The sequence below is a fragment of the Tupaia chinensis genome, unplaced genomic scaffold (genome assembly GCF_000334495.1).
Source record: "Tupaia chinensis unplaced genomic scaffold, TupChi_1.0 Scaffold140874_1, whole genome shotgun sequence".
In the NCBI taxonomy this organism is placed as follows: Eukaryota; Metazoa; Chordata; class Mammalia; order Scandentia; family Tupaiidae; genus Tupaia; species Tupaia belangeri.
The window spans coordinates 2,091,329-2,148,791 of NW_006200742.1; the positions used below are offsets into that span (position 1 = coordinate 2,091,329).

General features: G+C 37.9%; 3 pseudogenes; 1 reads left to right on the forward strand and 2 right to left on the reverse strand.

The window, feature by feature from the left end:
• Nucleotides 1-22,976: 22,976 nt before the first annotated feature.
• LOC114004971 (uncharacterized) lies at nt 22,977-23,077 on the reverse strand (annotated as a pseudogene).
• Nucleotides 23,078-23,597: 520 nt separating this feature from the next.
• On the forward strand, nt 23,598-23,870 carry LOC102486275 (non-histone chromosomal protein HMG-17 pseudogene; annotated as a pseudogene).
• A 2,813-nt stretch (nt 23,871-26,683) lies between these two features.
• Nucleotides 26,684-27,018, reverse strand: LOC102486694 (protein FAM32A pseudogene; annotated as a pseudogene).
• Between the last annotated feature and the right edge of the window lie 30,445 nt (nt 27,019-57,463).

Sequence of the window (57,463 nt, forward strand, 5' to 3'; positions counted from 1 at the left end):
TGAACTGAAGACTGACCCAAGACTAAGTTTAGGGGAGTCTAATTTTCCTGGATTATGGCAATGATGGAGTTATTAAAAACCACGTAGTAGTAGAGCCTTGAGAATTGCAGCCAACATGTGAGGAGTAGTTGGAGAAAAGATCCAGTCCCCAGGAAGCAGAGCACAGGTTGCTAAAGATCTAGCCAATTGGACTAGGGTTCAAAATACAGCTTCAGTTCCAGACAGGAAACCTGAATGAAAACTAGTAAAGCAATGCAAAAGCCTTCACATTGGAGCTGCGTGAACATGGCAGGGGATTTATAAATGGCTGAAACTATTAACAGAATTTGTATTAATAATAATGATAACTTATACACATTAGCCATTTCTTCAAATTAGGTTATTTACTATCTTCAACAACTCTCTCAAACAAACACTTTTACTATTTTCATTTCATAACTGAGGAAATCAAGAATCAGGAAAGTTATATAATGTGTCCATGGTCACATAGGTAATTTACAGAAGGGGCTAGGACCTAACCCCAGAGGAGTCCATCTCCAGAGCATATACCATCCATTGCCTTTGAAAGTATTAAATGAAACAAGGTTTACAAAATTATTAGCTGAGTTCCCACTACATGGTAAGTATTCACTGCATTGTATCAATTATCATTGTAAGTAATAGCTGAATTGTTAAAAGAAGTGCTACTGACTGTAGCAGTCCTTAGTATAACAGAGTAATAGGTAAACGGATCTAGGGTTTGGCTAGAAAGGTTTCCTGACTGTCTTGGATAGTAGGAAAGGACTGATGAAATGGGAGTTGTTCCAGGGCATAGGAGCTGCAATTCAGGTGTGATGAGAGAACACCAGATACAAGACACAGAATGTAGAACCTGGCCCTTTGAACGAATGTAATTGAGAGGTAGCATAGAACGGGGGTTACAAACATGGACTTTAGAATGACAAAGGCCTATGTTCTGTTATTTATTAGCAGTGAGACCTTGAGGAAATTACTCAATAGAGGTGAGCTTTAAATCACAACTGTACTGAGCAGAGTGCCCTGCATACAGAAATCATTCAATAAATGCCAGTAGAATTGACTGGTTGCTTCATTTCCATACTCCTCCCCACCATCAATAAAATAATCCCCAGTACATAGCTGTGATGTTTACTGCTAAACACAAATTCATTCCCCCATTACTTTTTCACCTGTATCCACCTAACATTTCAGCAGCCTCCTGACCTGTGTTTAAAAACAACTAAAGAAAACTGTTTGATGTACTATTTTTAGCATCCTGATTCTGTTACTACAATGGGTATTTCTGTGGTATTCATTGATCTGCAGCTATTTTGATTTGACAAGGAAGAGGACAATTGGAAGGAAGTACTCACTTTCCCAAAAAAACAAGTCAATTTTAAAGGAAAAATCTCTCATTTTAACTATTGTGCAATTATGCACAAAAATAAATATATATTAAAAGGAATAGGTCATGTCCTTCATTGTAGATTTAAACTCTCTTTCCTGGGGCTCAAAGGAAATAATGCTTTGATTCACTATTGAAAGAGGGAGAGAGGGGAAAAGAACATTACCGCCACCTCTCGCTCACTTTTCTAGAACTGAGAAAATGTCAAGGAAAGTCAGCTCTCATTTGTTGAAGGTTCACAGAGACAGTCTGACTTTTGTTTTTACTTCTCTGACCTTTAATGGATCTCGGTGCTGTCAGACCAACTTTGCATACATATTGACACTATGGAAACCACACAGATAAGCAGTTTGGGGGTTGCATGTTGTATTTACTTTGGTATTTAACAGAGATACACACATTTCCCTGTTAGAATTCCTGAAGGCTTTGCTCTGATCTTGAGTTGTATTTTTTAGTCAGCACTTGGATTACTTTGTAATTACTCCACAAATGTGTGGATATTTTAAAACTTTTCTCTCTCTCTTTTCACTTCCTCCCATGCTTCTTTCTTGCCTAGGAATCATTCTATTTTGTTATTGGAAGCACTATAGTCATGTTTTCTTTATCAGAAATATGAAGGCACTGTTCAAGCTGGGAAATTCACATTCCATGGCAGCTGGGCATCTGCAGAGATGCAAATAGAGACTTAAGGAAGGGCAGATGCTGCAGCAGATCACCCTCACATCTACAGACTTTCTCCATTTCTTTTCATCCAGGGGTTACAAAGTGCCCACAATTCTGATTGCCTTTTAGAACTAGGCTATGGAACTCTCCTGGCAAAAGACCACTTGCTTTAGTCAGTTCACATGCCCTTGTATCACTTAGGGCAAAGAAAATTTTCCTGGAACTCAACAAATAAAAAATGTTGAAAATCTGGTAAATACATTTTAATGTTTTTTTTAATTTTGGTAAAATATATACAACATAAAATTATCACTTTAACTCATTTTGAAGTGTAAAATTGAGCAAGATTAGGTACATTCACATTGTGTGCAAATATCACCTATCCATCTCCAGAATTTTTCATCATTTTAAATTGGAATTCCATACCTACCAAACAATAAGCTTCTGCCAATCACCATTCTATTTCCAGTTTCTATGTCAGATAAATGGAATCATACAATATTTGCCCTTTTGTGTCTGACTGATTTCCCTTAGCGTAATGTCTTCAAGGTTCTTCTATGCTGTAGCAATATCAGAACTGCATTCCTTTGTAAAGCTGAATACTGTTGCATTTTCTGTATGTCTACACCATAGTTTGTTGATCTATTCATCTGCCATGAACATTTGGCTTGCCTCCACGTTTTGGCTACTGTGAATAATGCTGCTATAAATATTTGTGTGTAAATATGTAATCTTGTTCCTGCTTTCAGGTTTTTTTGGGGTATATCCTAAAAATGGAATCGCTGAACATGTGACAAGTCAGTTTACTTTTTTAAGGAATCGCCGTACTGCATTCTGGCACCATTTTACGTTTTCACTAGTAGTATACAAGGGTTCCAGTTTTGCCACATCTTTGCCATTTGACAGCTGTTACTCTCTGGGTTTTTTGTTGCCATCATTGTAGCTATCCTAATGCATGTGAAGTGGCATCTCATTTCTGTATTTTTTTGGTAATTAATTAATTAATTTTTTAAATATTTATTTATTTATTTAATTCCATTTGTTATTATTATTTTAAAATTTGATCTGAGAGAGACATAGAGAGAGAAAGAAAAAGTGAGAAAGCAAGCCGCCAGGACCAGGATTCAAACCATTGCTGGCCATCTGGGAATTCAGCACTTTTAACCATCATGCCACCTGCCAGTCTCATTTCTGTATTCTAATTCCTAATAAAATTAAATTTTTAATGGCTTCCATTTCCATATGTTCTACAAACTATTTGAAACTCACCATTAGTTCTTTTATAGTAAACAAAAAAAAATTTTTTAAGATTCTTAACATTGTCCAATTTAGTCAAGGGAGTGAAAAATTAAAGGACTATTAGCAAAAGAGAAAAATAAAGAAAAAGGCAGGATAGATGAATAAGGAAAGAACTATGTTAGTATAATGAACAGGGTTTCGTGCCTAATTAAATTTGGTACTTAAAAGAGAAAGACAATAGGATCTTTTCCATGTTTTGGCACATACAATTGATGGATGGAGGCATCATTTACTAAGACATAGAAGACAGGGCAGAAAAGGGCAACCCTGAGGAAAGGGAATTATAATAAATGATGCTGCATATCCAGGTGGAATTAGTCTGGAAAATAGGAGAAACAGACTGAGGGAGAGATTTTGGAGTTAGCATATAGTGATGCCTTTGGCTTAGAGTCCTCTCCTGTGGATAGAGCTGGGAAGAAACAGCAGAATGGATAAATGACAGCAGAAAGGATAAAGCCTCCTCCATGACTCCTGAAAACTAGTGATTTCAGGGAAAAAAGAGAAACAAAGCTTTTTCTATTGATAACTCAGCCTCCAGCCCCCAAACTCAAGTGGAGAGGCAAGGGGCAGGCCTTCAGAAGAAGACTCCTCCATGGCTCCTGAGAACTTGTGATTTCAGGGAAAAAAGAGAAACAAAGCTTTTTCTATTGATAACTCAGCCTCCAGCCCCCAAACTCAAGTGGTAGGGAACCCCTCTAGCCTTCTCTCTGTCTCTGTTTCTCTCTGCCTCTGTCACTGTCTTTTCACTTTTCGGTAATTTTTCATTTTAAAAAATTTTTAAGGTAAAGTATTCTCTTGACTTTCAGCCCTTCCTTCATCTTGCTAATAATCCCCTTTCCCCCATCCCTCCAGGAGAGAAAAGGGGCAGGCCTTCTGAAGAAGACTTTTCCATGGCTCCTGAGTACTAGTGATTTCGTGTAGTGTGCTTGTCCACCACACAGTTTTCCATTTTTTTTTTAAATAATAAGTTTTTTGGTTGTTTACTTTTTCCTTTTTTTCTCTGTTTGTTTGTTTCTCTCTTTCTGTTTCCTTTTCTTTTACCTCATCACTCTTCTCAATCTCTATTCACTGTGTTTCTAGACGGATCTAAGGGAACCATAGTCAACATCCAAATACTATTAGGGTTAACATATTCCTCAATACCCACTGAATCTGTTGCCCAAAGGGATAAAAATGGAATGGCAAAGAGATTCCAGGTCACCTCCTTCTGCACACTCCTGAACATACCAATTGAACTTCGAGAATTAGGAAGAAACACACCATCCATCAGATGACTAGAAATCACCACAGGGTCACAAGAAATATGGGAAAGCAAGAAAATACCTTTCTTCCAAGGAAAAAAAAATAACTCCTCTTAATCCACAGACAGGTCAATGGAAATCATGGAAATGTCTGATAAAGAATTTAGAATATTCATAGTGATGAAGCTAACAGAGATAGAAGAGAAGAGAGACAGTGAACTGCAAAAGAGGCAGGACAAAGGAGCTGACGAGTTTCAGGAGGTGAGGAAATTCATGCAAGATATAAAAGAGGAAATATACACTATAAAAAAGAATCAAATGGACCTGTTAGAAATGAAGTATTATTGACAGTATTAAAGCAGATTAGATCATATAGAAAATCGAATCTCAGATGTAGAAAATAGAATTATTGGGGACCAGCAGTTGGCGTAATGGCTATGTCGCTGGACTCCCATGTAGTCGATCATGGTTTGAGTCCTGGACCCAGTGGCTGAAACTCACACTGGGTGCATGTGTGTGCATGCCCAAGATTCGGAGAGGAAAACAGAGGAGAAGGAATTGTGGCATGGCCATTCCCCCTGGGGGGCTGATTTCTTGCTTTCTGTCTCTCTGTCTCTCTCTGTCTTTCTGGTGAGCACACGTGCCCAATAGCAAAAACTCCAATTAAAAAAAAAAAAAAGGAAAGGAAAAGAAAAAGAAAAGAATTGCTGGCCTAGAAAAATTCACCATGAAGACAGAAAATTGCCAAAAAAATTAGAATAATATACAAGAAATACTAGATATCATCAAACATCCAAACATCTGGATAATTGGCATTCCAGAAGGCAGAGACTCACATTGATAATCTATTCCATTAAATCCTGTAAGAAAACTTTTCAAACCTAGAGAGTCACTCAAAGATCCAGTCCCAAGAAATACAAAGGACCCCAAATAGAATCAACCCAAGAAGATCTTCTCCAAGTCACATTATAGCAAGACTGACCAAAACCACAAAGACAAGATTCTAAGATGGGCAAGAGGGACATGACAAGTTATCTACAAAGGATATCCCATCAGGCTAATAGCAGACCTCTCATCGGAAACAATACGAGCGAGGAAAAAATGGGAAAATATATTAAAAGTGCTAAGGGAAAAACAATTTCAACCAAGAATACTGTACCTCACAAGATTATCCTTAATATGGGAAGAAAATACAAGAACATTCTCAGATAAACAAAACCTGAAAAAATTTACCAACACCAGACCAGATCTCTAAGAAGTTCTCAAGGGAGTGCTATACCAGGAGAATTAAATACAGATGCACAGAAATAAGAGTTCAAAAACTAAGAAAATGGCCAACTTAATGGTAGGGACAAGTCTGGAGTTGAATATCATATCCCAGAATTTAATCAGGAAGATCGAACCACAACAGAAGATAGAGTAAGTTTACATGAGACTGAACTGGTGAAATAGCACTTTATGACTTTTGACTAAAATATTGCTGATTTTCTTCTACGCTTTGTTTTCCTATCTTGAACTGTCAATAGGCTCATGTACCTACTATTTGAAGAGCATCCTAACCTGTTTCCTGGCTTTAAGTTTTAAGCAAAGTTCCTTAGCATTTCTATGATTTATTAAAGTTAAAACTGCTTTTCTTGAAATTAAAAAATAATAAAATAATAATAATAATTAAAATTTAAAAAGGATAGGGCTTGGTAATAGAGGGAAGGAGGGAAGGGAGTGGGAAGAAAAAATAGTATGTTTAATTGAAAAAAAAAGAAAAGCTATTTGCTGATGATAATGTATATAGTAATGTCCTTGTCTTAACTGAAATGCATGGTATTCATGCTGTTAAAAGCAATGTTGTACACTGTGAAGATATATATGATAACATGTAAATTAAAGTTCAAAAAAATTAATAAAATAAAATAAACTTATAAATAATGAGATGCACCAGTAGCTTAAAGTGAACAGGGGAAAAGTGAGAAGGGATGGTGACGAAGTTGGAGAAATGTTCCACAGACGCCAAGAAAAGAAAGATATGAAAGGCCGGTGATGTCAGTACTGCAAACAGATCGAATAGATGAATAATGAAAACTGGCTCCTGGGTTTGGCACCTGAGCAGTCACAGATAATATTCATGAGCAGCAATTTAAGTGGGGTCAGAAGCCTGTACAGGTGGAGAGAAAAGGGAGAACGTGAGTAGATCAGAGTCTTTCAAGAAGCTTAGGAATGAGTAGAGGAGAAATTGAGGGTGGTAGCTTTAGAAATGTATTGTTTTTCAAAGACTAGAGCTTGTTTATAGACTACATAGAAGACCTAAAGGAGAGGAAGAGGCTGAAGACACAGGAAAGAAAAGAGACAGCTGATGGATCTAGGTCCTGGAGGAGGTGGGAGGAAATGAGGGTCAGAGCACAGGTGGCTGGATTAGCCTTGAAAAAGAAAAAGGAGTGTAAGCCCTCTCCCTCTGGACCAGGGGAAGGAGGCAAGGTTACAACATGGTTACAGATAGGTTTTGTAGAAGTAGGGGGAAGGGCAGGAAGTTAAAAGCATTCATGCTTGATTTAGCCTTTGTGAAATAGGAACTTAAGTCTCCTACTAAGAAAGGGCAATATTTTAGAAAATTAATATGCTAGAACAATGCAGTATGCATTGAAAAAGGTAATAATTAAAAGATGAAGGAAATAACATAATTGTCTTGGTGTGAGGTTATAGATAGGATTTAAGCAGAGAGTTAGCAATGGGGTTGGAAAAGGGAGATGAACATTATGTTTTTTTTTCTCATATTCTTCTGAAAGTTAAAAACATTACTTTGCTTCTGATTAACAAATCTCAATAGATAATATCTGTGCCACAGAAATTGCCACATGATGTCGATATTTTAAAATATCTAGAACTAAATGTGGAGAGAAAAGACCCCCTAAAGACAACTTATTAGATTGCAAAGAGATGAATATCAATTTAACTTGCCTCCTAGTTCAATCTTTGGATATACATAAACACTACAAACACATTATTGTTTGAGTAAAAATGCACAGAAAGTTGAAAAATTGATTCGGGTGGAAGTGGGGCAAAGGCACAAAGGAGCCTGATCGAAAACCCCATATTAAAAATGCATATCACAATTACTAATTCACTCATTTCACTGTGGTAAAATGTACATAACATAAAATTTATCATTTTAACTGTTTCAAATGTACAAGTCAGTCGTGCTAAGTATATTCACAATGGTGTGCAAACTTCACCATTATCATCATTAGAATCTTTTCGTCATCGCAAATTGAAATTCTGTGCCTGTTAAACAATAAGTCCCCATCCCCACACCCCAAATTCCTTGATTACCACCATTCTGTTTTCTGTTGCTATGAGTTTGACTATTCTAGGTACTTCCATATAAGTGGAATAACAATATTTATCGTTTTGTCTCTGGTTTATTTCACTTTGCATGCCTTTGTTATAGCTTGTAAGAAACCAGTTAGGGTCTGTTGATTAAAGAAAATTTGCATTGAAAAGACATCAAAATTTTTTCTTAAAATTTTCATAAATGCAGAACGATACATTTGTCCATCCATTCATTCGTGCATTCGGTAAATATTTATTGAGGTCAGATTGTGCCACCTTTTCCTTCTTATAAGCCATTAGTAGAAGAAAGTAGTCAACCTAATCTCCCAATGAGGCTATGGTTATTCTTCAATCAATAACAACCTAAATTCTGTATCTCAGACTGCTGAGGCCACCAGGCTCTGACTTCGTGGATGATCTTATTCTGACAACGGTGGATGGAGAGTGAAAGAACAGTGGCTATCAACAGAAGAACCTAACTGGTTTCTCTCCTGGTAACTCCTGTACATAGTACTTCTGCTGTTTTCCTTCTTTCCAGAAATACTGACATGCAGTGATCACTGACAGTCACACAGAGACAATTGGACTATATTTTTCACCCTTAACTGACTTAACTATGTGATAATGCATTTTATCTTACACAGGTACACTGAGCATGAATTATGCTTCTTCCTGACACAGTACCAATAATTCACACAAAAATCTATGTGTCTCTTGAAAAGGTCAAAGATCCAGTATCCCTGGGCTCATGTTCTCATGTGACAAGAAATGGCTGGAGTCAAGGACTAGTTGTTTCCCATAAAGAATATCTTCACCACAGTCCCCCAAGTACTTGCCCCAGTACTTCACATATAGATATAAATATTAATATAGAAATTCATATATGTATATATTTGTACCTATACACACAAATTGTCTTAAGCAGTAGGATTATTAAACACTGTCACTAGATAATTAGCTCCAGACTTGGCTTTTTGGGGAAGGGACCAAGCAGAAAACAGACCTAGTCAAGCAGGAAAACTAACTTGGCTGTAAGGTCATCTTTCCTTATGATAATGGAATTTATGCAGTAACTATATTAGTCTGTATTATTGCAAATATTGCAATCTGTTCAAACTGTGATATGAGGCTCTATTTGGTTGAGCACTGATCTCTAAGTTAGAAAAGGAATACCACGGCAAAAAGACAATGTTATAATTCTTATGAAATTCTCCCATTTGGAATTGACTTCCCAGATAAATGGATATAGAGATCCACTTCACAGAGAGAAGAGATTGGCAGGTGAAGATACTAATTAGCGCTCTCAACAAATAGGGGTGGTTTTTGCTATTGGGGGCAGGTAAGACACTCACTGGTAGTTAGAAACTACTGCTGCTGGAGCAAAGTGAGGGGTTAGTATAACTGAGAAAACAGACTATGTGCCACAGAGGAGAGAGTTCCCTTGACCTGAGGGAGTCAAGAGTTTTTGCAGAGGTGACATTTTAACCATGTCTTCAAAGAAAGAGCTCAAGTTTCACAAATGAAAGCAAGGCTAGAACAATAATCAAACAAACATACATTAAACACCAACTCACAGCATTGTGCTGGGTGTATAATGCACATACAATAAATCAGGAACCTTGCTTTTCACTAGCAATCAGTGTAGTGAAGAAGATATATTTCATTCATTGGAATAATTGAAATAAGTGGAATAATATAAGTTTTAATGGTAAGTAAGGTAGCAACATAAAAGCAAGAGCAATGAAGTCTTCTAGGAGTAAGAGGAGGTTCAAAGAGAAGTAGGATTTAAGTTGGGTACTGATGGATGTAAAGGAGTTCACCAGGCAGATTATAAGGGCATTGAATCTTGAAAATGCATGTTAGAGAGTTACAAACAATTTATCACTACTGAAATCTAAACTAAGAAATAGGAGGTGGTAGAGATAAAGTGGCAGAATGATAGGGCCTGAAGGACCTCTGCATGTTGAAAGAATGCCAAGTAGTCTGCTAGAATATAAAGTACCTAGGGACCAGCAGTTAGTGTAATGGCTATGTCGCTGGACTCCCATGTAGTCGACCGCAGTTCGCATCCTGGACCCAGTGGCTTAAAACACACCAGGCACGTGTGTGTGTGTGCCCAAGATCCCAAGAGGAGAATGGAGGAGAAGGGATTGCAGCATGACCATCCTCCCTGGGGGGTGATTTCTTGCTTTCTGTCTCTCTGTCTGGCGAGCGCACGCACCCTATAGCAAAAATAAATAAATAAATAAACTCTCCAAAAATAAATAGAATATAAGGTACCTAGAATATAAGGTACATGGGGAGAAAATGGTTGTTGCTGAGGTTGTAAAGACAGATAGAGGCCAATGTGTACTACAGACTTGTGGGTTTTAACTTTTCAACAGGTATACTTTTTTAAGAATAGCTTATTTCTGTGGACTGACTCCCCAGAAATTTATGGAGTATCTCAAATAATCTAAAGCCCACAGTGCTCTCTCAGAGTTTCTCAGACCTCAGTTAAGAACTCTTGCTTTACATCAGTGCCTTCAAAGCTTGTAAGTGGTGGCCTGCATTTTAAAAATGGTAATATTTGAATAGCATGCTGGGTTTACCAGAAAAAGCTGCTTGAGGTTAGAGGCAATGAGCTGGGGTTGTGGCTACTCCATCCCACTCATATGCCCCCAAGGCTGTAGGGAGTAAATATTTTGTCACACCTGTAAAACCCATTCTAACCATTGAAGGTCTCTAAACAGAAGATTGAAATGATCAGTGCTGCATTTAGAAGGATAATCTAGCAGCAATGTAGAGTGGACCAAAGGCAATCAGATCGCTTAGAAGCTTTCCTAGAAGAGTGTAATAAAGTGGCTATACAGGCTTGTCATAGGGCCTTGGTGGTGAGAATATAAAAAAGAGAATTCTAGAGACTGTTCATTACAGAATCGGAAGACCTGATATCAGTGATAACTTCAAACTTTCTTCACAGCAGAAACAAAGGTATCAATTGGGGTAGAAAAAGAGCCAGGGATCTGTGGGACTATCAGATACGTTCATGCGGATTGGTCACTGCAAGTGAAGTCCTACTGGTGTTTCCAAAGTAACTGACAAAATAATTTACCTGAAGTCCACGACGTTTTAAAAACTCAAATGTAAGCATCATAAAAATCAGTTAAGTCTTCTTTTAACTTAGATGACACAGAAGGTTTTAACCCAATGAAAGGTGACTTGATAAGCAATAGATTGGCTTAAAATGTTGTCAAAAGCCTAAGTCTAATAAACTGATTTTCATTTGACATATTTGATGTCTTGTATATTTTTATAGGCCTCGACTTATGAACTTAAAGACTTTTTTCTTCTTTCATCATCATATTTTAGTTTTATCTGATCAAAAGGGTGTGGTTCATGATCCACAGTAACCACTAACCTGCCTGAGAAGGAGCAGCTCATTGTGTGAAAGTCTTTTAAGTCTGCAGTAGTGAGAATAAATCGAGTAGATTATGTCTGCTGCTTGTGTACTTGATGCTGTGAACACTAATAATCTAATTAAAAACATGCCCATCGAGTTCTTCTCCTATATTAGTACTTTCATTTATCAACATGGAGGTGGCATAAGCACTTTAAAAAGTGTTGAGGGGATTCCTACGTCTGTCCTCCTTTATTCTCTAAAACAGAGTTTTAGAGATTGTTTCCTCATTAATGACTGCATAGGTACTTTGCATTTTAAACCTTTTTTCCCCCTCCCTCTACTGAACTCAAAACATGGTCAGTTGTCCTTGAACTCTGGCAGTTGAGAACTCAGGAGACCCTCCAAGGAGCAGACTGCAGTTTAGGAAGGAAAGGAAAGCTGACCGCATAGGTCTACGAGCTGGTGCTTTGTTGTTATCTGTGACGGGCAGCTGCTGTGTGTTTGGTGCACAATTCCTCTACGGAGTGCAGAAACACATTAAAGTTAGATGCATGGGAAGGCAAAACTGAATATGTCAGCGAAGAGAGTGAGTTTGATCTATTGCATACCTCACACCAATTGAAAAAAACAAGGCAGGCAAACAGAGTGGTTTCAAAGAGATTCCCACCCCACTTTACAGCAGGAAGGAAACCCAACCCTCAGAGACTCAGAGAGGAAAGCAGCACTGGATGGATTCTCCTGCACAAAGTACCCCATGCACAGGGAGAAGATAAATTTGCATAGATAGACAATGCATGCAGCACTTCTCTCTCTTAGAAAAGCTGTTGTGAAGATGTATTTCTGTGCCAGGCTAATTATGGCTGCTCTACATGTGATTCAAGAGCAAAGAGAGGGCTCCCCAAACCGAAGGCAGTGTGACATTGTGCTTCCCAGCCAAGGAAGATGAGCCGAACAGTTGTAATCATATTCTCCAGAAGCCTGCATCCTGTCAAAAAGAATTTCTGAAAAAAAACTAATATTGACCTAATTGTTACTGACTCCCCTCCCTCTTCTCCAGCTTTTGAAAATGTGTTAATATTATGCCATATCTCCAAGCTTTCAATAATTTCAACCAGGTCTCAGGATGGGATTAATTCCTACTGCAACCCATTAGTATTTGTGATACACATAAATTTTCCATGTAGATTCTATTTAGAAGCAATGGGATATTAGACCTACATTCATAAACAAACAATATATAACTAGGAATGGTACTAACAATTAATGTAGCATAAACAATTCATAATTTCATTGTATAGGATATCAAGTTAAGTTTTGCTATGTTCTTGTTAGAACAGCATGGCCTGAAACAGATCAGACATCATAACCAGTAATACAAATGTCTGATATTTTTTAAGCATATGATTAATTTTCTTCAGTAGTGCACCTTTAAATTCTTCACATTGGAGCTTTGTGTATTAAAATTTGAGATATTAGAATATTATGAATTTATTTCCATAATTGCTATTGTGGTATGTGCAATGTGAGTAGTCCCTTTTCCCTAACTAACTATGAACTGTCCATGCACATTTCACCAAGAAAAGTCAGGATATTCTACTTTATTTTTAATTTTTAAAATTTTGCTACAGGGCCGTGTGCACTCACCAGAGCAAGACAGAGAAAAAGAAAATGAGAGAATATCCCATTCCGAGGGGGATAGCCACACTGCAGTCCCTTCGCCTCTATTCTCTTCTTGGGATTTATGACATGCATGTACATAAGCCCAGGATGTTTTTCTTTTATCCTTTTTTAGTTTGTTTGTTTAGGTTTTAGCCATAGGGTGTGTGTGCTCAGTGGAGAAATAGAAAGAAGAAAAGTGAGAAATTACCTCCTGGGAGGGGATGGTCACACCATAATCTCTTATTCTCCATTCTTCTTTAGGGATTTTTTTGGGCACACACACACACACACACACACACATCACATAACGGGCATGATTTTCAAGCCAGTGTGTCTAAGATTTGAACCACTGTTGGCCATGTGGAAATCTAGCACCTTAACCACTACATCACCTTGCTGGCCCTGTCTGGTGTGTTTTTCAAGTCACCGGGTCTAGAACTTGACTGCATAGTTGGCTACATAGGATCTAGCCATCTCAACCACCACGCCACCAGGTGGCTCCCTACTTTATTTACTTATTTTTTTAATAATAGAGTGTGCTTGAGAGCAAAATGGAGAGAGAGAAAGAGAAAGAGAGAGAGACACCCTCTATAAAGTCTTGTCATGCTGCAACCCTCCCTTCCCATCCCTCCTGCTCCCCAGGATACTGGGTGCCCTGTGTACTTTCAGGCTCAAGGAGGGATCCAAACACATTATCTGTCACATGATCTCTAGCCCTGCAGGGCACAGGGGCCACTGCTGCACCACAGCAACTGTTTCCTGCTTTTGCTTTGATATGACAAATAGGTTAACCTTGAGTAAAATGAAATGTTAGGTACCTTTACAGTATATAACAGTGAAGGAGTAAGGAAAAGATGACCAACAGGAAATATCAACATAGACTAGGATACCTCCGGTATTAAAAAATCTATAAATAAACCCAAATTTGCATTTCAACTAACCATGTCACTCTTATTTCTCAATACGGTTAAATTTATAGTAAAAGTGGTGCTTTGGTAGCACTTTAAAAACTAAAATCATATGCATATTTTACCAGCATATTTGGGAAGTAAGTTGTTTTGATCAAATGAATTTTCCAATTTAACAAGGATAAGAAAATTATTTTTTTGTTTTGACTTTTGTAGTGAAAAACCTAGCTGAAATATATTAGTTTATTAGTATGAAGAATGTGACAACCATAAATAAATAATTATGAACCTTAGAGTGCTGAGGATTTTATTTTCCCATTCCTTTTTTTTTTTTTTGAAGAGACTTTTGCTATAGCGCATGTGCGCTTGCCAGAAAGAGAGAGAGATAGAAAACGAGAAATCACCCCCCAGGGGGGATGACCACGCCGCAATCCCTTCTCCTCCATTCTCCTCTCGGGATCCTGGGCACACACGCACACACGCCTGGCATGAGTTTAAGCTACCGGGTCTGGGACGCGAACCACGGTCGACTACATGGGAGTCCAGCGATATGGCCATTACGCTAACTGCTGGTCCCTATTTTCCCATTCCTTAACTCATTTATTTGATAAACATTTACTGAGCATTTACTATGTGCCAGGCACTGCTCTGTGCATAAGCTCTATTTGATGACATTATACATACCATAGAGGACAGTATAGCTCAATGTGTAGAGGCTCCAATTTATGCCTTGGAGACTTCTCTTAAAAATTCCTATCAGCTTCTTTTTAGTAATAGAGCTATTTTGTCTAAAACTGTACAATGTTTTCCTTCCAAATGCTCTTAAAACAAACGTTGCTTAATTGAAGATTCTGGTTAATCACAGTTTTACTGCAGTGAAAGATAATTCTGTAAAGCAATTACTACAACATTTATTGGAATCAGAGATTATATTTACTTGTGCATGACTTTCAGAAATCCACTATGTAAGTAGCAGTTTTTCTTTACTGTCTACATGAAAAGGCCATCATTTGATAGAAAAGGATAGCTAAGGTGACATAGAAATAGCATAGCCTTGGGAGAATGTCATGGTGGTTAAGGCACTGGACTCCCACGTAGTTGACTACAGTTCAAGTCCCAAACCCAGCATCCTAAAATTCACATCGGGTGCATGTGTGTGGATGTCCAGAATCCCAAGAGGAGAGTAGAGGAGAAGGGATTGTAGTGTGGCCCTCCTGCTGGGGGGTGGGGGTGGGGAGGCTGATATCTCACTTTCTGTCTCACTGTCCCTGTTTGTCTCTCTAGCAAGCACATATGCCCTATAGCAAATATCTCTCCCTCAAAAGAAAGAAAGAAACAAAGAAAGAAAGAAAGAAAAAAAGAAAGAAAGAAAGAAAGAAAGAAAGAAAGAAAGAAAGAAAGAAAGAAAGAAAGAAAGAAAGAAAGAAAGAAAGAAAGAAAGAAAGAAAGAAAGAAAGAAAGAAAGAAAGAAAGAAAGAAAGAAAGAAAGAAAGAAAGAAAGAAAGGAAGGAGAAAGGGCGGGAGGAAGGGAGGAAGGAAGGAAGGAAGGAAGGAAGGAAAGAGAGAAATGGCATAGCCTCAGGAGTCAGACGAACTTTGGGGTAAGTCCTTCAAACTCTTTTTAACCTTAATAGTCTTCCTTGAAAAATAGAATAATCTCCAGCTTAAAGTTATTCTAAAGACTTGGTAATATAAAGTCTGACAAAATAATTCATTCAAACAGTAGTCACCAAGTGCTTTATCCTGAAGGCAATGGCGAATCACTGTAGGTTTTAAACAGAAGAAACGTAACTAGATTTTAATTTGGGGAATATTACTAAGGCTGCCTTGTGGCAAATGAATGAGGCTTACATAAGATTGGAAGAAGGTAAATCCATTATTATGCATAGACAAGTATACCCTTCATGTAAGTAGAGTCAGTAAAGATGAAAAGAAATAAATGGATTTGAGCATCATTAAAATATTTGTAGGTCCAGACAGTAACACACCAGTAAAACAAGAAGTTATATGAAGCAATCCCACAGGAGAGGACTCTCGTGCAAGTCCAGAGACTTTCCTGAGTCTGTTAGGCATGCAGGTGCCCATGATCCCAGAACTGGCTGCAGACTGGGGATGGATCACAGTGTCAGGACCCTGCTGGGCATGCTGTCTCTCTCTCATACAGAAGAAATAAATAAACTTTTAAAAAGGCATTAAAAAGTATTATTGGGACCAGCAGGTGTTGTGTTGGGTAAGGTGCTGGATTCCCACAGGGCCAACTGCAGTTCATAGTCAGCTTAGGTCTGATGGCTTAAAAGCACACTGGGCACAAATGCATGCGTGCCCAAGATCCTGGGAAGAGAATGGAGAAGAAGGGATTGCAGTGTGACCATTCCCCCAGGAAAGTGATTTCTCACTTTCCCTTTCAGTGTCTCTCTGGTGAGTGCATGCACCCTATGGCAAAAAAACCTTAAAAAAAAGAAAAGTATTATCAACATGAGAGGATGACAGGCTAGGTATGGCTGGTAGAACAGCAAGGTATAAAAGAGAATATCTAGCTCTCTTGCTTGGTTATCTGAGTGGATGATGATGCCATTAGCTAGAAAAGGGAACACAGGAAAAGTAGTGGGTCTGGTGGGAATAACAAATTCTACTGTAGACAGGAGGTGTCCTTGGAACTTCCAAGTAATGTTATGTCACATGTGATTAGAAATACAGGTCTGGAGATAATGCAGTGAGATGTGACATAGAGTTGAAGCTAATTATCAGTGGCTATTATTATGTAGACCCTTAGTTAGTTGAGGATATCTCTGTTTCTCCTTGATGGTCTGCAAACATCCATAGCTCTGGGACTTTGAGCAATTCATTACATGGTAAGTAATTATAAGTATTTAACCATATGGAACTGCTTTGCAACTACTAACACTATCTGAAAGACCTATCTAGATTCTCTCTTAGCCTCTTAGTTTTCCCAATGCTACTCCAAAAATGTCTATTGTCACTTCTTGTAGTCTGTATACTAGTTTTCCAATTTGACTTCTTAGAAGTTCCAACTTTTGAATCTGTATTTTGAATATGCTTAATATTAGTATGTTTAATCCTTTCCCTTATTTCAGTTTTTTTGTTTTTTAATTTGCTAGAGGGAGGGTGTGTTCATCAGAGAGAGAAAGTGAGAATGCACCCGTGGGGGGGGGGGGGGGGCGATGCGGGGGGGGGGGGGTTGGCCACAGTGACATCCCTTCTCTTCCATTCTCTTTTAGGGATTTTGGGCATGCACATACACATGTCCAGCATGTTTTTTAAGCTGCTGGGTCTGGTACTTGAACTATGCAGTCAGCCATATAGGTTCCACAAACTACCACACCACTGGCTGGCCACCATCATTTCAGTTTTCCATACAGCTATAGAGTGTAACACATTGGAGTCACATAACTAACTTCATAGCTGGGAGAACAGTCAAGCCAGAGAATACAGAAGCAGCCCTGAGATAGAATGTGCTTGACACATTCAAGGCCAAAGTGGAAAGATGCTCCAGGGAGAGGGTAGAGGAATGCACTGATGGCTGGGAGGCCAGCAGGCGTCATCTGGGCAATGTGTGAGTATCAGGGACAAAAACTTCACTTAGCCAGGAAATAACAATTTCAGTAATTTAGAAAGTAAAGTATTTGTTGAGGGAAAAGGTTCAGATCAAGAAGGACCTTATAAGCCACATGAGAAAGTGTGGACTTCATCCTGACAACCACAGGAAGTAACGAAAGTTTTACATGAGGGACATTTGCAGTTTAGAAAGATCACCTCAGTCATCATGTGGAGAACGAACGGAGCAAGGCAAGGACAGTGGCAGCACAAGAGGCTGTTTCAAAGTTCCCGGTGATCTATACTGGTGGCCTAATCTATGCTTGAGAGGCAGGGAGAAAGAGTTAACAGAATACGAACAATTTGCAGGCTGCTAATATGTGGAAGTGACAAGTGAGGGAGAGAAGTAAAACATTACTGCCCCCTAACTTTTCTGTGTGAGCAACAGAAAGGAGCATCTTTCATTCTACTCTGTCTCTTCCTCAAAAATGATGGCCTGGGCCAGCAGGTGGCGTGGTGGTTAAGGGCACTGAACTCTCACATGGACAACCATGGTTCAAGTCCCGGACCTGGGGGCTTGCTCTCTCACTTTCTCTTTCTCTCTCTCTCCCTCTTTCTCTGTCTGTCTCTGGTCAAATTATAATTAATTAATTAATTAATTTAAAAATAATGATGGGGCCTGAGTTGTCTAGCTTTTAAAGAAATAGCACTAAGGGGAAACTTGTTCATTTTAAGTTCTTTACTCCTTCTAAAGTAATATATAGATTCAAAATTTCTATAAAGTTATTATAAAGTACATCTCATTTATCACACACTGTCAAATTCTACACATTGAGTTACCAGATAGAGAGAATAACTATACTCACTAATTCTGAGATTTGATTCATTGAAACTCTGAGCATTTCTAATTTCTCACATGCTGACCACTAGTATAAGCCGCAGCTTTCCTTTTAACAGGTATTTTAAAAACAACTATGGCTTACCACAATGCCTTGAGGGGTTTTTTTGTCTTGTTTTGTTTTTTTTTCCTCTTATTATATACCAAAAGCTGTCAACTGGTGTAGTCAGAGCTACTTTTATAAAAATTTATTTAATATAGTCTATTTTTTAATTCAGTTATCCTGAATATCTTGCTTTTAGTTTTTTAGTAATTCTGCTTCAAACAGAATGTACTTCATTTGAAAATAAAAGATAGGCCCTTCCAAAGTTTATTTCTCTGAAATCATTTTAATAAGCATGAAGATTGCCTACTTTTTTTGAGACCTCAGAATAATTTTTAGTAAAGTCCACAAAGAAAACATGCATAATTTTAAGAAAATACAGTATTTTAGGCTCTATTTGCTAAGTAACTGATTTTTTTTTTGAAAATTTTAGGTGAGGAAGAGAAATAACATAAGGAATTCTATTTGAGCCTTTTGTTTGCCTCTTTAGTTGTGGGAAAGACAAATTTTATTAATGAAAAAATTCATTTCCATTCAGCCCACTGTGCTATTTATTTATTTATTTATTTATTTATTTATTTAAGGACAGATAGCGTGAGTGGTGTTGAAACCAGAAAAAGGTTTTGTACAACTTTACTATGCATGAAATGCTTTCTAGTTTGGGGCTTTTAATTGCAGAGGTCAAATGTATTTGCCAGAGAAAGACAGAATGAAAGAGAGAGAGAGAGAAATCACTCCCCAGTGGGGTGTGGTCACACTGCAATCCCTTCTCCCTTTTATCATCCTGTTGGGATTTTAGGCACACATATACATGAATGTGGTGTGTTTTTCAAACTGCCAGGGCCAGTATTTGTTTTTTGTTTTTGTTTTTGTTTTTTTTGTTTGTTTGTTTGTTTGGGGTTTTTTTTGGAGAGGTTTTTCACTATAGGGCGCGTGTGCTCGCCAGACAGACAGAGAGAGACATAGAGACAGAAAGCGAGAAATCACCCCCCAGGGGGGATGGTTACACCACAATCCCTTCTCCTCCATTCTCCTCTCGGGATCTTGGGCATGCACGCACACGCGCCTGGTGTGAGTTTTTTAAGCCGCCGGATCCGGGATGCGAACCACAGTCAACTACGTGGGAGTCCAGCGACATAGCCATTACGCTAACTGCTGGTTCCCCAGGGCCAGTATTTGAACCACAGTTGGCCATGTGGGAACTGATTCCCTTAACCATAAGGCTGCAGGGCTATCCTGCACCTTCTTGTTTTAATTTAATAGTTTTTATAATGAAAATAGTATGTATTCTATGTTCTCATTTCACTGATAGAGGCAGTCAGTATCTAAACAGATGAGCTCGGCCATTAGTATAATTTTTGAGCCTTTAAACACTTTTCCTATGATAGTGTTTTGAATGTTGTTGTTTCATTTTCTTTTTTAAACAAAACAGAATTTTTTTATTTTTATTTTTATTTTTTTTGCTACTGTGCTTACCATAGGTAGACAAAGGGCAAAAGAGGAAAGTGAGAAATCACAACCTAAAGGGGGTAGCCAAATTGTAATCCCTTCTCTTCTCTTCTCCTCTTAGTATTTTGGGCATGTGCACACATGCACCTGGCATTATTTTCACGCTAAATGAACCAGATAGTCAGGTGGGATCTAGCACCTTAACCATTATACCATCTGCTGGCTCCAAAGCAAAAAATATTGACAGTTTACTTTCACTGATAGGAAATATCTCGCTTTCAGACTCTTACTACCTTTTTTTATCTGCTGAGTTACATCAAAATAGAAAATTTTACATTTGTTAAATATAACCTACAGTTATCCCAAATTTTAAGTATGAGAAGGGTGACCACATAGATCAGCAAGTAAGAAAGAAAACCAGATCCCACACAGCTGACCATGATTTGAGTCCTGGCGCTGGCAGCTTGAAAAACATACCAAGCACATGCATGTGTGTGCCCCAATTTCTAGTGGAGGTGGGAAAGGTAGAGGAGAAAGGGCAGCATGACCACACTCCACTGAGGAGTACTCTATTGCTCTCATGTGAGAACACATGTCCTCTTGCAAAATTACTAAAATATTCAGTAAATGTAAGAAAACTAAAGTTTTTTTTTTTCTTTTTGAAAAGAAACTCTTCTAACTGTGCAGTACCTAGGACTAGCTTTAAAAATGTTATTTATGTCTTCTATATCACTTGGCATTGTCTCCAGAAGATCTTACCTAAGAGAATTCTATGGGCCCTGAGGATATTTTTAATAAAAATACAAATGAAAACTAAAAAGAAAGAAACATTTAAGGATCACACAAATGGGAAATTATCTGTTGATGATAATGTGTATGATAATATCTTTAGTTGGACTAATATAGAGTGTCTTCATGCTGGAAAGATTCTTTTTGCATGCTGCAATGACAAACAGTGACTGAATATATAAAAAAAGAAATAAAAAAATTAACTCACAAAATTAAGTACAATTTAAGAAGAAAATTATATATTTTAATTTATAGAATTTTATACTAAGATTATAAGAAATGTAGTCAAAAATATATATACACTAATGTTTATCATAGTGTTACTCATATTGGCTGTTATCTTAACTATAATAAATAAATTGTGACACATTTACTAAAAAAAGATGATTTTTTTCTGTTTCAGTCCTTACCACTGGAGTATATATAAAAGTGACTTATATTAATACTTATCTTTTTTTAATAGAGCATATTCTTTATTATCTTTTATTTCTGTAAAGTATAAGTGGAGCGCAGATATTTACCTACCTCTTAGGAACACTATAATTGGATTTCTTCCATTGAAAAGGAGGTTTAGTTTTGTTTTTTTTTTTAAAGAGAGATGTTTGCTAAAGGGCACATTGTGCTTGCCAGAGAGACAAAAATCAAGAAATTACCCTGTGGGGCGATGTTCATGCCACAATCCCTTCTTTTCCATTCTCTTGGAATTTTGGGCACACATGCACACATGCCCAGTGTGAGTTTCAAGCCACTGGGTCTGGGACTTGAACCAGTGTGAGTTTCAAGCCACTGGGTCTGGGTCGACCATGAGAGAGTTCAGTGACATAATCATTATGCTATCTGCTGATCCCAAAAAAGGAAGTTTAACTGACATTTCCTAAGATTTGGCAATAATAATAATAAGGAGATTTTAAAATTTTGATATATTATGTTATGTATTCTTCTTACCTTACTTTGAAGAAGAGGAACAAGTACATTTAGTCTCACCTTATAGCTGAAGAAAAGAGCTGTAACTTCTAAATCATATAACTATTGTTTGTAGATCTGGAACCTAAATGTTGGTCTTCTGACTTTCTCTCCTTTCAGAATAGCCACAAGGCTTATACTCAATTTGTATTTACTGAACCTTCTCAAAAGATCTCTTCCTAAATATTTGTATTTTCCCCTAAGTAATGCTGTAAGTTCTAAAATATTCTTACAATAGTATGAGGCTAAGCTAATTATCTGACTTTAGAGAAATCATGAAAGCAAGCAGTAGAAAAATATAAAAAATAAATTTTAATCTTTAATTTAAAATCTTCATGGTTAACCATGCAAGTAAATGATTTACCACATTTATTTGGGGTCACTGGTTTAAATCTTCTTGACATGTATCCTCTGGATAAGAACATTACATTTTGGAATTTATTACTGCAAATTTGAAATTGAAACATGTAAAAGAGGTTTTTAGAATCAAAAGAGTGATAGGGTAATCAAAACACATCACAAGGTAATGGTTAGATGTAGTTTTGGCCTAAAATTGTAAACTATTTGAGAGACTATAAATGCTTTGTGATCTAATATATTATCTTTCAAATTTAAACTATACATTATAATAACAAGACATCATTGCTATTCTTTTGTAAGTAGAACTTTCTTTGTTAGGAATTAGTTATTTCCCCCCACACACACACACCCAGGAAATATAACGAGAACAGAGTCTAGTACACAGTAACAGTTCAAAAGTGTTTATTGAATGAATAAATGTTTAAGTCTCAAGTTCTGGAGAAAAGTCTGGAATGCAGAATAGACTTGAGATCAGACCTAAAGAGGAAGGAATGAATTCATGATGAATAAATGAAGAGTGTGTAGAGTGAGAAGTAAGAGCACACATAGACAAGATTTAGAAAGGAGGAAGTAAAATTATAATTACATTATATCATCTAAAATTCGAACTCCATGAGGTAATCAAGTAAAGGAAATAAATCAACAATAGACACAAAAGAATACTTAGAAAATGTAAAGGAAAATGGATCATCAATAATAGCATAAAAAACTATACTTCATAAAAATATTCAGAACTTATATGAAAAAAACTACAAATCTCCACTGAAAGACATGAAAGAAAACTTAAATAACGGAGAGATAACCCAAATTAGATGATAAACTTGGAAATCAAGGTTGTAACAACCTACTACATACCTACTAGAATGTCCAAATTCCAAAATACTGACACCGCCAAAGCCTGATGAGGATGTAGAGCAATAGGAACGCTCATTGTTGCTGGTAGGATGCAAATAGTACAGCCACTCGGAAGGCAGTTAGCCATATAAACCAGCTCCTTGATATTTACCCAAATGCTAAATGAGTGAATTGAAAACTTATATTCACAAAAATACTTGCACACAGGTGCTTTTACTCCTTGCGCAGGGGCCATGCTAATCTTCTCTGTATCGTTCCAATTTTAGTATATGTGCTGCCGAAGCGAGCACAATGCTTTTAAGAGCTTTATCCTTGCAAGCAACCGATATTTCCTTCAGTAAGTGAATGGATAAATGAGCTGTGGTACATCCAGACAATGGAATATTATTCATTACCCTAAATAAATGAGCTATCAAGTCATGAAAAGACACACAAGAAACGTAAAGCATATTACTGAGTAAAAGAAATCAATCTGAAAGACTATATACTATATGATTCTAACTATACAATATGCTGGAAAATGCAAGCTGTGGAGACAAGGAAAAGATCAGTAGTTCTCAGGGTTTAGAGGGCAGGAAAGGAAAAATAGGAAGAACATAAAGGATTTATTAGGACATATAAAACATTACAAATTGTAATATAATGGTGAATACATGTCGTTCTACATTTGTCAAAATTCACAGAATGTACAACACCAAGAGTGAATCCCAGAGCAGTGTGAAGAAGAGGCGACACTGACCCCCGAAGCGAACAAAGTCTGCACTCCGCTTCATCCTCACCCAGCACCTATGTCTTGCCATCGTTGCCGCCATGCCCAAGAGATAGGCTGAAGAGAATGCTAAAGGAGATAAAGCCAAGGTGAAGAACGAACCACAGAGAAGGTCTGCAAGGCTGTCTGCGAAACCTGCTCCTCCAAAGCCAGAGCTGAAGCCTAAAAAGGCCCCTGCAAAGAAGGGAGAGAAGGTGCCCAAAGGAAAAAAGGGAAAAGCTGATGCTGGCAAGGACGGGAATAACCCTGCAGAAAATGGAGATGCCAAAACAGACCAGGCACAGAAAGCTGAAGGTGCTGGAGATGCCAAGTGAAGTGTGTGCATTGTTGATAAGAGTGTACCTCTGATGACTGTACAGTTTGAAATACTATTTTTATCAAGTTTTATAAAATTGCAGAATTTTGTTTTACCTTTTTTTTTAAACTATGTTGTTAGCTCACACAACACTTCATTGTTTTTGGGGAAGGGGCATTTGTCACTAATAGAATGTCTCTGAAGCTGGGTTGATTTGGAAAGTATCTTTCCCATCTAGTTTTTTTTTTTTTTTTCTTAGAGTTTTTTCTATGGGGCGCGTGTGCTCGCCAGACAGACAGAGAGAGACAGAGAGATAGAAAGCGAGAAATCACTCCCCAGGGGGGATGGCCATGCCACAATTCCTTCTCCTCCATTCTCCTCTTAGGATCTTGGGCACACACGCACACGTACCCGGCATGAGTTTAAGCCACCGGGTCCAGGATTTGAACCACAGTTGACTACATGGGAGTTCAGCGACATAGCCCTTATGCTAACTGCTGGTCCCTCTCATCTAGTTTTGAGAAATTTCCTCTTGGCTCCCAAGAGGAGGGATTCCCTGATGTTGACACACAGCCACTTGGCACAGATGCCTTGTGGTGTGGAAAATTAAATTCACTTTTATGTCCTCTCTCCCTCTCCCTTCAGCATAGACTTAACTCCCTTAAACCAGAGATCTGTTGGGACCTGATCACAAAAAACTGGTTACTATTACATCAGGCAATCTGGACTTTCCAATGACATTAAGATGGTATCCTTCAAAAGAAGGTCGATAATTCTGCCATTTTTGTTTCCCAAAAGTCAGGGTCAGCTGGTGAAAGGTTGTTAAACAACATGTTAAATGTGAAATATCAACCCTCACTCTAAACTTGCTCTGTTCAGAGCATCAGATGAAGACCTCACTGGGTTTTATAGTGGCTTTCTGATATTGGTAGTCCATTAAAGAAGGGAGCTTGAACGTGGTTGTATACTGTTAACGATTGTCTGCCCATGTCCTACCTGAAATAGCACAATTGTTTATGAAAAATATCTTTAGAGAGTTTTTTTTTTTTTTTTTGGAGAGATTTTTGCTATAGGGTGCGTGCGCTCGCCAGACAGACAGAGACAGAGAGAGACAGAAAGTGAGAAATCCCTCCCCAGGGAGGATGGCCACACCGCAATCCCTTCTCCTCCATTCTCCTCTCGGGATCTTGGGCACGCACGCACACATGCCCAGCATGAGTTTTAAGCCACCGGGTCCAGGACGCGAACCGCAGTCGACTACATGGGAATCCAGCGACATAGCCATTACGCTAACTGCTGGTTCCTGAAAAATATCTTTAATAAAACTGAAAAACTGAATACAGATGGGCTTGGGGGGGAAAAAGTGAATCCAAATGTATTACTGTGGTGCAGAATGCTGACAGTGTGTGAGGAAAGGGCCCATATCAGAAGTCTCTGCACCTTGTGTTTATTTTTTTCTTGTGAACCCAAAAGTGCTGTTTTTAAAAGTATATTTTTTAAAAATCTAACAACTTTAATAAATAACTTGAATAAAATATTGTAACATTTATAATAAACATATAAGAATTTCTAGGAAAATTCTGAAATGGAAAAGTTGGGGGAGGGGGGAGTAAAGAATTGAGCAGCAGAACCAGTCCTACAAAATCACATAAAATAAAGCTCCAGTACATAAAACAGTATTGTGTTGAAATAGGGAGAGGCAGGTAGAACTCTAGACCAGAACAGAAATTACAGAGAATTTGATTATGAATTTGATTATGAGCCAGCCTGAGACATGGTAGTTAGGGCAACTAGATTCCACAGGGCTGACTTTGAGGTTTGAGTCCTGGACCTAGAGGCTTGAGAAACATGCTGGGTCTGTGTGAACATGATGGAGAAGGGATTGCAGCATGAGCATACCCCATGGCAGGTACTTTCTTACTCTCCCTCTTCCAAAAAAAATGTCCTCAGCTGGTGAGACAATGCCCTCACAAAAAAAAAAAAAAAAAAAAAAAGAAGAAGAAAGAAAGAAAGAAAACAAAAGAAAAAGAAAGGTTTTTGCCTTAGGGCACATGCACTTGCTAGAGCCAGAAAGAGACAGAGACAGTAAGAGGAAAAGCTAGAAATCACCCCCTGAGAGGGAATGGCCATGCCACACTACCTTCTCCTCCATCTTCTCTCGAGATTTTGGGCACGTATGCACACATGCCTGGCAGGATTTTTAAGCTGCCAGGTCCAGGACTCTAATCACGGTTGAATACGTGGGAGTCCAGCGACATAACCATTATGCACTCTGCTGGTCCTAATTTAGCATAACTGTTTTCCCCCAGTGCAAACTAAAAAGTCTTCTTTTGTTAGTTTGCCATAGGGTCCGTGCATTTGCCAGAGAGAAACATAGGAGGTGAGGAGTGGTGAGAAATCACACCCCGGGGGGGGGGGGGGAAAACCCCCCCCCGGGGGGGGGGGGGATGACTATGCCACAATCCCTTCTCTTCTCAGGATTTGGGCATGCACACACATGCACCTGAAGTGTTTTTCAAGCTGTCGGGTCTAGGACTCAAATCATGCAGTCATCCATGAGATCCAGCCACTTCAACCTCCATGCCACCTGCTAGCTTAAAATGACTTATCTTCTACGTGTTACCAAGAAACCAAAATTGAATAAAAAGGCCATCTTGCTTTTACTCAAGTTCCAGAATGAGGGTGCACAGCTTTAAAAAATACTGTCCCAGCAGAAGATGCAAGGGTCTGTATACAAAAACGTATTTCTAGAAAATAACAAACGGGCCAAACATTACCCTGGCATTTCCTTCTGCTTCCCATCGGTGCTGCTCCACACCCAGAGCCAGGAGGCTACCTCGTCTAGCTGACATTGAAAATGTTGAAATGCTCCCTCAGAGTGTCCAGGTGTCTGTTGAAGTCCTCTACTCTCTGTTTGTGGATCTTGGACACTTTCTTCAGGATCCTTTCCATCTGCTACTTCTCCTGCATCTTCTCGAAGGCTGCCTGGGCTGGGGCCTCTTGTCCAGGCCACGCTGCTTCTCTTCCTTGTTCTTTTTGCTCACCCCCATCATTTCCAGGAGCTTTGCCTTGTCTTTATCCTTTTTCTTCTTCCATTTGGTCATGCTGAAGTCTGTGGCACCTTTTAGATTCAGGGGCCCCTTTTGGACCTGCTCGTAGTCCACCATGACACCTATGCCTAGTTTCAACAAAGCATGCTTTAAGGTTCATCCATATTACAGCTTATATCCTACTTCATTCGTTTTTGTGACCAAATAATATTCTTTTGTAGGAATATATTATGTTTTGTTTATTGATTCATCAGGCAATGAATCAAAGATTTTAAAAAATGAACTCTTACAAGAACTAGAAGAAAACATATTTGAATATCTTTATAATATGGGATTAGGGAAGCCCTTTGAAGCAGAAAATATAAATCGATGAAGTAAGTTACGTAAGACCAGCTGTTGTGGTGCAGTAACATGTTATTCTGCCATACTGAGGCCACATGGGAAGGTCCTGGGGTTGGGTTCTGAGCTCTCCCCGTGCCTCTTCACGCGCTCGCATGTGATACTGCCTAGCTGAGGCTGAGGGTTGGATCATGGCATAAAGACTCTGTTGAGAGTGCCTCTGTGCGTGTGTATCACCCTGAGGGAAAAATAAATAAATAAACTTTAAGAAAAACAGCATGTAAACAGGAAGATTGTATGTCAATGGGAGAGGGAAGCTGTATTTTTTTAAAATGTCAGTATTGTAAAAGACAAAGAAAGGTTGTAGAAAGCTCCAGATTACATGAGGCTAGGAAACATGACAGTTTAATACCATTTCTGGCTTTAGACTAGATTCTGTACTGGAGAAGGAAAAATGCTATATGAGATGCAGTCTCAATGGCACAAGTGAGAGGGCATGGCTGCACAGTGACTGAGGCTGAGGCTGCATGGGCGGTCTGGGTTCAATTCCTGGTCCACCCTCAATAGGTTAGGTGTGGTGGCATGCACCCATAACTCTAGCTAACTGGGAAGCTGGGGCAGAAGGACCTCTTCTATGTATTCTCTATCAAGAATATCCCTATTCTGAAGAAAATATGCATTCTAGAACATAAGGGTAAAAGCCAAGAGCCAACTTAACCTCAAGTTAAATTTCTACATATATGAGAGAGAACAAGAGAGATAAAGCTAGTTGGGAAAAGTGTTAATAATAAAGTCTGGCTGAAGAGTATACAAGTGTCCTCTGTACTATTTTTAGTCTTGCTACTTCTCTGTAAACTTCAAATTATTTTCAAATAAAATATTTTTTTTTTAAAAAAAAAGAGAATTGGGTAGATATGTAAATAATGACAGGGTAAGATATCCAGAATATATTACTTGAGTGGGAAATAAAGCGTGTTTCAAAAATTTATATACAAATATAAATTATATATGTATAGGTATGGCTTAAAGATACATAAAAAGTGCTTTTCTATAGGAAATAAGACTACAGATAAGCAGGAAAGAGTACTTGCTGCTTTATGTAATTCTATCCTATACACTGCATATACTGTAACTGTAATTAAAAAGACAACTAAAATGACTGTAGGGATATTTTTATCTGAACAAGCATGATAATTTGATACGATACATGACACAGTATCAAAGAACAAAGCACTAAAAGGTTAACAACACAAGCAAAGCCAGATATAAAAATTTAGATTATAAACATAGGTTTCTTACATTCCCCAGTTCATAGTAACACAAAAGATGAAGTTTAAGGGGCAGTTTAACAATGACACTGAAATTGATGATACCAGTAATTGCTATGTAGTGATAGCCTATCATGTGCTAAGCATTCTGCTAAATGCTTTACATATGTTATCTCATTTAATCCTTTCACAATCCTTTAAAAATTTATAAATGAGGGGGACAGAGGTGGTACAGTAGTAAAACATGATACTTTAAGGCTGAAACACATAGGAAAGGTCTGGGTTCAGTCCAGGGACCTCCCTATGCATGCCAGGCACATGTGTGCACGTGACCCAGGGCTGACTAAAGATGGGGTGGATCATGTCATCAAGACCTTATTGAGGGTGCTCGCTCGCTCTCTCTCTCACACACACACTCATGAAAGAAATAAATTAATTTTTAAAACCATTTATAAATGAGGAGGCTGAAATTAAGAGAATATATGTACCTTACTCAAAGCCACAGTTCAGAATTATTTGGTTCTAAAGTCCACACTTCTTTTCCTACAATGGCCAAAGTGCCTCTCAGTGACATGTAGAAATAAAAGATTCTTCAATAAATTACATATATTGAAAAAAATTTTTATTCTAATAGTAGGAAATTAAATGTACCTAGATGAAAAATATTTAATTTTTGCTATGATAAATAGAAAATTAATATGTATTATACAGTTCTTCCAGGGCTGCTCATGTTTCTACTTGAATTTGACCCCAACTCCTTTCAGAAATCTGTCTTCCAGGCCAGTGTATCAAATAAAGATCTAAAAGCAACATAAAATCACTTTTGCATTGGCCAATAGCTCTCAACCAGGGAAAAGAAAAAAAAAAAAAAGAAAAAGAATTATCCTACCCTGTGTGCATGTGAGAAGATTACATATTTGCACTCCTCATTCCTCCATAAGAGCTAATCCAAATTTCATTACTGTCAAGCCTCTGAACATTTACATAAATGATAGGTTTGTTATCACTTATTACTGGATTCAGCAGATTACAAGCAAAATGTGCAAAGACATGATTAAAAAATCTTTGATCTTTTAATCAAGAGAGTAAGCAGTATTAATTCATTTGGCAAGTATAATGCATATACTTTATTGTAATACTACTTTGCATTTGAGATTACCACAGTACAATAATTACTCTTCATTAATGAAGGCTTGTTGCTATGTAATTTCACTGTAGCTAAAGGCAATAGAATCCTTTCTTAGAGAATTAGTTAAATTTTGTGTAAAGTTATTTTATAAAATAATTATAATTTTTATAAATAAAATAAATTTTACCACCATTGCATTCGATTCTGTAAAGCTTATAGACAGAAATATCACTGAGGATTATATAATGAGAGTGAAATAACCTCTAAATGGAATAAAAAATAAGCTTGACATTTAAAGCCCACTGCATTTCTGTTAGTACCCATTTGTGAAGCCAAAAAGGAAAAAAGCCTCCCAAATCTATTCTTGCCCCAATCTAATAACAGAGACAGATATGCACATAAATAATTATAACATAAAGCAGGATGTCCATGAATACTATAATAAAAGAAGTGACATGCTAATTATCCCTTGAAGGATCCTGGAATACTTCATAGAGAAGATACTATTTTAATTAAACTTTGATGAATGGACAAGAAATCAAGAAGCAGAGGAAGAAGGGAGAGGGTAGAATAGGATGTAAAACACACAGAGTCCTAACTACATGGTTTTGAACAAAAAGGGTCATATGATCACAACTATGATAATTGTTGAGGGTATTGTGAAGGGAACACAGAATTAGGAGAAAATTATGAGGTGAAAAACCAGGGGTTTATCTGTTTGTCGGTCCACCCCAGTAAGTTGTCAAGACTTCCTCTAGGCCAGACAATATGTTTTTCCACAACTTTGCATTCCTGAAACAACATATTTAACAAATGCCTCTAAATGCATAGACAAAAGGGAATGAGTTCTTGTATTATTCTAATGGTGGTGGGGAAGAAAACAAATAAGAGACACACAATAATTGAGGAGGTAGCATTATAAAGAGATAGTAGGTACTGAGAGAGAAAGGAATAGAGACATTATTCAGTTTATATTCATAAAAATTTACTGGGATCAGCAGTTGGTGTAATGGCTATGTCGCTGGACTCCCATGTAGTCGACCACGGTTTGCATCCTGGACCCAGTGGCTTAAACTCACACCGGGTGCGTGTGCATGAGTGCCCAAGATCCCGAGAGGAGAATGGTGGAGAAGGGACTGTGGCGTGGCCATCCCCCCTGGGGGGTGATTTCTTGCTTTCTATCTCTTTCTTTCTCTGTCTTTATGGTGAGCGCACGTGCCCTATAGCAAAATCCTCTATTAAAATAAAAACAAAGAAAGAAAGAAAAATAAATAAAATAATAAAATAATAAAATAAACTTACTGGGATCAGCAGTTGGCGTAATGGCTATGTTGCTGGACTCCCATGTAGTCGACCATGGTCCCAGTCCCGAGCACACGCGCCCTATAGCAAAAACCTCTCCCCCCCAAAAAAAATTTACTGAGCACTTACTAGTGCAAAAAGTGTAGTAGGTGATAAATGTACAAAGATGAATTAATACCTGGTCCTTACTGTCAAATAACTAAGAATAATGCTTCAGTAAAGTGATAAATAATGACATAGATAAATAAAATAATATGCAATAGTTTCACATATGCAAAAGTGGTGCACATAAAATTCACAACTTATAAATAAAAAGGTCATTTATTTTGTCTGAGAAGACTAAAGGAAGACTTCATTGAGGAAGTGATGGTTGCACAGGACTTTGAAAAACAAATACAAATTTTCTAGGTAAGAGGGCATAAGAAACCATCTCATACAGAGAAAATAACATTTAGAAGTATGTGAAAGACTCAGTTTTCTTGTGTGTGTGCATATGCAAGTGCGTGTGTGTCTATATACATTTTGATATTGCAAAAGTGTAAAATGCGCAATGGAACTGGGAACAATGGGAAATGAGATTGGAGAGCTAGGTAGGAGATTTAAAAAAAAAAATCCTTGTATTGCAAGCTAAGAAACATGAATTTTATTCAGTGGGTGAATGGGTGTCCTTGAATGTTTGTAAACTACATGGGAGCTAACAGATTGGCCCTTAAGAAAAGGGGAGATGAGTAGCACATCAAGGGAAGCATGGTGAATTGATGAAGGACAACAAGGAGAGAATGGTATACAGACTGTTGCAACAGGTCAGATGATGAATGATAATGAAATCCTAGCTTAAGACAATGATAATAGAGAAAAAGTAGAGTGAAATCAAGAGATATTTAGGTGGTAAAAGTAGATGAGCTTAGTGACATAGGATGTGAAAGAACTGCTCCCAGCTTTTTGTGGCTTGAATTGTAGTAGTAAGAACCCCTTTATCTGTGGTTTTTCTTTCTTTCTTTCCTTTTTTTTTTGTGTTTTTTTTTTTTTTTTTTTTTTTTTTTTTTTTTTTTTTGGAGAGGTTTCTTTGCTATAGGGCACGTGCGCTCGCCAGAAAGACAGAGAGAGACAGAGAGACAAAAAGCAAGAAATCACCCCCCAGGGGGATGGTCATGTCGCAATCCCTTCTCCTCCATTCTCCTCTCAGGATCTTGGGCACGCATGCACACGCACCCGGCGTGAGTTTAAGCCACTGGGTCCGGGTCTCAGACCACGGTCGACTACATGGGAGTTCAGTGACATAACCGTTATGCTAACTACTGGTCCCCCTGTGGTTTTTGCTTTTCATGATTGTAGCTACTTGTGGTACAGTACAAGATATTCAGAGAGAGAGAACAAAAGAGAAAGAGAGACCACATTCTTATAACTTTCATTATAGCATATTGTTATAATTACTCTATTTTATGATTATTGTTAATTTCTTATTATACTTTATTTATAAACTTTATTATAGGTATGTAAATATAGAGGAAAAACATAGTGCATATATGGTTCAGCATATCTGAGGTTTCAATGATCCCCTGGGGGTCTTGCAACATCTCCCCCATGGATAAGGGGAGACTACAGGAGTAGGTGAAGAGTGGTGTCTCCAAATGAAGATCCAGTGTGGAAGACAAGGAGCCTGAATGCATCATGGCACAAGGGAACATTTCTCAAAGGCCGCGAAATGTATGTCCTCAACACAGGGAAATGTAAGCACTAGTTCTCGAGTTATATATGTGAAAAGATGATGGTACTATTAACCAAGATGCATAATACAGATCAGATACATACAACAGTTTATAAAGAAAATGATAGTTTTTGGCTTTGCTTATTGAATTTGATTAGCTGATGAAATAAGCATGTAGAGATGTCCATTAAAGAATTTATTGTGGAAGTATTGCACTTCCATTTTGTGGAATAGGATGCAGACTCATAAGGGATTAGATGGCTCCATCTGCATTGCTTTGGAAAGAAGTCCATAACTTGATGTTAAAAAAAATACAAGTTGTAGGAAAATTTTTATTATAGTGTGATCCAACTCCTGTAAGAAAATACATATGTAAGTATACATATATGTGAATATATTATATATTTAAATGTAAATACAAACACATATAAATATATATATAAGGAATCTTCAAAAAGATAATGGAAAATGAATGTTATAAAAAACTATGTCTGGATTTCAAAAAATTGCACCAAAGTAAGCTCATCTAATTGGTTATAATATGTATGAACAGTTCTAGTTTGAAGCCCTAGGATAAGACATCAGCTTGGAAAGAGCCTCTATCAAGCAACACAACATCTGCTAAAATTGAAACGAACAAATATCAAATTTATGGTGAAGCATGGGTGAAAGAATAGTGAAATTACTAATTTTTTTAAGAGAGATTTTTGTCATAGGGCATGTGCACTTCCCAGAGAGAGACAGACAGAAAACGAGAAATAACCCCTCCTGGGAGATGACCACACTGCAATCTCTTCTCCTCCATTCATCTCTCAGATTTTGAGCACATACACACATGCGCCTGGTGTGAGTTTTAAGCCCCTGAGTCCAGGATTCGAATGGTAGTCGACTATGTGGGAGTCCAGTGATGTAACCATTATGCCATCTGCTGCTCCCAGACATCAATGATGTTTTACCAAAAGCTTATAAAGACATTGTCCTGAAGAAATCAGCAATTTATGAATGGATAACTCATTTTTGTAAGAGATAAGACAATGATGAAGATGATGCCTGCAGCAAGCAGACCATCCACATCAATTTGTGAGAAAAAAAAAATGAACCTGTCTGTGCTCTAATTGAAGAAGACTGACGATTAACAGCAGAAACAATATCCATACCATAGACATCTCAGTTGTTCCATTTACACAATTCTGACAGAAAATTTAGAATGGCACAACCTTTCTGATTGATATCGCCAAAATTGTTGTGCTAAGATCAGATGCAGACAAGAGCAGAGCTTTTAACAGAAATTTTGAATAATGGGGAATCAGGATCTTAAGGAAATTTTCTTCAAAAATGCAGGTGGGGCCAGCAGTTAGCGTAATGGGTATGTCACTGGACTCCCCTGTAGTTGACCACGGTTCGAGTCCCGGACCTGGTGGCTTAAAACTCACGCCGGGCACGTGTGCGTTCGTGCCCAAGATCCCAAGAGAAGAATGGAGGAGAAGAGATTGCCGTGTGACCATCCCCTCTGGGGGGTGATTTCTCACTTTCTGTCTCTCTGTCTCTCTCTGTCTGTCTGGCGAACGCACACACCCTATAGCAAAAACCTCTCCAAAAAAAAAAAAAATTGTGACAAGTGATGTGATATGTGGCTTTTACCAGTACAATCCTGAAAACATAGCACAATCAAAGCAATGGCTACCAAGAGGTAGAGGTGTTTCAGTCAAAGCAAAAGCAGTCTGGTCAAGAGCAAAGGTCATGGCAACATTTTAGGGGGATGCTCAAGACATTTTGCTTATTGACCTTTTGGAGAGTCAGAGTATGATAACATGTGCTTATTATGAGAGTTTTATGAGAAGGCTAGATGAAGGTTTAGCATAAAAATGCCTAAGAATCCTTCAACAGAGTCCTCCTCCACCATGACACTGCTCTTGCTCATTGACCTCAGTGAACACAGACAATTTTGCAAGTTTTGTTTGGAAATCTTTTTTTTTAATGATTTATTTTATTTTATTTATTATTATTATTATTATTATTTAATTTGCTGTAGGGCATGAGTGCTCACCAGAGAGAGACAAAGAGAGCAAAAAAATGAGAAAGCAAGCTGCCAATTCTGGGACTCGAACCATAGTCCACCGTGATAGTCCAGCACCTCAATCACTATGCCACTTGCTGGCTCCTGTTTGAAAAACCTTTAGGTATTCATTTTACAACACTGATTTGGCTCCTTCTGACTTCTTTTTGTTTCCTGATCTTAAATAATCTCTAAGCGGCACCAACTTGTCTTCAGTTAATAATGTTAAATAGACTACATTGGCATGGCTACATTCTCAGGACCCTCAGTTCTTTATTAATGGACTAAAGGGCTCATATCCTTACCCATGAAAGTGTTTTGACCTGGGTGAAGTTTATTTGAAAAATAAAGTTATATTTTTTTAAATTTTTGAAGAACCTTAATATAAAAGAGAGAGAGAGAGTGTGTATAAAGACAACTAATCTTTTACTGATTAGTACAGTGTATTCTTTTTTTTTTTTTTTTGGAGAGGTTTTTGCTATAGGGCGTGTGCGCTCACCAGATAGACAGAGAGAGACATAGAGACAGAAAGTGAGAAATCACCTCCCAGGGGGGATGGTCACGCCGCAATCCCTGCTCCTCCATTCTCCTCTCAGGATCTTGGGCACGCACGCACATGCGTCCGGCATGAGTTTTAAGCCACTGGGTCCAGGACGGGAACCGCAATCGACTACGTGGTAGTCCAGCGACATAGCCATTACGCTAACTTCTGGTTCCCGATTCTTTATATTGCTACAACGGACATTCATCTCTTTTGTATTTTTAAATTCTATTTAGGGTTAAACGTAAAAAAGTTGTGGTAGAAAATAATGGGGGCCGAGGGGATAGGATAAAGAAGGGGGTCAAAGATAGAAACCCAAAAAATGCTCTAAGTTCAGTTTAAGAGTCAGATGGAGGAAAAGGATCAAAAGCTATCTGAGAATTAACAATAGTCATGACAAGATAATTGGTGTTGAAAACTTCAAGAAAAGATGGATAGAATGATGACCTGAAAGTGTGTAATGGGGTTTGGGGATGGGCAAGCTTTGATTAAGTAGTTTTTTGAGAGCAGGGTCAGATGGCATTTGCTGAAGCATGAGATTAAAATGAGGACATAGAGGCAGCAGGGCAGTTAGTTACCACAGAAAGTGCTTCAGGGAAAGGGAAACTGGAACATGCTTGTAATCTAAGGCTAGAGAGCCGGTGCTCTAATAAAGCCTGAAAACACAGAAAGGGGAGGGTATAACTGTACTGTCTGTCAGATATTAATATATTTAAATGTCTTTTTTGAAAGAATGAATACTGTATGCACCTTTATGCCTGATTTCAAAACCAAGTATGCTTTGTTTGCACTTATACTTGATTACAGAGAATCACATTTGGGGGCATTTACAACTAATTTTTAATTTCCAGCTTTGCCATTTGTAAGACAATAACAGGAACCGGAAAGAAGTGGCTGGGCAAGGCTGTCTGTGGTGTGACGCACGCTGCTGGCCCGACAGCTGTAGTAGATGTTGTCTTGGTTCTCATGAACTGCAGTCTTCTAACTTTGGATCAAACAACCTTAATGGTTCAAAGTGACAGAAAGGGTTAGAATAAACCACAGCAACTACGTCTGCTGGCAGTAATATAACTCCACCCAAAGGTGGGTTCTGACATACTCCATGTGAACAGGGTGATTACATGTATTGTACACCTCCTGGGAATAGAAGTTAGACTATTTTTATATTAGTTATCTGCGCACACACACACACACACACACACATGGGAAAAGTGAAAAGCAGTCTTTTAAACATATTATTCATTGAAGGATTATGCAATACAAATTTTTAGTCCTTAGTTTCCATTCTCATCATTCATCAGAAATCTGTCAACATTGAAAATGTGTGTTGATTTACAATTTTAAATGTTGACATTATCCTATGAAAGTGGAAACTATAAGTGTATATCTCCTGAAGGAGATGGTGAAGCATGAACATAGAAAATGCATTTTTAAATCTACACATGATTTAGAAATTATCTGTGAAACCAAATTTAGATTATTTGTCATTTAGGATTATGCATAATACTATAAAAAGGGTGAGTATATTTAAGACAAAATTATTTTATCAAAGTTCTTCTCCAAAACAAATCAAATCTACTTCATAACCTTAAATTACAAAACTTTATAGGCAGTAAGCTGTTGCTATGGCTATGGTGTTCCGTGAACACCATAGAAGAAAAGGCCCTTCAGGGCCAGCAGGTGGCATGGTGGTTAAGGCACTGGATTCCCACAGGGCCGACTGTGATCGAGTCTCCGACCTGGCAGCTTAAAAATTACACTGGGTGTGTGTGCGTGCATACCCAAAATCCCAGGAAGAGAATGAAGGAGAAGGGATTGTGGTATGGCCATCCTCCATTGGGGGGGATGCTGTTTCGCACACACTGAACACTAAGCCAGAATTAAGCGTCAAGGAACCATATCACACCTGATTTTGTACACAGTAAAAAAAGGAAGAAAGATAGAAAATGTGCCCGTAAAATAAAGACTGTCCAAAAGATAGAAAATGTGCCCCTAAAATAAAGACTGTTCAGGAACCAGCAGTTAGCGTAATGGCTATGTCACTGGACTCCCACGTAGTCGACCGCGGTTCACGTCCCGGACCCGGTGGCTTAGAACTCACGCCGGGCGCGTGTGCGTGCATGCCCAAGATCCCGAGAGGAGAATGGAGGAGAAGAGATTGCGGCGTGACCATCCCCGCTGGGGGGTGATTTCTTGTTTTCTGTCTCTCTGTCTCTCTCTGTCTGTCTGGCGAGCACACGCACCCTACAGAGAAAACCTCTCCAAATAAATAAATAAATAAATAAAATAAAGACTGTCCAAATTTCTGGATGAGCATTTTCTGTAGTAGTCTCACAATTTGTAATGGTTATAGTTTAGGGTGCATACTGGTTTGAAGACATAAGATTAGAAAAGATAGGGTGGGGCATGCTATAGAGAGACTTGGATAACATATTTAATATTTTTGGTCTTTACCAGGTACTAGATGTCACCCTTAAGACTATGTATCCTCTCCTTTATTTTTGGACCTGTGCATATTTCCATTGACACATTTATTTTATTTTTTTATAATTATAAATCATGAAACTATCTCTCTTTCCCAGATTATAAGCAATCTGAAGAGTGAGTAAATCCTCTTGATTATAAAATCTTCTATTCCAGAACCTAGCATAGCATCAGTGAGAGCTCAATAAATGCCATAAGAAATAAATGGCTGACCCTGTCTATGTACATACACGTATAATACATGCATACTAGATTATGAAAAATGTCTTTAAAATAATGTTTTCAAAAGAATTGTCAGGTTTATACTCTGGATTCTTTCCCAAGAATCTACTTTCTTTTTCCTTGAAATTAGACTGATATTCATGTTGTTGACACAATGTAATGTATTCCTCCTTACCTTTAGCCCTGAACCCTAACCAGTATGAACCTTAAGTGCTAAAAGGCACATTTCAAGGATCAAAGACTGAGTCAGGGCATAATCACTTGCAATAGCCAAGAGAAAATAGAAAAAATTCTGTGTAAGGAAGATCACTGAGGCTCAGCACTCAATGGGTCAAGTCCATTCTGAGTTCTCTGAGGCAAGACCTGGTTAGAAATGGGAGCAGAGGGCAAAATTTTTCTAGGTAAATGCAATGACAAGAATTGGAGTGAGCAATAGAGAAGAGAGTGCAGAAATTAGGCTTTGATGAGGGCTGATTCCCTTAAGTTTGTTCTTTTTGGGTATAGCGAAGATAAAAGGCATGACAGGCTAAGGGGACATTCTTTCAGCTTAAGTTTCTGGGTTTTTCTAGTCTCATCTTCAACTATAAGCTCCACTCAAAGCTGCATGCCTCATTTATTGAACAAATATTTTTCCATTGCCTGTGGTGTACCAGGCACTAAATGACTATGGGAAGTGGAGAAAATACAACCAAGCCACAGTCCCAGCTCTCAAGGCATTGCTAGTCCACAAGGAAAAATATGAACCAATAATGAGTAGGTAAACAGTCTAGGAGAGTCTGTGTAAGTGCTATGGGAGCTTAGAGGAAAAGCTTGTGTTTACTTGGTTTGATAGTACTAGAGATGAAAAGATCTTCAGGAAAAACTTAGTTAAAACTGGAATGGAAAGATACAGTAGAAGTTTAGCAGGCCAACTGAATATGACAAGATTGATAGAACTGGGTAGAAAGACTAATTATAAATCATCATATTGATGAGCAAGGGCAACACATGGATAACACAATACTCTGTGATGCCAAAGCCACATGAGAAGGTCCCAGGTTTGTATCCCAATAGCTCCCTGTACATGCTGGGCATGTATGTGTGCCCATGATAAAGCTGGAAGAAGCTGGGCATAGATCACAGCATAAAGACCCCACTGGGGATGTCTCTCTCTGTCTCTGTCTGTCTCCCTCGTATAGAAGAAATAATTTTAAAAGAAAAGAACCCAACTCATTAAGAATATGAGCTACATTTAAAAGCAGAATATATTCTGAATTCAGGAAGGTTAGGTAAGATGGAAAAAAATGGTCGAGTGTATGGATGTAATTATATCCAATGATCTAAACTTGATAGCCTATGGGATCTACTAAAATTATTCAAGACTAGAAAATAAGTTTGGGACCAGCAGTTAGTGTAATGGCTATGTTGCTGGACTCCCATGTAGTCGACCGTGGTTCGAGTCCCGGACCCAGTGGCTTAAACTCACGTCGGGCGCATGTGCGTGCGTGCCCAAGACCCTGAGAGGAGAATGGAGGAGAAGGGATTGTGGCGTGGCCATCCCCCCTGGGGGTGATTTCCTGCTTTCTGTCTCTCTGTCTCTCTCTGTCTGTCTGGCGAGCGCATGCACCCTAAAGCAAAAACCTCTCAAAAAAATAAATAAATAAATAAATAAATAAATAAATAAATAAAAGAAGAAGATAAGGTAGACAGTGAAAAATATAGATGTTATGAATTTGAACTAAAACATTGGCGAAGAGGAATGGACGGAAACACACACATTTAAAAAGCAATTTGGAGAAAAAGTTTACAATGTCTGTCCTGGATTTCTGAATAGAGTGGCTAAATAGGATAGCAGTTCACTTATTAAGACTAGAAAAACGGAAGTAGCAGGTTTGGAAGAGATGAGTTCAGTTTTGGACATGTCGAACTTCACTGATACTTATATTCCCAAATTAAATGCATGGATAGGGAAAACTGAGAAGAATCCAGTCAGTAGTTAAAAATATGACTGAGTCACAATCCAAATGAAAAGCCCTTTTCTTCTAGGAAGTATGTGGGTTTACTTTCACCTTTTGGTTCTTATAAACCCATTTCAGATATGACTTGTTCACATGTTCATCACATATTTCACCCTTCAATGACAATACACATTTTTATTTCTTACTTAATGCCTAAGTCAAAATAAGAGTGTTTGGTTAGAGGTACAAGAAAGTCTCTTGTAATATTCTGATCTATGTGCTTGGATAAAATCTATGCCATTGGCAAAATTCAAAAGTAAGTAAAGATTGAAGCATGTTTCTATTTTACCCTGCATAAAAGGCATTCTTGATTTTTGTCTTCCTAACATTCATTTTGCATTTCCTTTTAGAGAATTAATTAATTGTGTGTAGAGTTTATGAGAGAATTAAGACTTGGGGACCCTAGCCCATCAGCTACATGAATCATATGCTTTCTCAGTGGGGATTTTGTATTTTATAAATGATGCACGGGGGTCAGTGCAGCAGAGATGATGCCCCCGTCAGGCCACAGGTGATGACGTATAACTATAGGACTGCTTCTTGCTTTTTGGTTCTGGGGACCATTTTTTTTTTTTTTTTGAGAGAGAGTTTTTTGCTATAGGGCGCACGCGCTCGCCAGACAGACAGAGAGAGACAGAGAGACAGAAAGTGAGAAATCACCCCCCCAGGGGGGATGGCCACACCACAATCCCTTCTCCATTCTCCTCTTGGGATCTTAGGCACGCACGCACACGTGCCCGGCGTGAGTTTAAGACACCGGGTCCGGGATTTGAACCGCGGTCGACTACGTGGGAGTCCAGCAACATAGCCATTATGCTAACTGCTGATTCCAGGTTCTGGGAACCTTTTGATTCCTGCCTAATTCCATCTCCCATGGCCAGTCCCTGTAGTCTCTATCAGCCTGATATTCTCTCAATAAATTCCCTTTAGTTTCTGCCACTTTTGATATAAAACCTGACTAAACATTAGTATAAATTAACTCACTCCATCAGTAAAAAACACTTTTTATTTATTTATTTGCCAACTAAATCTCTAACTGAAATAAAGATTACTATTAAAGCCACTGAAAGTAGCACATAATGAGAAAAGATCTCAATAGTGAGTTCTTTCAAATAGAGAATTTTATTAGCTTATCTTTAATTCACAGCTAGACACATTCCTCCTGTCTGGTTTACATTCTTTTTTTTTCTCTTTTTTTCTTTTTTTGGAGAAGTTTTTGCTATAGGATGCATGCACTCGCCATAAAGACAGAGAGAGACAGAGAGACAGAGAGCAAGAAATCACCTCCCCCAGGGGGATGGCCACGCTGCAATCCCTTCTCCTCCATTCTCCTGTCGGGATCTTGGGCACACCTACACACACGCTGGCGTGAGTTTAAGCTGTGGTCAACTACGTGGGAGTCCAGAGACATAGCCATTACGCTAACTGGTGGTCCCTGGTTTACATTCTTTACAGTAAGTCAAGCATAGGTAGGATGTTTCCGATAAAACCTGATCATTGATAAAAGAGTATTTTCAGCAAGTTTGGGTTTTTTTTCGCTTTGTTTTGAATTGCAAAAGATTTATTTCTCTGCAGGTGAATATCTTAATAGGAAAAGGATATTGTTTTTATAAATTCAGTAAACATGGATTGAATGGTTATTGTGTGCTAGATGCTGAAAAGTGTTCTCTTTCACCATGTTGTAGTTAAAGTACTTAGCATATTGATGCTTGTATGTTACGTTCCTGTCCTCATGGAGCTTACATTCCAGTGGGGGAAATGGGGGAGAAAAAAGATAAAAATAATACCAGTAAATTGTGCTATGTACTTGGAAGGATATAGTCAAATAACTGAGAGAGCAACTGACAATGGGACTTACCTTAGAGCTAGTGGTCAAAAAAAGCTCCAAAAACAGGCCCCATATGCTGAGACCAGGAGGGTAAGAAGAGCCTGCTATATACAGCGAATGTGGAGAAGCTCACCCTGGTTTCACCAATTATAAATTATGAGACTTTGGACCATTTAATTAATCTCTCTGTGCCCTTGTTCCTTCATCTATAAAATGGGGAAAGTGATATTACCTACTTCATATAACTGTTGTGAGGATTAAGTATGTTGATGTTTATGGGGTGCCTAGAACAGTACACAGCCCCTAGTATGAACAAAATAAATACTAGTTATTATTATAGCATTATTCTGATTATTTCAAGAAGAAGGAACAGCATGTGTAAACGTATGAGGCAGAAAATATCTTTGGCATACTAATTACTCTGAAATAAAATCAGTGTGACCAGAAAAGGGTGGGCGAAGGGTGGGACAAAAGAAAAGTCTGGACACATAGACAGGAGCAGGTCATACAAGGCCTTGTGGTTCATAGCAAAGGGTTTGGATTTTTTTTTTCCTAAGTGAAATAGAAAGCCATCCAATAATTTAGGCAGGAGATTTATATTATTGAATATGTGTGTGTGTGTGTGTGTGTGTGTGTGTGCGTCACTGATGTATGTATTCTTTTTCTGTTAGAGGGTCCACAATCTCTCCAGAGAAAGGCAGAGGGTACTGGAGTGGGAGAGGAGATGGACACCCCTACCCCCAGGAAATAATCGCACTTGAATTCCTTCCCTTCCTTCTCTTCCCCCTTTCAGGATTTTGTGCGTACACTCACACACACCATGTTTCTCAGGTCTCCATGTCTGGGTGGGACTTGAACTCCAAGGTTGGCAATGTGGAATTCAGATGCCTTAAATGCCATACCATAGAACTGGTCCAGATTTATGTTTTGAGATGAACTTTTCATTTACCATAGGGAAAATGGATTCGAGGGGACAGGAATGGAACTAGAGTAACTGGCAAGGAGGGTACTGTACAGTAAAGTAAGATATGGTGACTTGGAATGAGGTAGAAGGAGTGGGAGAGAAGAGAAGAGAAGAGAAGAGAAGAGGAGAGGAGAGGAGAGGAGAGGAGAGGAGAGGAGAGGAGAGGAGAGAAGAGAAGAGAAGAGAAGAGAAGAGAAGAGAAGAGAAGAGAAGAGAAGAGGAGAGGAGAGAAGAGGAGAGAAGAGAAGAGAAAAGAGTGGTTTCAAGATATATTTGGAGATAGTCTTAACAGTATTTGCTAATTAATTGAGTTTGGAGAAAAAGAAGGAAAAAGGGAACATCAAGTCAGTGCTGTTATATACAATTGTATAGAATATTCATTGCATAAGAGCACCCAGGGGATAAGGGCAAGTGGCAGCTAAAATCAGACTCACACTTGGCTCACCAAGTCATGTCACCATGTCATGAGGCTGCACTCAGTTACAAAAAAGAACTGCTTTCTATAATGCGTACAAAGGTTGTACGTGGGCTAGAAGCAGTCTCACTCCTTAGTTCTGGTTTGGGCAACTAGGTAAATGAAGTCACTGACAGAAATGGGGACACTATGGTGGCAAGATAGCTCTGTAAAGGGGGAAAAAACTATCAAGAGTTTAGGTCTGAGGACCAGCAGTTGGTCTAATGGCTATGTCACTGGATTCTCATGTAGTCGACCGTGGCTTAAATTCCTAGACCCAGTGGCTTAAATTCACGCTGGGCGTGTGTGCGTGCATGCCCAAGATCCTGAGAGGAGAATGGAAGAGAAGGGATTATGGTGTGGCCATCCCCCCGGGGGGGGATTTCTTGTTTTTGGTCTCTCTGTCTCTCTCTGTCTTTCTGGTGAGGGCACGTGCCCTATAGCAAAAACCTCTCAAAAAACAAAGAGAAAGTTTAGGCCCTTGTTAATTCTGAGATAACTCAGAGATACCTAAGTGGAAATTTCATATTAGTAGTTGGTTGCTTAATACTGATGTTATTTCTAATAATTTACCTGTAGATGCTTTTGAAATTGCACTCAGCAAATCATATCCACAAATAATGGCAATTTTATTGATTCTTTTTCAATCTGTACACTTTTTTATTTTCCTTATCACACTTACTCTGGCCTCCAGAACAAGGCTGAATATAGACAGTGGTAATGATCATCCTTGGTTTACACCCAATTTTAAAGATAAAATTGTAGCATATTTCCACTGAATATAACATTTGCTCATTGTATTTTTGTAGAGATCCTTATCACATTAATAAATCCTTTCTATTCCTAGTTAGCTAAGTTTTTTTTGTTTATCAAAAAAGGATATTACATTTTATCAAATGCTTTTTCTGTATCTGTTGAGATAATCATATGTGTTCTTTCATAATTTTCCTTTCTCATACTTTTCATTTCTAAAAATATCCTTAGATTTTGGTGACAAGGTTATGCTGGCCTCATGAAACAAGTTGCTCATTTCATATTCTTTGAAGGAATTTGTACTAGTATAGCTCCATCTTTTCCTTAAATTTTTAGTGGACTTTACTGGTACAGTTATCTGTCTAGACTTTTCTTTGTGGAAAGGAAGTTTTTTAAAGCATTATTATATATATTTTTAAGAGGTTTTTGCTATAGGGCATGTACGCTCGCCAGAAAGACAGAGAGAGACAGAAAGCAGGAAATCATCCCCCACCCCCCCACCCCAAGAAGGATGGCCACGCCACAATCCCTTCTCCATTTTCCTCTTGGGATCTTGGGCATGCACGCACATGCGCCCAGTATGAGTTTAAGCCACCGGGTTCAGGACTCAAACCGTGGTCAACTATTTAGGAGTCCAACAGCATAACTATTACACCAACTCTTCGTCCCTAAAAGAATTATTTAATTTAATTTAATTAATTTATTTCTTTTAATTTGACTAGAGACGGACAGAGTGTGAGGGAGAAAGTGATAAGTAAGCCGCCAGGTCTGAGACTTGAACTATGGTCAGCCATGTGAGAGTTCAGTGCCTTTAACCACCAAGCCACCTGCCAGCCCCTGTGGAAAGGAATTTAAATATGAATTATTTTTCTGTAATAGTTATAAGACTATTCAAATTTTTCTCTCTCTCTTTTTTCCTTTCTTTACTTTTAGTAAATTTGTTTTCTGGGAATTCATCCTTCCATTTAAATTTTCAAATTTATTGATAGTTCTTTGTAATAATATAATAATGATAACCTCTTGTTATCTCTTTCAATTCTGCTTTTGTTATTTGTATCTTCTCTCTTTTAGTCTAGCTCAGTCTAGTCAGAGGCTTATCAATTTTATCAGTTATCTCAAAGAACCAACTTTAGGAAGTGACTGTTAGCGGTACAAGACTTCTTTGTGGAGTGATGAAGATGTTCCAAAATTAAGGGGTTAGCAGGTGATGTAGTGGTTAAAGTGCTGGACTCCCACATGACTGGCCACAGTTTGAGTCCTCGACCTGGCAGCTTGCTTTCTCACTTTCTTTCTTTCTCTCTCACTCTCTTGTGAGCATACATGCCCTATAGCAAATTTTAAAATAATAATAATAATAATAAATTAAATTAAAATTATTTTTAAATTAGTGATTATGATAGTACAATGCATATGTAGCAACAAAATAATACAACCTCTAAAATCTGAATAGGTAGCAGTGAAGTTTATAATAGCTGCCTATGTCACATCCTCCAGTATTATTACTTGTTTTAGGTTTTTTAGAATTATTTACTTAATTTTATTTATTATTATTATACTTTTAAAATTTTACTATAAGTCACATGTGCCCACCAGAGAAAGACAGTGGGGAGGGAGGAAGTGAGAAAGCAAACCACCAGGTCCAGGACGCAAACCATGCTCAGCCATGTGGGAATCTAGCACCTTAACCACCATACCACAGCTGACCTCAGCTTCTCTTAATTTTATACATTATAATGCTCTTTACAGATCACATAGTTATAACAAATTAACCACATTAATAGTACGGCTGAGAAGTTAGAATCATTAATATATGACTTCTTTAAAACCCATACATTTTAAATAATAACTGCTAATAGTCTCCAAAGTACATTGGTACATGCTCTATCCATAGAGACCAAACCAACTGAATGAAAGTAGGTCACAGAATACCATCCAATTCAAATTTGGCATTGGATGATCCAGTGTTTTCTTCTTCACATAATCATGATGTTCTAATCAGTCTGATTCTGACCGTTAAGTCAGTGGGTAGTCTATTATTACTTAGTGGCTGTTGAATCTAGAGTCAACATTTTGGAAACTAAAGAATGCCCATCTTCTTTCAAAATCTGGCTTACTAAAAGCTGATCCCAGCTAAAAGCTCTTGCCAACATTTAGTTACTTCAGGCATACCGACTAAAAAACAAACTAGATACAATTAGCAGAGAATTTTTTAAATGAAGAATATATTTATATTTTCTAACATATTAAACATTAAGAATACATTAAATATATTAAAACATATTTTAAAATATCACTGTAAAGCATATTATAGTTTAAAGAAAGTATAGATCAGATTTTCCCATTTCTCAAAATACTGGCTGTTAAGAAAGTCATTACTCATTTTTGCTCACAAAAACAGAAAAATACGTCATGACTCCCAACAACCTAATATATTATTGTTTCTTTTTTTCTATACATACTAAACTAAAACAAGCATAACTCAAACTAAATTTTATAACTTCAGGTGACAGAATATCTGTTCTTCATGTTGGCTATGAATAAGATATCTATTTCTCACATATTGAATTCATACGCTTAAACAGAAAAAATAATTAGCTATGGTTTTAATTTAATACCTTTCAAAAAGCATGTTTGATTTTTTTCTTTTCTTTCTTTCTTTTTTTTTTCTTTTTTTTACATAAGAATACAGAGTTCAGGGCTGGCTCTGTACCATAGTAATTTAGAGCTGCATAGAAGTAGCTGAATCCCACATGGCTATTTCACTGAGAAATACGTAGTTTCTATATGACTAAACGATTCATTGAGTTTCAGTCCTGGATATTTTTCTATACATACTAAACTAAAACAAGCATAACTCAAACTAAATTTTATAACTTCAGGTGACAGAATATCTGTTCTTCATGTTGGCTATGAATAAGATATCTATTTCTCACATATTGAATTCATACGCTTAAACAGAAAAAATAATTAGCTATGGTTTTAATTTAATACCTTTCAAAAAGCATGTTTGATTTTTTTCTTTTCTTTCTTTCTTTTTTTTTTCTTTTTTTTTACATAAGAATACAGAGTTCAGGGCTGGCTCTGTACCATAGTAATTAAGAGCTGCATAGAAGTAGCTGAATCCCACATGGCTATTTCACTGAGAAATACGTAGTTTCTATATGACTAAACGATTCATTGAGTTTCAGTCCTGGATACTTGAAAAACATGCTGGGTAGGCATGTGCATGCCCAGGATCCTGATAGAGGGGAGAAGTGAAGGAAAAGGGGTTGCTGCATGACTAGGCAATTGGGATATGTTTTCTCTTTCTTTTTTTCTTTCGTTTTCTCTCTCTTACATATATGCATTTTAAAAAAGTTTTAAGGGTGAAACATATATAGTTTTCTCTTTAAAAGGAGCAATTAACTTATATTAGCAATATATAAAGTAGTGAAACTATTATTTAATAAATTATCTGTTTTTCTAGGATTTTTCTCATGCTTATACCACATTAAAAGTTTTTTTTGTTTTTTTTTACAAGAACATTTTTAGAAATGTAAAATACCAAAAGACATATTAGAGGCACATATAAAAATTTTAGTTCCAAAAGGTGATTTATGGGCCAGGTGGCGGTGCAGCAGTAACACAGCTAAACCTCCACATGAACCTGGGTTTGTGTCTTTGGGAACTCCTTGAGTATGTGGGGTGTACACATGTGTCTGTGACCTGGGCTAGCTGAAACTGGAACGGATCATAGCTCGAAGAGCCTGCTGGGTTGCCTGTCTGCCTGTCTGTCTGTCTCTCCTAAGAAAGAAATAAACTTTCACAAAAAAAAAAAAACTTTAAAAAAAGAAAGGTGATTCGAAGTCTTAACACATTTATCTCTACACTATGTAATCGCAGTTTCACTGAGGAATAGGTAGTTTCTCTACTATTGAAAGACTCATTCAATATAATAATAAATTGCTTTATTTGAAAACTAGTATATGACTTTAAAATGCTCCCCAAGGATTATAAAGGTTTTTCATAATTTAACACTTTATTTCCATAGGAAAAAAAAATTAAACATAATGGCTTAATATGCAGGTGCATAGCCACAAATAAAACCAAAATGACAAACTATAAGTTTTGATTCAGTAGTTTGTTTTCCTTAAATAACCTTTGCTGTGACAGATTAAAATACTGTGAGAAAATGTAAGTGTGCAAAAAAATGGTTCATTAAATATTCATTCTCAAACCTCAAGGCATCTATGCCTTCATGTATTCAATGATACATTTTTAAAAATCTTAAAATTATGCCCAGAAGAAAATTCACATGATTCTTAACAGATGAATTATGTAGTTTATAAAGAATTCCTACAAATCAGTAAGAAAACATAAATAAATCAAAAGAATAATGAGAATGGGGTATGAATAGACAATTTAGCAAAGTACAAATAGACAGTAAGCATACCAAATCGTGCTGAACTTCACTACAAAAATACACATTAAATTAAACTGATATTTTTCTAGTCAGATTAGAAAAATTGGAAAGATTTATTGTTTAGTTATTGCTTCCCTCTCTATAACTAAAAGATTCTTATTTTTTAAAAAGAATTATTTTATTTAACTTTTTTTTTTTTTTTTGGAGAGGTATTTTTTTGCTTTTGTTTGTTTGTTTTTGTTTTTGGTTTTTTTTTTGTTTTTGTTTTTGTTTTTTTTGTTTTTTTGCTATAGGGCACATGCACTCACCAGAATGAAAGAGAGAGACAGAGACAGAAAGTGAGAAATTACCCGCCCCGGGGGGATGGCCATGCTGCAATCCCTTCTCCTCCATTTTCCTCTGAGGATTTTGGGCACACTCGTACACATGCCTGGCGTGAGTTTAAGCTGCCAGGTTTAGGACTCAAACTGCAGCCGACTACATGGGAGTCCAGCGACATAGCCATTAAGACAACTCCTGGCCCCATAACTTTTATTTATTTATTTGCTTATTTATTTATTTATTTATTTATTTATTTATTTATTTTGGAGAAATTTTTGCTGTAGGGCACATGTGCTTGCCAGAAACACAGAGAGAGATAGAGAGACAGAAAGTGAGAAATCACCCGACCATGCCACAATCCCTTCTTCCTAGATTCCTCTTGGAATCTTGGGCATGCACGCACACATGCCTGGCGTGAGTTTAAGTCATCAGGTCTGGGACTCAAACCACGGTCGACTGCATGGGAGTACAGTGATATAGCCATTACGCCATCTGCTGGTCCCTATTTACTTATTTTTTAATTTGACCAGAGAGAGACAGAGTAAGAGAGAGGGAAAGGGAGAAAGCAAGCTGCCAGGTCTAGGACTCAAGCCATGGTTAGCCCTGTAGGAGTCCAGCACCCTTAACCACCACACCACCTGCAGGCCCAAACTAGAAGATTTTTATGCTTGATATTAGAGTGGATTGCACTGAGTGTTACACTTATCAAGAAAAAATTCTTTTCTGAAGAAAACAGTACATAGTTTCAAGAAACTGATCAGAATTAACTGTGTCTTGTTCACTTACATAGACTAACAACTGACCGTTCAATTATGGTTATATATTCCATTGCAAAAGAACTGCAGAGTAAATTAAGTCATAAATTATTTAAGATTTATTGTGACCAGCCACAGTATTACAGGCAATAGGCACCACTGCAATGCCAGCATCACATGGAAGACCATGGTTAGATCCTGGGCCAACTTGAAACATGTTAGAAGCACATGGACACCCAGGATCCTACCTGGTTGAAAGACTGAGGGTAGGGTGGAAGGATACTGTGGTGTGACAAGACCCTGTCAAGTGTTCCTATTTCTCTCTCTCTCTCTCTCTGGAGAAATAAAAAATAAATACCCAAACAAAAATAACTAGTCTACGTTAGTAGATAAGACTTTGAAAGTAAATGAAACTATGCAGACCTTTCTTTCCTAGTAAACTAAAATGAAGATTAGAAGATGAAGGGACTCTAGAAAAATCCAGAATATAATAACAACTTTGCATATAAGAAAGAATGTCATAAGATATAAAAGAGATGTATACAATTATAGACAGGAGTAGATAGCAATTGTTGGTATACAAAATAATTGCAGGAATTTTTATGCCTAATGTGGAACTAAAATTGTACCTACAAGGGAATAAAAGAATCATGGAGTCATAAAAGAGGGTACTTTAATTTAAAAATATATATATGAATACAATTATATGGCAGAAGCTGAAATGCTGGATGGTATAAAAGCATGGAGAGCAACTGTGCATACCAGAGACAGTGTGGGAGGAGGGTGGGAAAAGGCAGAGGGTGAGAGAGGGGGAATCTAGGGGAAAAAAGAAAGCAAAACATTCAAGAAACACGAAATGGAAAATTATCTGTTGAAGATAATATGTATGGTAATATCTTCAATTGAGCCAATATACAGTATATTCTGAATGGGGAAAATCATTTTGTATGCTGTAATAATATACAGTAAATGAATGTCAAATAAATAAACAAATACAATTATATTATTTTAACTATACTATGGATTCCTGAAAAATTACTATTATTATAAAGCACATTTTGAAATAATTTTTAAAGAATTATTTTATTTAACTTTATTTATTTCAATTTGGCCATAGAGGGAGAAAGTGAGAGAGAGAGGGAAAGTGAGAAAGCAAGCTACCAGGTCCACCACTCCAACCACAGTTGACCATGTGGGAGTCCAGTGCCCTTACTCACCATGCCACCTGCCAGCCCCTTGAAATAATACTTTATACTACATAGCAGGAAGGTCTTTTTTTTTTTTTTTTTTTAAAGAGGTTTTTGCTATAGGGTGCGTTTGCTCGCCAGACAGACATAGAAAGACAGAGAGATAGAAAGCGAGAAATCACCCCCCAGAGGGGATGGCCACGCCACAATTCCTTCTCCTCCATTCTCCTCTCGGGATCTTGGGCACGCACGCACACGTGCCCGGCGTGAGTTTAAGCCACCAGGTCCGGGACTCGAACCACGGTTGACTGTGGGAGTCCAGCGACATAGCCATTACGCCAACTGCTGGTCCCAGCAGGAAGGTCTTTTCAAGCTGACCATGTGGTCATGTTTGAAAAAACAGTTCTGTTTCTTTAATCCAAGTCAATTAAGTAATAAGAATCCCTTCCTTTGTAATTCTGTTATATATTAATCATGCAGAACTGTTTCTCTGACAAGTGCAAACTAATGAATAGGTTTGAATTCCAGTTATCATATATACATGCTTACCGATAAGAAATGAAGAAGTCATTGCTTGGTCAAAGGTTGTCAAGTAATATTCTGGATTTCTAATCTGTATTTCAAAGTTTCACCATACTCAGGTCATCAAAGCTGTGGAAATACGAAAGTGAAAACATGAAGTCGGAGCCCCAAATGAAGAGTGAGATATGAAAAGAGTGGGGAACTATTATGAGCTATAATACTTCTCCCAATTCCTGAAAATGAAAACGCTTACCAAGAAAATTCACTTAAAATACTTCCTCCTGTCAGAGGAGGAAAGGAAGTTGTAAAAAGATCGACTGATTAAGAAAAAATTCAAGATAGAAAGAAATTTAATGATAGAATACCATGGGAGTAGTATAAGAATATTTCATTAAAAGAAAATAGTAAACAACTCCTTTAAAAAAACTCCCTAGGCCTTGTCCACATTTACCCAGAAACTCTATAAATACTCTGTAAATACTTAAGTTTACAGGGAGTCTTAATGAAATTCCCACCCTGTGGGACAGAAAAGTGGGTATAGGTCTTATTGTGTGGAGAAGGGGGTAGGACGGGGCAGTAGGTAGATATTAGTGCCAAGAGACTGAGAACTTGTCCCAAAATAAATGCCTGGAGGAAATCCAAACTTTCAGTCATCAGCATTCAGTCCTTTTGCCACACAAGCAATAAGGAATAAAATACACAACAGGGGAACCAGCAGTTAGCGTAATGGCTATGTCGCTGGACTCCCACGTAGTCGACCGCGGTTCGCGTCCCGGACCCAGTGGCTTAAAAACTCATGCTGGGCGCGTGTGCGTGCATGCCCAAGATCCCAAGAGGAGAATGGAGGAGAAGGGATTGCGGCGTGACCATCCCCCCTGGGGGGTGATTTCTCGCTTTCTGTCTCTATGTCTCTCTCTGTCTGGCAAGTGCACGCGCCTTATAGTGAAAACCTCTCCAAAAAAAAAAAAAATAAACAACGGGAAAGCAGACAAATTAAAAGAGAAACTATCAGAGACAAAAAATAAGTAAAGTAAAATTAAAGTAGGTTGCGAAGAGATCAAGAACCATTCCTTTATGAAAGAGAATGGAGGAGAAGGGATTGCGGCGTGACCATCCCCCCTGGGGGGTGATTTCTCGCTTTCTGTCTCTATGTCTCTCTCTGTCTGGCAAGTGCACGCGCCTTATAGTGAAAACCTCTCCAAAAAAAAAAAAAATACACAACAGGGAAAGCAGACAAATTAAAAGAGAAACTATCAGAGACAAAAAATAAGTAAATAAAAATTAAAGTAGGTTGCGAAGAGATCAAGAACCATTCCTTTATGAAAGATTATCCCTCTGATGATCTAAGGCTACGACCAAAAAAAGCAATATAGAGTAATAACCTAAAACACTCGTATAGGAATCAAAGAAAAACATTGTTTATTAAGGTCAACCATATTTGGGTTCCTCAAGAAACTGAATAATCCTGAAAGTTTGAGTGTTCTGGGGCATGAACTCAAATGGAAACTGTACATTAAAAATTTCAGCTTGAACTAGCTAGGACACTCTAATCAGCTGATGGGATTTTCTGCATGCAGATGTTTTATTTTTAAAATAATTTTATTTAACTTTATGTATGTATGTATATATATGTGTGTGTGTGTGACTAGAGAAGGATAGAATGAGAGAAAGAAAGAGAGGGAAAGTGAGAAAGGAATCCACCAGATCCAGGACTCAAACCACAACCAGCCATGTGGGAGTCCAGCGCCCTTAATCACCACACCACTTGCTGGCCCCTCTGCATGTGGATTTTAATCTGGTTTTCATTATTTAGTCAATGAGTAGATTACTTGATTTTTTTGAGGATTGTAAATCATACAGTATTATTGATTAGCTATGTCACCAATGTAGGTGTCAATGAAGACAACTGTTTCTCTGAACTCAGCTAGTATCTGAAGTCAGATACATTCTTTGCTCTTTTTCCCAAAAGCTCCTTCCCACTCATTGTGAAAGACATCCTGTAATCTATAGAGGGAGTGGCAAAAATAATTTATAAAATTTAAATATCAAATAGTACACTTTTTGATGAGGCTTTAAAAGATTGGTGAAGACTATGATACCAAGCATAAAGAACCAAAAACCAGGAAACTAAATCACTTTCTAGATTTGTTCTTATATAGCTAACATTTTCTGGGCCTCAGTTTTTCATTTATGAACCTACTTTAGAGATGGTTATGAGGAACTAGATTAGATTAATAATTTTAAACAAATACAGAACTGTGTACAAAGCAGGCTATAATTGACTTTGTGTCCTCTTATTACTTGTCACTTAGTGTCTAAATGCAATCTCTTAAGAGCATTCGATGTAGCATTTGAATTGAAACTTCTTTTGTCCTTATTATCTATATAAAGATGTAATAATGCCACATATGGTTTATTTGATAAAAGGCTCTTAGTAGGGGCTAGTTATCTATGGCAAGTAACAAGCTTATAGGGACTTTTTAAAGAATTTCAGGTTCAACATCTGTATTAGCGAAGAATAGGTTTGGTAGCAAATGACACATAGAAAATTCTCCAAGACAACAGCTTGAAGATGATGAAAATTTATTTTTGCCTTATAGAAATGCCCAGGAAGTGGTTTGTGGCTGGTAACTCCAGTTTCATAGTTCCTTGTTAAAAGAACCCAGCCTTTATCTATCTTGATGTTCTGACCTGTAAGGCTTCAGCCTCACAGCCTAAGACAGCAGGATCACATTCCAAAAAAGCAGAATAAGGGAAGAGTCAGGGTACAAGAAAGAAGAGCAACACACCTTGTTCCCTCCTGAAGAAGGTTCATGAAAACTGCCACAAGATACTGCCACTTCCGGAGCCTGGCTGCAAGCTGGAAGTGCTGTGCCTGTAGTAAAGGACCACGGATTAAAGGCCCTGGCATTGTGGAATAACTACTGGGGGCTCACTAACAGCTTTTGTCATTAGTCATTTAGTTTAATTATTTTAAAACTAGAAGCCTTTTCTTTTTGATTAGGTAGAAAGAGAATGGAATGAAATAGAAAGTTGAAATAGGGCTATTTTGTGAATATTTATCACTGTCTTTTTAATTTTGAAAATCAGTATGCTCAAAACTTCCAGTTTCCAATTTCACATGCAAGGAGATTGGATGTTACCATTCTGTTCTAAGAAGTAAAATGCTGAACAAACTAAAAGATAGACAACTCTTCTTAGGTCTGTAAGATAAATGAGGTTACAGGGCAAACCACTGCCCCCCAAAATAGAGAACAAGAGAGACAAGCAATTCAAAGAATTTTAGGATATGCTAGAGCAGAAATCTCCATGGCAAGCAGTGCTGGAATCAGAAAACCTAAAGCAGAATTGAACTGCTGTAGGCTAAGTGTGGATAAGTCTGAAAATTAAGAACTCTTGGGGCATAGTCATAAAGGAGCCACCATATGCTTGTATAAGTTTTACAATTAGGAACCTGACCAGGCTATCAGGGTAAATATTGGAGATAAGTCCCTTTATGTTTCTGGCAGGGAGAACAGAAGAAATCATTTTTATATATGCCAGCACACTGTGCTTCTTAACAAGGTCTGCTTTCAGGAGATACTGTTTAACCAGAGCCCAACCTGCTGGTGTTTTATCAGAGTCAAAGTGACCTGAGAGAAGTAAGTACCCAACCTCAGCCCATTCTAGCTCTCCTATTCCAGTGTGGGGAGAGGTGGGAGGACTGAAAAATATTTGTGATATTAACTGTGGAGAAGAATAGGCTCACTAAATGACTGAAACCTAATCATAGGACGATAGAATGCTCCTCTTCCTCCCACACCTAACTATCACATTACTAAAGGCCTATTTAAAGCAGTTCCTTTTACCCAGTACATCATGTTCAGCTCCCAAGAAAAAATAATAAGACATACTAAAAGCCTGAAGCAAAGCTGGAAGAGACAGAGCAAGCTGAGAGCCAGATAAGGTAGGGATGTTGGAAGCATGAGATAAGAAATTCAGAATGACTATGATTAAGATGCTAAAAGCTCTAATGGGATAAATTATACATGGAAAAGCAGATGGACAATGTCAAAAGAGAAATAAAAATACTGAGAAAGTACCAAAATATGTACCAGAGATCAAATACACTAAGAAAAGTTAAAAATGCCTTTGATGGACATATTAGTAGACTGTGCATGGTTGAAGAAATAATTTAGGCTTTAGGACATATCAACTGAAAACTTCTCAAACTAAAAAAATAAAGACTGAAAAAAAAGACATAACAGATTATTCAAGAACATGAGACCAATCATAAAGATATGACATACATGTAATAGAAATACCAGAAGGAAGAGAACAAAGAATTCTTAAGGACTGCATACAAATGTCGTCTCAAAATTTATATGTCAAAACCTAATTTCCAATATGACAGTATACAGAAGTAAGACTTTTAGGAGATGATAAGATATTGAGGGTGGGGCCCTCATAAATAGGATTGGAGTTCTTATCAAAAAGACCTCAGAGAGCTCTCTTGAACATTTTGCCATGTGAAACACAGTGAGCAGTAGGGTGTCTATGAACCAGAAATTAGGCCCTTGCTAGGCACTAATTCTACCTTGACTGAGGACTTCCCAACCTCTACAACTGCGAGAAATAAATGTTGTTTATAAGCCCCTCAGTCTTTCGTAATTTCTTACAGTAGTTTGAATGAGCTAAGACAGAAATTGGTACCCAAAATGGGGTGCCGCTATAACTAATACCAAAAAAAATAAAATAAAATAAACAGTGGAAGCAGCTTTGGGACTTGGTAAAGGGTAGAGATAAAAAGTTTGTAGATGCATGCTAGAATAAGGCTGTTTTGTTGTGACTAGATCTTTAAAGGAGATGCTGGTAAGTAATCAGAAAAAAAAAGAGAACTATGGAGAAAGCATCAGTTTTCTTAGAGAACGCCTAAGTAATCCTGAACAGATGTTGGTAGAAAAACAGCTATAAAGGCCATTCTGATAATGTCTCAGATATGAGGAACATGTTATCAAAAAATGGCAGGCTGAGTATTTTGAACTGAAGGAGACTGAAAGGATCTCAGAAGCAAGGTCTTTCTGCCCTTCTTCCTCCCTTTCTTTTTATGCTCCTCTTTCCCCCACAAAATAGGTCACAGAGCCCAGAATTTTTTCCCAAGGAAAGCCATGGAAACTAGAAATATCATTCTCTGATCTAGCTCCCTGAAAGCAGGAAATAAGACCCTGGTTATGGGGGGGCAGGATCCTGCCCCATATTTGATGGAATACTAAACAGAGAGGCCAAGAAAAATCTGAATAGGCCTTACTGAATCCACAATTGATTACTGATAGATTATACTCTCTTTTTAAAATAATTTCTCAAGAACTCTCTACTTCTTTCATCAGACTAAGCATAAAAACACACAATTTTTCCTGGGTCTTTGACTCTCCATTTCCTATAAAGGCTGCCATATCACATGAAACTTTTATTAAATAACTTTGTATGCTTTCTCCTATTGATCTGCCTTTGTCAGTTGTGTTTTAGACCTAGCAGAAAACCCTAGGAGTACCTGGTGGAGGTACTCTCTCACTCTGCCTCTCTCACTAATGGAAAAAATAACTTTAAAAAGAGATAATGTTTTGTTTTTTTTTTTTTAATCTTTTTTTTTTTTTTTGAGAGATTTTCACTGTAGGGCACGTGCGCTCGCCAGACAGAGAGAGAGACATAGAGACAGAAAGCGAGAAATCACCCCCCAGGGGGGATGGTCACGCCGCAATCCCTTCTCCTCCATTCTCTTCTCGGGATCTTGGGCACGCATGCACATGCGCCCAGTGTGAGTTTTAAGCCACCGGGTCCGGGACACGAACAGCGGTCGACTACGTGGGAGTCCAGCGACATAGCCATTACGCTAACTGCTGGTTCCCGATGCATATCTTTCTTATGATAAGGAATGTTGAGCATTTTTTCATATGCTTTTTGGTTGTTCATATGTCTTCCTTAGAGATTTGTCTGTTCAGCTCATTTGCCCATCTTTTTTTTTCTTTTAGAGTTTTGTTTTTGTTTTTGTTTTTGCTATAGGGCGTGTGCGCTCGCCAGACAGACAGAGAGAGACAGAGAGATAGAAAGCGAGAAGTCACCCCCCAGGGGGATGGCCATGCCGCAATCCCTTCTCCTCCATTCTCCTCTCGGGATCTTAGGCATGCACGCACACGCAGCCAGCATGAGTTTTAAGCCACTGAGTCCGGTACTCGAACCACGGTTGACTACATGGGAGTCCAGCGACATAGCCATTACATTAACCGCTGGTCTTGCCCATCTTTTAATTAGGTTGCTCTTTTTTTATTTTTTTAAATTTTATTTTATTTTATT